This window comes from Vicugna pacos, chromosome 3 (genome assembly GCF_048564905.1).
Source record: "Vicugna pacos chromosome 3, VicPac4, whole genome shotgun sequence".
NCBI classification, from domain to species: domain Eukaryota; kingdom Metazoa; phylum Chordata; class Mammalia; order Artiodactyla; family Camelidae; genus Vicugna; species Vicugna pacos.
Window position 1 is genome coordinate 116267131 of NC_132989.1, and position 70196 is coordinate 116337326.

Below are 70196 nucleotides of genomic sequence, written 5' to 3' on the forward strand. Positions count from 1 at the left end.
TACCATAATAAAAGTAAAACAAACAAAAAAGAGAAGCTTTGAGAATATCTAGTAAAGAAAGTAACCTACAAGATCAGAATGTCAGTTTTAGCTTGCCATTTCCTCTAACCCTGTTGGCAAACACTCATCTTCATTTCTGATCTGTATGGAGTCAAAATCTCAAAATAAATAAAATAGATGATTAAGAAAAAAAAGCAAAGAATTGATCCCAACGGTTAAAGTAGAACACAGACCAATAACCAAGCAAGGAAATAAGAGTGCTCAACACAGTAATCTCAAATTAGACACTCCTGTTAAAACTACTCAAGAACGCTAATAATCACCTCTATTGTTCAATACTGCTCTTGAATTTCTTGCTAATTTAAGAAGCGAACAATTAACAAAAGCAACAGCTTCAAATACTGCAAAACAAGAACCTGAGATATTTGAGAAAGGTGGGACTGCGAGGCTAGAAGGCCTGAGAATAACAACAAAACCTGGAACTCATGACATAATCTCAGCAGCATGGCTGGTTGTGGAAACGTACAAACATAGAGAGCTTTGACTCATCCTGGTTATGAAATGTATTTGGGGAAACATTCTTACTCACAATAAAAAAAAATCAAGCATCTAAAAATAACCTTAGCAGAAATGCACAAGATTTATAAGAACGGTACACAGATCTTCCCAGAGACAGAAAAGAGTATTTGGCATGAAGAAATGTTAACATGTGGGATGAGGATTTCAGGGCTGAAAATAACGCTACCGTCTGAATGTCGAGCGTGAACAATTGTCCAGATAGAAGCCTAACAAAACGACCAAACTTTAAAAAGTAATTTTATTAAACTCCTTAATTACTGTAATTAATAATGACTGATGATGATTTGCTAAGTTACAGTTTTCAGCACGTGGAAGACAGCCAGACTAGACAGAGCAGGATCTCTTCCTATGTGGATCATCCATCCAGAGCCGGAGGGTGAAGCAGGAACAGTGCGTCAAGGCCTGAGTTAACGCAAACTTTTGCACCCACAGGTCACTCAAATAAAAAGAAGCACCAACAGAAGTAAAGTTCACAATGAGCTTCTGGCTCTCAGACAAGCATGTTCCCGGCCAGGTACGCCTTCCAGAGCACAGGGGCCCAAACCAGTCAAGACTTGGTCAAATTTCTGAGTTTTCTGGAGATCTGAAATATTTATCGTTTTATGATTTCAAGTAATTATTTAGTCAGAAAAAGTTTATTTGATCATAAAGTTTCCCTGTAAAAGCATCCCATTTTCTGGTGAAAATGAAGCCTAGCCACCTCAGGAAAAGTTTTCTGTGTAATTTTAAAACCCCAAGAGGCCCTAAAAAGCACGAACACCGAGAGTACAGCCTCCACGTGGAAACACGAGGGAGAGAAGCCCTGGTCGGAAGGTGACGCAGGAGACAGGGGAGGGGCTGATGGGGTGCCCAGGACGACCCTGCCACCCAGCATGGTCAGCGATCAGAGTGAACACAGACTCCACTCCCACTGCTCCCTCCGCTTCCACCTCTGCAAGGCGGCAGCAAGGGAGGCAGCCATGTCCCAGGACAGGGAGGGTCTGCACCACGTGTTCCCTAGAGGTTTACAGAGGGCCCAAGGGGTTTCTTTTAAACCATCTGGCGATGAGTAGTGCATTTAATTACTGCCATTGATGTCCATGGAGTTTCAAGTGGATTTGAATAAGAAATTGTTTCCAGTTATGGTTTTGCAATATTGGGAGGGACTTTAAAAAAAAAGATGCCTTAAAAAAATTCTAATTCTACCTAGGAGGAGGAAGAAAATCCATCTCATGGCCAGTGACCTGAGATGGGAGGGCTGCCCTGCGGCACCTTCATGCTCCCAGCCAAGGGCCTTTCCTGGGGGACACAGCAGCTTGCTCCTTAACATCGTCAGTGCCTTGTCCTGCTAGTGAAGTCACCTGTGAGCCAGGCTGGAGCAGGTGCCAGAGGCCTTTGCGCCGGCCTCCACTGGGCCTCTCCCTCCTCTATGCCCAGCTTCTCCCTGGCCAGCGAGAGGCATGGGTACAGTGTGGGTTGCCAGGCCCCTCTGACCTAGTGGGAGGAGAGGGATGTGAGGACAGGACATGCCTCTGTGGGGGGAGGGGCAATATCACCTTTGCCCTTAAACCAGTTGCTGCAGGGGTTGTATAAGGGGTAGAGAAATGTTTTGGTCCAGAGAGGCAAATTCAAAATCGGAGGAGGCCAGCCGCCATTACAGAGTTCCCGACTCCTGACCTGCGCGGCGTCACACTTCAACCCGCGTTTCAAATTAGCTGGCCTGTTATTAGGTAGCTTACAAATCTGCCAGCAGACGCAAAATCCCAGAGCAAATCTTGACAAGGATGAAGCAGCAGAAAAATCACGGAGACGTACATTCATTTACATAATCCCCGGAGGAGCATCGTCGAGGGGCTTCAAGTCGAAGAGAATTCCACTGCCAGGAACTCAGAACAAGAACGGAATCATGGCTTTTCTGAATTTTGGATAATCTTCAAATTTGTCAAGGTACCACCTGAAACAAGAAAAAAAAAACACATTAAAAGAGGTTAATTTTCTCACTGAAATATTTAAGAGATGCTAACAACAGGGACAGTATTTTTCACTGTAAAGGGATGCTGAGCTTTCTGAAAGTCGTACTAAAAATTCTGGCATCTTAGAACCTTAGTTTGACTTTTGTCTGTATTGTGAATAAACATATCTGGTTATAAAGTGTGATTCACGAAGATGTAACCCATGTAATTCACCACTACAGTGTCAAGGAAAATCTCAGGCACGTGGCTGAGAAGCCGCTCTGCCTACTGGGGAGTGGTCTGCAGGCCCAGAGCATGCAGGTCTGGGGGGGCGGGGGGCGCGAGCAGTATGTCCTGAGTACCTCCTGGTGACTCCCAGAGTTTTCTCCTGTCCCCAGAGAGAACCGCTGCTTCAGACCCGGGGCCTGTGGCAAGGACGCCCGGCGACTTGCCAGGAGACTCTCACACAAACCCGGGAAAACGCAACGAGGGTCGTTGACAACTTGGCCCTGCACTTACACAACAGCTATTCTCAGTTTTGATACAAATTATACCAGCCAAGGCACACTCATGCGTTGGGGTGGAGGGGACAGCTAGCTGAGGAGGGTGGTGACTAAGTGGATGGAATAAAAATTAAAATTTGCCAAGATGAGGAAATAGGCAGAAACAGGGAGCTTCCATCAGCACAAAAGAGCACTAAACAGACTAAAAACATGATGAAAAGTAATTAGCGATCTGTTAAGATGGCAGATATATACGAAAACAACAAACTGAAAACGAGTTGGCAAAAATCCTGATTTTTCAACAGGTGCAACGTCACCACAAATACAGAACCGCTGCGTATCGGACAGCCGTGTCGACTCTCACGTGCTGATCTGTATTCCCCAAGAGGCCCGTAATAGGAAAAACCCCTGGAAGGTGGTCGGCAGACCTGGGGGGTGAAGCATCACCTCCCCCGGCACAGTGACAGCAGACCTTCCAGGTCAGCGACGGGCCTGAGGCGAGAGGGATGGTGGAGGGTGCTGGTGCCAAGCGCGTAGGAGCACGATCCGTGCACCGACTCACGCGGGCCGGCGCTGCCATCCAGAGGGCACCCCCAGAGCCCTGCTGAAAACCTCGTGCCCGAGGTGAGGACCGTATTAGAAGTGAGGCCTCTGGGAGGTGATCAGGTCATGAGGAAGGAGGCAAGAATGGGGTTAGTGCCCGATTAGAGCGGCCCCGCAGCTCCCTGCCCTTTCCACCCTCTGAGGTTACAGGGAGGTGGCGCTGTCTGCAACCCAGAAACGGCCTGGTTGGCACCCTGATCTCGGATTTCCAGCCACCAGACTGCGAGGAATAAACAAACGTCTGTTGTGAATGAGCTACCCAGTCTGTGGTGCGCTTGTCACAGCAGCCAGCACCGACTAAGACAGCCTGCTCGGGATCTGGGGCTCGGACCAGGAGCAGCTCCTAAGACCTCCCGATGGGTCAGGGGAGCGGACGCTGCACAAGCAGAGGCAGGAGGCAAGCTCCTGTCCTGAAACTGCCCGAGAACGAGGGCCTGCCGGCCGCAGACAAGTAACAGTGTCAACAAGTGGGAGCTGACAGTCACCCGGCCTCCCCGGGGCGGCTGGAGGGGCAGTGCAGTGGTGCGGCACAAAGGTCCTGCCTGTCTGATTGCCGAGACCGCAGATCCACCCCAAGCAAATACACTCTCTGATTTATGCACATGTGCGTGTGCATACGTGTTCCTAAAAGGGCAGGCGGCATCTTTCTGTTTTCTTTCTCATTCATTTTTCTAACCCTAGTATCAAAGCTGTCACTTACGGGACACTGACCAGGGCTGGATACCAAGTTTTGGTCTTGATTTTACCACTGTTGAGCCTGGGTTAACGTCCTGCTGCCTTTCTGTTGGATGTAAAATAACTTCTATCCGAGGGATGCCCACTTCCCCATGTTCAGATTATGCTAAATCTGAGGTAATTCTTTGAATTACTCTTCAAAGCAGTCGCCGTGTTTCTGGCTCACAAACAGCTCTGTGTTCCCAGTCTCTCTCCGGGAAGTTTTTCTCTGCAGGGTTGGGCCCCTGACAGCTGAGTAAACACTTTGCAAAGAGTTCACAACGGCTATGTACTCAAGTCTGATGAAACAGGCTGTGACAATATGGCAACAGCTCATATTCTGCTGGGTCTTTTTTTTTCAAATCACTGCATCATCAACCATGGTGTCTTGAAGACACACTGAGTTCATTTTTTTAGGTGACATTAAGGTTAACAAATAGATAAGCACGGAATGATTTTTTATTTCAACAGGAGTCTCCCCTTAAACACCGTCCTTGAGGTTTGCCTCCAGCTTCCAGTATCTGGGGTGAACAAGCACACCTGAGCCCACTCGCCCACAGACGGCTGCCAAGTCGTGTGCAAAACCACAGGCATGGCTGCTGGAGAAAACGGTGTGAAAAACTTCGCCCTAGCCACTCCTTGCCCTCAAAACAGAGTATCTGTTAGCTACTTGGCACAACTGACCCGAAGCTTCTGACCTGCAGCTTTACCTACCAATATGCTAGTCACTGATGAATTTAAACACTTCATGTCTAGTTCTCATAGAACGAAATTCATTATAATGAAACACTGCTTTGAGAACCTTGTTAACAAGTCAAATACAGTTCAAGGACTAGCCTCACAGACTGTTTCCTGTTGGAGTCAATTTATCTGACAGTTTCATCAGTTGGGTTCACTAGATTCTGAAAAAAAAAAAAAGGATAGCTTTTATTTTGTTCTCAGCTTGTAAATCCAACATTTCTGAACATACTTCCAGTCAACTGAATTGATTAAAATTGATTTCAACCTGACATCAATTTAAATAGCAAATGAATGAAAGAGAGCCCTTTCAACCCACGAATCATTCTGCAAAGAACACCTCTGGGTTGTTTTTAACAAAGGCTTTCGTCTGGAAAACAGAATTATTTATTTTTTATTACTATATGTTTCACATTCAAATGGTGAGAGGGATTTTCCTGTTTCCATTCGAGAAAACATCTCTACAACTGGCTTGGCATGCTCCTCTTCAGTCTGCCTCTGCTCCAGTCTCTTAAACCATCAGGATTCTCTCACTTGTTTTTATTATTAGAAACCAACCAATATTCGCTTTTTAATATCTAAGATAACAAAGGTACAGGAATAGCATCTTCTCCTAGAGGCGACAGGAGCCTGAGAAGTTGACCTTGGGTCCCCTGTACTGGGCTGTGTGGGCAGGTGCTGGGGGGAGGGAGAGGGGGATGAGGGGAGGGGGAGGGGAAGAAGGGGTAGAGGGAGGGGGAGGGGAGGAGGCGGCGTGGGCAGGAGGGGGACGGAGGAGACAGCTGGCTGTTGTCATCACTGCCCTTACATGAATCTAGTTTGGTTTTATTCATTTTCTAGGACTTTGTTAGATATTTTTAGTCTACAGCGGTAATAACGTATTATTTCAGTCAAGCTTGTTTTGTGTATGAATCTTTCTGGTTCTGAGAAAAATGATTCACAGAAAAACAGCCTGAGGTTTGGGGAAGCAGAGGAGAAAACTGAGGACCTCAAGGTCCTCTCTGCCTCTGCCTGTGGCCCAACGATTGGTTTTGGACTCATCTAGCTAAAACTTGGTATAAATTGGGATAAGGCAATAACACGTCCAAACTCTAACCTGAAAATTGGTATACTGACGTCAGAGGACAGACGGAAAATGCTAGAAGTGTTTTAAAACGTACTGGTGATGCTGCTGAGCCCTGGTGACCAGGGTGCAGAACGTGAAGAGGGCGAACGCCCAGCCCTGGACGGACCAGGACGCCAGCGCGTAGCCGCACCACTCCACCACCTCCCCGAAGTAGTTGGCTGCAGAGACGTACTCAAACAAGCCGCCTAGGAGAAAACAGAGACAGCAGGGTGTTGGCCACAGAACGATGCCGAACAAAACCCTGACTTCAGAGACACCGGTGAATACTTACTCGGAGAACGTGAAAGTCAGCTATGGGAAAATACAAGCTTCACAGAATTTCCATCAATGAAACACACCCAACATTACCAGTTTCACTATTTCATATCACAACGATGTGCCTGTGTCAATACCTACCTGTTCATCTGACTACTAGCTGCCATGGCTTTAACACACTCTAATGCATCACTTCACTAGTTAATGGGCCCAGCTGACATAACCTAAGTGAGGACAGGGAACATGGAACAAGTCAATGAACTAGTTTGGTAAAATGGACCTACATGGGCCCCTAGGCAAAAACTGAAGACAATACTAATTTCCAAGGCTCACTCATTCACTCACTCATCAAGGCTTCAGATTCATCAAATCTACATTACGGGGCAGACCCTGCTCTAAGCACGTGGGGTGCACCGTGGACGAGACCCCTCCCTCACATCTGGGCCATTACACCCCAGGGAGGGTGCAGAGGACTCAAGGCCAGAGCAGGGCAGGCCGGGAGGGGAAGTCGGGCTGGGCAGGAGGGAGGTCGGGGCGCCGGCAGTGGTCAGGCCGGAGAGCAGAGCCACACACTCCGAGGGTAACCACGACTGAAGTCACGTGAGGTTGACAGGGTTCTGGTCATCTGTAGCTGTTATTCCTGCGTGGTCTCCAGGAGGTTAAGCAGAAGGATTCCAAGCAGAGGGTGCTCCTGCACCCTCCTACTTCCCCTCCAGTTTTAATTTTACCCACTGAATTTTTTTAAAAAAATTTTTAGACGCTCCATTGTTTTCCAGCTTACATCCACTTAGTTCTCTTTTTAGCACATTACTCCTTTACTCGTAAGTTCAATCCCTTTTAGCTTTTTTAACCATCGGAGTATTCACCTAATAACCTGTTTCTATGAACGCTAAGATCTGCGCTTGCTCTCATTCACGGTGCCATTTCCTCGTGGGTCCCCAACTTTGGACTGTGGCCCTTACTCTGTGGTGTGTGGCCCGTTGGGCTCTTGGAGGCCTGCGTTGAAGGCAGGTTCCCTGGGGACCTGGGCTGTCACTGGCCACAGGTGGGAGCGCACCACCCCCAGGACCACATGGAGCATAATTCATGTCTGGACGTGTTTCAGACCAGGCGAGCAGCACAGATTTGGGCTACAAACCAGTGTGAGGGTCAGAAAGTGGCTCCAGGCTCTCCCAAGGGCACGCTGCGCTCTAACGCTCACTTAAGATTTTGCCCTCTGATGATAACTCCCTTTCTTGACACCGTTCTGATGCATTTAAAAATTTCACCCAATATTTTTAACTGTTTTCAGAGGGAGGGTCAAAGTATCCTGCCACAGATGAAGCACTGGACACCCCTTGTAAACTGTAAATTCCTACTCATACTTTCTTTCCAAATACAGATATAACTAGTTTCCTTTTTGCTTAATAACCATTCAGTTAGTCAGAATTGCTTCTCTTATCATTTTAATAAAACAATAATCCTGGTCATTGCTACTAATGATACTGATTCTCACTGAAAATGTGCAACAAATAAATACTTCAGCTATGAGAGCTGGCAAAACTGAAACAGCAAGGCATTCAGTGCAGTTTGAGGATAAATTCCTCATTTTCCGTACATACCCCTTGGTATTTTATATCCAGTCTCCCCTGGTTTCCTGAGGTTCCTTAGGACATGATCTGAGTGGATGTTTATCAGAAGGCCAGCCAACCACAAGACGAAACCTAAAGAAAATACATTACTCAAGAGTGTTACGGCTAAATAAACCACCAGGTTCACAAACTGAACAGTAGGACTGGAATCCTTCCCATTACCGTCAGTGGTGTAACACATTAGCCGTAACTGGCAGGAAAAATCATCGTGACAAATAATGTCCTTTGCTCAGAAAGATGATTTATAACGCCGCTCCAGGCACGCTAGATAGCGCTTTGCTCTCCTAGTAATACTAACACATGATCTAATACATTCAAATGCTTCAACCAGGTGGCCACAGCCTTGTGTTTTCAGGATGACTAGCATGATTAGGAACGTGACTTGTGACTTTGGCCCAAGGCTCTCTTCTAGGACAAGGCATCACCGTCACCAGTGAGCCAGCCCATGGGACTTATCTGTCTTTCCCAAAGCCGTGTCTGAAGCCTGCCGCCTCTCTGCTGGGCAGACGAGGCGGTGAAGTCCCAGCACACAGCTGCCTTCAGGCCCCTTGGGGGGTGGTTCCGAGGAGCTAATCCCTGGTTCTCTTCTCTTCCTCCTCAGTCATCTCATCTGAACAGTTTAATGCCTATCCATGGTGCCCCCCACCACGATTTCCTGCTCACTCGTCCATCGGTATTCCTGGGTCTGTCCATTTCAGCTCCCAAGAAAATCTTCTACTGCCGGCTGCCCGGCTCTTACTAGACATCCCATAGCATCTGAAGGTCTTCTCTCCCATTCATAAAAGTCTTCAGAGGTTTTTCATCACCTTGAGGAGACTTCGTAGGATCATATCAATGAATTCCAACAAGAAAAGGCAAAATGTCAAAACAGTGTTAATTTGATTGTCCTGAGATATTCAAAAAATGTGAAAAGGCAGATGGTGCGTAATGGCGGCATTCGATTCCGTATCACAGAAACGTACACTTGGAGTAACATTATGGATTATTCGTCAGTTATGCTAGTGGCATCAAACAGTTTTCCACGGTCAGAACAGGGACGTGTAAATCCCGTTCAAGTTACAGTAAGGGTTTCAGGGTTCCTTACTTCTGACTTCCCTCGGCAGCTTTCTCTCTAAACAGTTTGTACCCAGTTTTGTTTTGTGATATGTTTTATGACCCACTTGCTGGACCCATCAATTGATAGCTGACTCTCTCCCTCCTTTGAGTCTCAGTACGCCACTCCCAGGTGACCTGGCCCCCAGTGCGAGGTTCCAGAAAAAATCACATTCTCAACATTTCATGCTTATTTCGTTTCTCTTCTAGGAGGCAAGCTTCCTTCATTGCACAGATTAGAAAGGACATTAATATTTGTGCTCATCTGAGCTAAACGCTTAATTCCACAGTTAGGGATCGTAACATCTCTGTACAAATTCTTTCAGATTCACTGCTTTTACTGCTCTGGAAGACTTCTTGTTAGGATTTGATGCCTATTTGCTTAGCTTTTTGTGGCAACTACTGTAAATATAATGAATTATTTATGTGATTTCAAGAATTATTCATGTAATTACAAAAGCTATAAACTTTATGAGATAAAGATAATACCCAACAAAGTAACCTCATTTGTTTTTTCAATTGGCATTTTCTTTTTTCTTCATTTTCGGTTCCTTCTGTTCAATGGGAGAGGGGCAGGAAGTCTGTATACAATTTATTGATGCCTTAAATTTTACACCAGCTTCACAGAGGCACCTACAAGAAACATGGTCTAGCTGAATGACAGTTAAACTCACAGACCAAAAGAACTCTTTGGTTTTGTTGACGTTCATCAAAAAGTATCTAAACACAGAAATGATTCCCATGAGAATCTCAAGTAAACACTTAAAATCTTTATCTTTTAGTTGAAAATCAACCCCCTTCCTTTGTCCCCCACTGCCTGCTTCTGTAGGTCCGCGTGATGAGCTGGTGCAAACCATCACTCTGCTATTACTCGATTTAGATCTTGGGCCAGCTGCTCAACATTCTGACTTTTCCTTCCTCGTGGGAACAGAATCTAATTTCTGCCCTTTTCTGGACCTTGGGAGGCAGAAGGTGTGTGTGCAGCTCCAGGCAGGTGGCCGAGCCTGTTCCCTCTCCTCCTCCTGATAGCGGGGGCAGAAGAAAATCAGATAGTCAAAGAGCTGGTAAATCAAGTTGATGTTTGGGGCAGCGTCCAAGCAAAACAATTTGGTCTCGTGTTTCACGGAGGCAGAGATTTGTGAAGCTGGAGAAGGATCCTGAAAATGTTTGCATACATCCTTTCTTTGATGGATAAGGAGGCAGACCCCTTGTTGTGACAATTCTCAGGTATGACGAGGACACTGCCCTGGGAACACAGCTTTAATTCACAGAAAATGTATGACTGAGAAATGTGAAAGGGCTTCGTCAACAACAAAGTACTTTTCAAAATGTTAGTTTTCTCTTATTTACTTCTACAAATTGATACACATGGGGAAAAAGCCAAATGAAATGGAAGGTCACTTTACACTTTATGGAGCTTAAGGTAAAGGAAGTGGGGCAGTTTGAAAATCTGATGGTCCAATTTCAGACTCTTAGTACGCTCCCACGGCAGCAAGCGCTCTCTGAATGTGCTAGAATTTCCAGAGGCTCTGAGGGTAAACATTATAGGAGATCTTTCCTTATAAATAAGATGCCCCAAATTATGTATTTAGCAACATTCTTGCAAAATTTTTTTAAATTTTGTTTTTTTACTGAAGTGTAGTTGATTTACCATGTTAATTTAGGAGGTATTTTGCAAATATTTTTGATGGCTAATGTTTTATGATCGTTTTTGCTCAGGTTAGAACTTTGTTCTAATGAGAACTTGAAAAATGTATATTAATTTACACTAATGGATAAAAATAAAAACACTTTGAGAACTTCACAAACCTAACAGTGTACTCAAGTCAGTCTAACCGTAACAGCCTGATTTCCTTGTGGGAAGATGACCTAACCCGACGTCCTATCATTTTCCAGAAGAAACTGCAGGAGGTTTAATGCCTATCTTAGATTACATGGCCGATTAGTGCCCAAGCCTCCTCTGCTTTAGTCCACTGCCCACCCTGCTGGGGCCTGCTGCTATTTTTAGGTGCACCTGAAGAACAGGTATTTGCACTTTCAGCCCTTGAGTGGGCGAGGGTGCCGGCACCTGTGTCAGCTCGGGCTGCTGATGCGGCCCCGGGACAGCCTGACTCCCTGCCGCCCAAGCCAGCGCTGCTGTCCCCTCCCGCCTCCCCGGCCAGGTCAGTCATGAACCTTTTGACCCTGTGTTCTCTCCAGAGATGTGTGTTTCCTAACTAGAAATGATTGGAACATGAAAATTGAAGTTATAATTAGAACGGCGGCAGGCATCACTAAGGACCTTCACCTGTTAGGAATCGGGGGTCGGTGACCCAGTCGTCCGAGTACACGGCATACTGGCTCAGGTAGCGGCTCTGCAGGTAGCCGTTGTAGGTGCAGAACACGAAGGCCAGGACAAACGAGTAGAGCGGCGTGGGCTTCCCTCCTCGGATCAGAAGCGAGAAAATCAAGGTCCTCAGGAAACAAGAAACATTTTTGTTTTTAATGCAACAACAGTAAAGAATCTAATTCCTGCAATTCTAAGCACCTTGTGTTTTTAATCTCGCTTTCTATATAAAAGTTTTTCTTAGTACTTCTTGCACAGATTAACCACATCTGTTAAAAGCAGGATTTCTAGTTAAAGAATCAACTGTGTTTCAGTAACGTACACCATAGTGCACAAACTCAGGATTCTAACTATACAGAATGTGAATTAGAGTAGGCTGAAGGCTTTAAAAAGCTCTCAAAGCTTCCACCATCCTAAAACCAGTAACAAGGTCTAGTCTGAGCAGTGCGATTTGGGGGGCACCATCACACTACCCATCGCCAATGCAGTGGCTCTCATTCACCGGGTGCCCATCACCAGCAAGGCCCCCCAGCTACCTGGGCAGGAGACACTGCTATACACACTTGACCCAGGACAAGATTAAGACAGAGTAGCTAAGAAATCTGCTCAAGGTCACAGGGCTGGTCAGTGGCTGAGTTTAAGTGTAAATCTGGGTAATTAGAAGATCATGTTTTCCTGTTATATGACACTAGTTTAGATGCACGTTACTAAAAGTTTAAAGAGAGAAAATATAAGGACAAGAAACTAGAAATGTGTGGAGAAAACGGTACAAAATTTTATTCTGTGTTTGAATTTTCTCTTTCAACATGTAATACATGTAAAGAGTGGGCATCACTACATATCCTACAGCCCTTAAGGGGATAAGAAACTAGTGTCAACTTCATGCCAATAAACTCAACAACCTGAATGAAACAGACAAAATCCTTAAAAGACCCAGGCGACCAAAACTGACCGAAGAACAAACTAACAACTTGAATCCTATCAATGAAAGAAGCTGAATTTAGACGTAGGGTATTTTAGGAGAGGCAAGACTAGAGCCAGGAGGGGGCTGACGGCAAAGAGGCACGAGGCATGTTTCAGGGGACACAACTGTTCTGTATCTCACTTGAGGCAGTGACTCCACACCTGCATCCAATCATCAAAACGGTCAAACCGTAGACTTCAAATGAGTGAACTTTATTTATGAGAATTACAGCTTAAAACAGGGAAAACATGTAAAAAGTTACTACTTGTTTCCATTTTGGCCAGCTACTCCAGGGCAAAAACATAATCGATCATTAGCAGTAATAGTAACAGCAGGATGGCGTTGGCTGTGCGTCCTCAAGGCACCCTCCCCGCAGCAGTCTCCCTCAGCATCTTGGGAGAACACGCACGTGACTCAAAAGCAGTCCCCAAGGTTCTCAGCTTGTTTGGCCCCGTTCCCCCAAAGGAGATACACAAGCTTAGGGCAAAGCATGAGTTGGATGTTAAGCATCCATTTGGCTGTGACGTCATCAGTGAGGTGGTAATTTGTGTGGAAGCCACAGTGTTGACCAGCACCTCGGAAAGAACAGGGACTCTCAGCCACTTCTCTCTGCATCGTGGAAACATGATTCATTCCTGAGCAGACAGTGGGTGCAGCGGGCTGGCCTCTGGGGTGCAGGCTAACTGCACACGCTCACACCGCGAGCGAGACCAGGCTTTAGTCTTGATCGGGGTACAAGGGCGAGTCTCGGACCAGCACAGGCTCCCTTAGAAATAGGCAGAGATTGGAAGCGCTGTGATCAGGCACTGCTGTCATGGCGACTTTCTGCCCCTCTCTGTTTCTCAGCTAGGGCAGAGGGCCTTGTGCTAGACTCGGAAGAAACAGTCAATGGCAGAAGACAAGACGGTTCTCACCCTGCCCCTGAGGGCACAGAGTGGAGACGCACAAACAGTGAGCAGCTTACGGGATTCTCTAGCCACGGGAAAGCAGAAAGGGGACAGTGTGGGGAGAAAGCTGAGAGAAAACTTTCAGGGAGTTATGGTCTCAAGGACTTTTCTGGGTGGCAAATTGCAGGACCGAACTGAGAAAGTGTTAGAATTCCAAGTTTGAAGAAATACAGGGAAAAAAGCTCAGGAAATAAGACTTGTCGAGGATGCAGGCGCTGGGCGTGGTTTAGAAAGATGCCTGTTAAAATGCAGAATGCTCGGTTCCTAAGAGACTGGGACTGACGACCTGAAGGGAACCCATGCTGACTTCAACGCAGGCTCACAGGAAGGGCCAGGGGAGGAAAAATCGGAAGCCTGAAATATGAAAAATAGCTGCTAAAAAGGTTGAAGGAAAGCTTCAAGGCTAGATGTCACAAATTCCTAAATTATAGATGCACGAGTGTGGAAGCAGCAACTCTGAGGAAACCTCCTGCAGCTGCTGCAGACACTTGATGGCTTTCTCCCAACCTGGTTTCAAGCTCAGGGCTGAATTATGAACTGGTAAACACTGGCTGGCATGTCGTAAAGGTGAAACCCAAACCTCCCTCTTGCCTGGCTTTCACGGATGCTCCTTATCTGTCACTAATGTTATGCCCGCGATATCAACATGCATCTGGATCAGGTGTCAGCAAACACCGTCCCGGGGCCAAATCCAGGCTACCACCTGTTTCGGTATAGCCTGTGAGCTAAGAAAGGTTTTTATATTTTTAAATGGAGAGGCGGGGGGAATCTAAAGAATATTTCAAGACACAGGAAAATTACATGAAATTCAAATTTCAGCGTCCATCAATAAAGTGGTACTGAAACATGGGCACGGTCCCCCGTTTACACGCTGTCTGACAGAGCCCGCAGGCTGGCAATTGCATCTCTTTGCACTGCTGCTCGGGGCACTGCCCATCACCGTGATGCAGTGGTCTGAGTGCCCCGCGTATCACTGGGCCACAGGTGCTCAGTGCGCACCCATCAGGTCAGAACAGGTAGAGGGCATGCTCCACGCTCTGAAGGTACGGCGGAGTGCGGGCTATTCTGCCACCGCATCAGATGACAAAGCATCCTTTGGGATGCGTGACACCAGCTGCACCAGAAGACCGTTAACTGAGGTCCGCGCTAGCAGACTGAGGCATCGTTGCGGCGTCCTCAGCTCATAGGAAACAAAAAATTAGAGAATCTGAAACAGAACCCCATTACTGAATTTCTTTGCAAAAGAAATGAAAGCAAGGCTACAACCACAGGAAGCTATGAAGCAGCTCATTTTGTCAGCCAAGCAAGGGAAACGATACACCTGCGGTGAGTTAATTAATTGTGGCAGCTAAAGAAACATGTCCAGGAAACATAAACTTGTTTAACACGGTTAGCCTTTCTTCGAAAACGCTTGCTGGAGGAGTCAGGGCACCAGGAATGATGCTGACAGTCAGTGAAAAAGCCAGGCAGAAGGTGGAGGAGGCGGGCAGCCCTGGCTTTTGGTGTCCCCGGGTTTGCTGCTGCTGCTCAGGTGTCTATCCTAGGAGTCAAATATTAAGGCTGAAGTGACTGAGGAATCAGGCTTTCTAAACAGTCTGCATGGAACAACCAAAGGTGAGGCTGTTTCCAGAGAAGCTGAGGGAACACTACTTCAGTACAATCTACAGTGGCATCTGCTAAGCTGTTATAACTTGTGGTGGTAAAAATGTGTGGAACAGACACAGACAAATTACAAATTTACAAAGCTTGTGAAAATGTAAGGTGTTTAAAGCTATTTCCTATACCAGCAGGTACTTTGCAAAAAAAAGAAAATTATATTGTGCATGTCTGAACCAACAGTGTGAACAGTGAATCTGACATTCCCTCTGTGGACTTGCCCACTATTTTGAGCTCAAGCCAAATTTTCTCACTGAGAAAAACTGTCCTCAACCACTGTTACTGAGTTTTAAAGGGCATTGGAAATCAGCTTTTGTTGCAGACTTGATAATGTTTCTTAGTGAATCCACCTAAAATTGTAAGACAAAAATCACTTACATGCAAAATTTATACTGTGATAGTCATTTCAACAACTGACACTGTTTGAATCACAAGTTATGTCAAATGCTATTGATATACTTTCTATGCTATTAAAATTAAAAGCAGCAAGATCTCCATTCTCATGTTAGTTTGCTGTAGACAAATTTCTAAGCTCAGGCTACAGTTCCACCAGTGTTTTTTTAAACTTTGGTTTCAATATTTCAAAAGCCACTTAATTGTGTAATTGAGGAGCTACCATCTAGTTTTCAATTGAGAGATATTAATCTACGACGTCATGACATTCTGAAAGGCAAATGCCAAAGGCAGAACGCAACAGAATTCCATAAAAGCCTTTCAAGGCAGGATTATGTGAAATTAAAACCATAAACTTGTGGACTGAGATCTGTATTTGGCAGTCCCTGCATGTGTGAAGAGATTTTTAAAGATAAAACTTCCTTACAGATCAACACTAAGAGGTAGACACAACAGCTTTTGATAAGAAGGTACCCTAAAAAAAAAAAAAAAAGAATTCCATTCTCATTGTTCCTGTATTATAAAAACTGTAATAAGGTACCATACTTTGAATTTTGTCAATACAATTTCTGTGATAAATTGCTTTCTCTTTTGTTGTAAATACTTACACAATGTAACTTATTCTGTACTTCGGCCCCAAAACTTAACATGGGCACCACCGGGCCCTTTCCAAAAAGTTTGCAGCCCTTGGTCTAGGTTAAAGTAGGAATTCTATTCTGGAAACATCACTTTGACTTTCTCAGAGGCCTGGGCACTTGGACTGTGGGCAGCCGCTGCCGTCTGGGGCTCCCAGTGGGTGGTGTGGGTGGTGGGGACTGTGTACCTGTGTCCTCAGTTACCAAATGGGAAGGACAGTCGCATTGACGCCTGCTCCAGCACGTGCCCCGGGAGAGTCTGGGGAAAATGTTCCCAGACGTCGTGGAGGGAAGAGCGGGCTCTCTTTGCTCTTAAGTGAATGTCAGGGAAAGGGCAAGGGCTGGAAACAGGGCCTTCGAAAGGCTGACATGGTCAATTCTGTTGTTCTCTGATCTCTGCCCTTGGAGGGGACAGCTGTGGCCCCAATGTCCACAGGCCTGGACATAAGGCCACTGAGGTCAGGAGGAGAACAAGCTGTCTCGGTCAAGGCCACCTCTTAAGGAGGGAGCTGAGATCTTCCTCTCCTTCCCCAGTGGCTGAGCACACCCATGGGGACCAGGCACCCTGGCTCTGAGGACCTCGGCCAGCCGGACGTCCAGAAGCAACATGGCTTCCAGAGGGCAGTGCTCTGTTCTTGCTTGGCATCTTTTGGATTATCTTTCTCCCTTTGGGTTATTCCCTTTAGCTTTATGTCTGTTCCTTGGAAATCCATGCAGCTGTGGTCAGAAATATTTTCCTTTGACTTGGGCCAATTAGGAACCAGCATGGGGTCAGGCAGGGGGGCTTCTGGGCATGGCTTTCATCTGAGCTCTCACCTAGACTCTGGGGGGTCAAGAGCAGCTCAACGATGGTGGTGGACCCTGGCAGTTTATCAGGGTGAAGGATCCAGGGCACACCTGCTGGATGGACACCTTGCCATCACGACCCAGGCTCGGGCCCAGGCTTGGTCATGACAGGCACACACATTCAGAAGCCCTTCTCACACACTGCCTTGCCCTCACCCAATATGCTGACATGTGTTTTAAGCCCTGACACCTAATACATTCAGAACAGACCCGACGAGTGAGGTCTGCTTGGTTTGACTTGCTTTCTTGGGCCGAAGACCTGCAGTTGCTTATTGGAAAGGCTCAGAGAGAATCAGGCACAATGAACAAACGAGCAAACTGCAGAGTATCTGTGGGGCACTTTCTTAATTTTAAGAAAAAAAAGAAAGTGTCCTATAAGCACCAGGAAGGAAATCGGATAACCAAGAAGAACAAAAGTCCCCAGAGCTAGCCCCATGTCCTCCTCTCTGCCTGCAGAGTGGCACCCAGAGCTCCAGGCTTCTCACCCTCCCGTGTCATTCCCATGTGGTTTCTCCGACCATTCGAGCCAGCAGGCTTAATGCCTACAGGAAACCCAAGTCACTGGCAAAGAGCCACCGTGCCCATCTGCCAGATGCGATCAGCTCAGGCAGGGAAGGCGGGAGGGGAAGTGCTCCTTTCAAAGGGCCGCAGGCAGGCAGCCACTGGTGGACTCCTCCTTCATCACTGAAAGTAACGTTTCAATTTCTGGAATCCCAGACACAAGCTCCATGGCCACGCAAGGCACATAGTAAACGAGAGTTATTTCTTAAAAGATTTTCCCAACAGCAATAACAACACTCCAGCTTCCTTGCAATGAGAAATACTGCAATCATCCAGTAAAAGCTCCGACTCCCCACATCAAAGCAACTGGGCATCCTCTCCCAGGACGGCCTGCGAGATCACACGCCCACGCTGGGGACACGAAATAGCTAACCTGGTGATTTGGCAGTCATTCAGGCAATGGCAGATGTACTATTTTTGAATGTTTAAAATTGAGAGTGGTTAATTTTAATAACTGACTTTATTACTTTTTTTCTCAGCTATTTGACATCATTGAAATCTACAGCACTTCTTAGGTTTGGATCAGTTCCTTTTGCTTGTCTTTCCTTCTGTAAAAGTCTCTTTCACTAAAAACCATATAAAAATTTTTAAAAAGAGACTTTTTCACTATGATGATTATATTGCAATAAAGCCACACACTTAAATAAGCATTCTGCCCTTGAAGACAAGTTCACCAGCACATGAATATTTCACTTACCATGCTTTACTTTGTGTAAAGTTTTCCTTTTCTTAAATTACTTGAATCCACGAGCCCAGGGCCAAGGTTCTGGAGTGTCCTTCAGCCTCTCCAGTTCTCTGCTGTGTCTTAATGTTACACACACCAAATGGCACATTTAAAAGAGAGGCTGGGGTGGGGAGGTATAGCTCAGTGGTAGAGCACGTGTTTGGAGTGCACGAGGTCCTGGGTTCAATCCAGTGCCTCCAATAAGGAGAGAAAAAATGAGATGAAATTTTTAAAAATAAATAAAAGAGAGGCTGGGCCAAGCTCTCCCCAAGGACCATTAAGAGACCCCTGTATGAGACACGATGGATCTGAAGTGGGGAGGCTCTCTGAGGCAGTGCCATCAGGGATGGCAGAATCATCATGCCACGAGGTCACAGCTTTGGCTGAGCGCAGACTCTGGGATGGGTGATGGAAAGTCTGCACTCTGGTGAGGTGGAGGTGCATTTGGCATCCTTCCTCCGTGGCCTCAAGATAAAGGAGGTCACTGGGGCCACCCAGTGGTAAAGACTCCGTCCTTAAGTGGGACTTGGGTTTGTAACTAATGTTAAATGGGGCAGCAGATGAAGAAATAATCAGTGACACACTCACTCACTGCTGAATGGGAAGGGAAAACCAGTGACATGGGGACCCTGAGTTCAGGTAATAGAGAACTCTGCTAGGCAGGGCAGAGAGCAGCAGAACATGAGGTGAGCCAGCCATGGAGGGAGCCATGCCTGGGGCCTCTGACAAACGCAGAGCAGCCCTGAGCTGGTGGTGGTGACAGCAGGAATCTGTGATTTCCAGCACGCACCTGCCTCAGGTGAGGAGGTAAGCAGTCAGATACCGCTCTATGCACACAGGTCCCAGGGCGCCGTGAGAAGATGCCGCCAGGGCTCGGGAAACCCTGAGATGGACAGGAGGAGCCCTTTGTGCAGAGGGATGCAGGGGACGCTGTAACTGCAGGGGCAGCTCATGGAACAACCATGCTGTTGGCCATGGATTAGAAGACATTCCTACAAATGTCCTTCACCATCCTTGGGGGTGCTGGTCAGGGCCCTGGTGTCTGTCCCACAGCTGTCCCTTCTTCCCCTCCTCAGCTGGCTTTCCCGCCCATCCCTGGCTCTTCTGCCCAAAAGATCCTGTTGATTCTCCAGAGCCTGCTTTGTACACTTTGATTCTTTAAGGGAATATCTTGTCTCTCTGTCTACAGCTCTGAAAACGAGTCTAGCGCCAGGTAGGTGAATCAGTCCTTAGGAAATGCATCCCAAATGAAGACATAAAAAGACAGGCAAACACCCTCTTCCCGCAGACCCTGGGAAGCCCCTCCACATGGCTTCAGTCCTTATCACTCCCTCAAGAGGCTAAAACTCCCCGAAGGCAGGGCCCTGTCCCCTCCTGTGTCCTCCCCAGCTTTGCCCAGCCGCATAGCTGCTACCCCTCAGCCTTGTCCGTGTCTCCCGAGTGCGTCCTCTGGTTGGTGTTTCTCCTGCCGCCAGCCTGCCTTGGGCTTGCACTCACACCTCACTTCTCACCCTGCCTTGAATGGTCCACGGAGCCCAGACAAGGAGGGCCTGCATAAACGATTCCTGGGTCAGCTGGCTGGATTCAAACAGGTGCTGAATGCTCTCTGCACTTCTGCTCTCTTCCAAGTGCTCACTGACTTACGTCAAATGACCGTTTAATAAATTAGTTGCTTGGGTAGAATGGAAGATGTTTATCGTTTCTATTTGGAAAACTGGAATGTCCCCAAACCACACGGGCCACGTGTACCGTAATATGTATGACTTGAAAAAGAAAAGAGCCCAGCAGTTTAAAAAAACTATACCTGACCCACAAATCCTTGGGAGCAGAAATTTTAAAGCCACTGGTCTAGAAACTGGGGGGCTTAGTCCGAGCACCCTCTTGTCCAGCAACCTTAAGTGAATTCTGTGGCTCAGTGGCCTCCTCTGTATGAAACGATCTATTCACGTTCTGTCTCAAGAAGTGACTCAGCCCTTTGGGAGGCAGCATCCGGTCTCCCCCTAGAGATCCGAGACGCAGCGACACATACATCTCAGGGTAAAAAGCTTCAACTCCCAGCTTTTAGACAAAACTCTGCAAAGTGCTCCCTTTACGTCTTCCCACTGCCTTGTCTTCAGAAGTTTTTTATTGGCACTCAAAGCCGGCAGCAGTGAGCATGAATGCCATGCAGAGCATGTACCTGGATGTGCCTGTTTGCATGGCAAATTGAAAGTGGTGTCATTTGTCATCACTGAGCCCTCAGCTGTGTCAGAACCACACAGGCATTTCATGGAATTGTCTTTATTTAACACACATGCTGATCCCGCAGGCTGGTGCCTTCGCTGTGTCTGTTCACTGATGGGGAGGCCTGTTGCAGGCAGCTCAGTGACTCATCCCACGGCACCTCACCAGGGATGGGCTTGGGTAATACCAAGCAGTCTGTCTCCAGAGCTTGCGCTCAGCCTTTACAGAAACAGGAAGGCACAGGTTCTGGCATGTTTCTGGAGAAATGTATACAGATGTAAGAATTCTCCTGACACTCAATCACATTACAAAACATCTAGCAGCCTGGCAACAACTTTGCTTATTGGACAAATCTGGGAGTGTCAGGAGCACCGGCTCAGTGAGCCTTCGTGGAACGTGGGCTCTGCCCATTGTAATAAAAGCAGACGAGGATACATGCTGCACCAGAGGCTCGAGAGCGGTTTAGAGACACTCACTGCCTTCTACTCCTCTATGAATTGGGTGTAGTAACGTGGGACCACAAATCAGAGAGGTCACGTAACCTGCCCAGAGACAGCGGCACAGCTCCCTCACAGGCAGATAACACTCCTTTTAACTGGGCAGCCTTTGGAAATCTGAATGAAAAGTTTTAAGTGTTGATTTTAAACTTTCGTTGGGCCATTTGGCTTAGCTGTGTGAGAGTCAAAGCCTGAGAGCTGGAGAGAGCCCCAGCTCACTACAAGGCCCGAGGTGTTCAGACACTGCCATTTAACACTCTTCACCAAAGCAAAACATCTGGAAGTAACCTTGAAAACGTTATGTGTATTTAAGGTGATTTCTTGGAAAGCCGCTTCCGCATTTGTGGAGCCCTTGCCAAAAGTGGAGGTGAAATTCTGAATGCGATCCATTCAAGCCCATAGAGTCAGTGCCTTGTAAAGGCGAAATCACAGGCAGTTGTAGGAAACCGGCTTCCAAGTTGCAGATGACCACTTGGCTGGGCGAAAACAGCTCCTTCATCCACAACAAAGAGACCAAAGTCTAAACCGTAGAAAAGTAAGAAGGGATCCTGCGAGAGGGAACACGGGCGCAAGGAGAGGGCGCCAGGCCCTGGTGCACAGGCAGAGGGCAGGGAACCAGGTCGGGCAGGGAGAGGCGCGGGGCAGCCGGTCCTTACCTTTGCGCGTAGTGGATGAGGAACATACCCAGGAGGATGCAGTTGGGCCAACGGTTAAGGCGCTCGGCCCGCGCGCCGGCGCACGCGAGGAGCGGCAGCGCCAGCGAGGGCAGCTCCTGCAGGACCCAGGCGGCCCGCGCCGGCACCGGAAAGGCGGAGTGCGGCGACGCGTAGCGCCCGTAGGGAGAGCCCACCACCCTGAGCAGCACGTAGCTCACGAAGCCCAGGGCGCACTCCAGGTAGGCGAGCGCGTCCAGCAGGAACTGTTCGGCCAGAGCCATGGCGGGGGACGGCAGGCGAGCTCCATGTCCTGCCAGCCGCGGCGGGCCACATATAGGGCACAGGCGGCGAGGGGGCGGGAGGCGCGGTTACACGAGGTCGGCGCCCGCTGCGAAAGCCGGGGTATGAAAACCGGGTGCGCGGAAGCGACACGTTGGACCAGTCCGGCTGCGCGCCGCGGCCCCGGGGGCGGGGCGAGGGAGGGCCTGCAGACGGCCCCGCCCTCCCACGCGACTGGAGTCCCGCCCGCTCCGGGGCCGCCCCGCCCCGCCCACCCACCGCCCCGCCCTTCGCCGCAAAGCGCACGCGCCACTTCGGGCTGCACGCGCCACTTCGAGCTGTCCGCACCGCTGCCTGAGCCCGCGCGGGAAACACGGGCGCTCGGCGTGCAGGCGCCTTTCGGCCTGCTCTCTGGAGCCAGTTTCCCACTCACGGCTGTCAGCGGTTCCGCTCGCTCGTTTCTCTCCGGGAGCACGGGTCGCGGGGCTTTCGGCTTGTTTCTTGAAGGTTACTGCGGATCCGAGTGAGGCGCAGGCGCAGACCCGCGGGGGCCTCAAGCTGCAGCCCGGAAGTGCTCGCGCGGCCGACGGTGGCGCGTCGGTGTGTGCGGGCGGCGTGCGCGGCCGCGTGGGCCATGGGGCGGCGGTCTCGGGGCCGGCGGCTCCAGCAGCAGCAGCGGCCCGGCGGTGCGGAGGACAGCGCCGAGGGCGGCGGGAAGCGCAATGACGCGGTAGGGGCCAGGGTGAGGGCGGGCCAGGGCCCCGCGTGGGCCTCCCCGACCCCGAGGCCTACGGCGCGGCTTCCGGGTCTGAGTAGACGTCCCTCTCCTTCCTCAGGGCTGGGAAGGCGGCTACCCCGAGATCATCAAGGAGAACAAGCTGTTCGAGCACTACTACCAGGAGCTCAAGATCGTGCCCGAAGGCGAGTGGGACCAGTTCATGGAAGCGCTCAGGGAGCCTCTCCCGGCCACCTTAAGAATTACTGGTTACAAAAGGTAGGGGGCCGTTCCTTGAGTGTTTCCTGGAAAGTTGGGATTAGGATGCCCACGGTTAAAAACGAGAATGTTTTCCCCAAGAAGTGTTACAGTGCTGGAGAACCTCTGTATGTCAGCGGTGTGGATTCTAGAGTCTGGAAGCACTGAGAGGGAGCACAGGGTCCAACGGAATAGGTCAGGGAAGTACTGCAAGTTTGGAGGCCAGAATAAGAAACTAAAATGTAATCTGAAAGGGTCGACACCTGGGGATTTGTGAGTTGAAGGTACTCAGCCTTTGGAGCACGTGAAAATTTGTCACATTACAAGCCTGCTTAAAAACTTCTGGTGTTCTCGCCTTAAAAACGTCTTTGTACTCATGTAACTGGGCAAGAGGGCTTGTTGTCTGCTTCCCAAGAGAAAGGCCAAATAGTAAGGCAACACTGTTTTGCAGAAACAGAAGAGGCTTTTCTTTTGCAGGGCAACCAAGCAAGGAGGCAGGAGGCAATGCCCAGATCTGTCTTCTCATCAGCTGTTGAGTGGGGTACTTATCAGGGAAGTAGGTAGTAAGAGGTGGAGTGGGCTCTGAAATGATGGGTGGGAAGTAAAGGTAAGTTTCAGGAGTTCTTTGTTCAGGCGTGGCTGTCCTTCAGGTTTCTTCATGGGTTACATGTGCAAATTCGGGAAGGAGAGTTCTGTCTGGTACATGCAGTGTATTTTCAGCCTGTGACATCTATGAAGTTTTACTTTGGGTTATTTTAGTCCCTTAAATGCAAAGGGGCCATTAACATACTGTTTCCACAGCTGTGGTTCCCCTGGGCTTCTGCAGAGCAAGCTTGAAGGTCTTGGTTAGTCACTTTGTTTCTGCCTTCTGGGTCTTCAGTGTGTAAGTTACAGTGTATGCTTTCAGTTATATCTTCTAAAAATGACCTGCAAGTAAAAATGACGCTTGGAATGGTCAAGAGGGAAGAAATGTGGTAGGACAGTATTTAGCTTATCACCTTTTAGTGATCGAAAAAGGAAGGTTGTTTAAGCTGTGAGCAAATAGAGTAAAAGAGCAGTGATTGAAGAATGTTTTCTCTGCACACAGAGATGGTTTTAGTTTTAAAATGCTTAAAAATTTAAATTTACAAAAAAAATATTAAATTAGCTTTTCAGGTTGATTTAAATCTTGCTTCTTTTTAAATAGCCATGCAAAAGAGATTCTCCATTGCTTAAAGAACAAGTATTTCAAGGAATTGGAGGACCTGGAAGTGGATGGTCAGAAAGTTGAAGTTCCACAGCCCCTGAGTTGGTGAGTATAACAAGGCTTCATCCTTCTGGATATTTCTGTGGGATTTTAATTTTGGCACTTGAATATATTTCTTGGTAATGTGTTTAACATTGACATGAAAGGACCTAAATATACTTTTCAGACATTCTCTTGTTCTTTTTTCCCAGTGATTTTTATTGCTGTTACTTCACTCTGGGGTACAAGTTTTCATATGTGATTTGCAACAGTCTGTGTAAAGTCTTGGGTTCAGTTAATTTTTCCAAGTCAACCCAGCCTCTTTCCTTCCTTGATGTTACCATTTCCACCATTTCCATTGAAACCCCTTGTCTTCACGTCGGAACTGTTGGAGATTTAATGTTTTGTTGCAGGGCCTGGCAGTAAGGTCAGGTAAGGGTCCCAGGATGGGAAACGGAGTGCAGCCAGCATTCAGTTTACAGATCACTTGGTTTATTGCACGCCCCCACCCGATACAGCAGAGGTTAGTCCCAGAAATAAGAAAAGGAAAGGAAGTGACGAGCCATTCTGAAGAGGCATCTGGGAAGGAGACGTCTTGGCATAAGTGCTGATCCCCTGTCCTGTACTGGGTCTGGAGGCAGGTGTGAGAGGGAGGCAGGTGTGAGTGGGAAGCCTTCTGCTCCAACAGTGCCTCCAGCAGCATCTGTCTGTCTATCTGGAGCAGCTCCTTGGCCTCCCAGGATCAGGTCTTGTGACTGAGCCTTCAAGCCTCGCCTCAGTGTCTTAGAGTCCATCAGTGAGTATAACTGGTGACACCCGGGGGTCTCTTTTCTATCAGTCGCCCCTTCTGTTCCAAACAGTCATCACGGCGGTGCACTAACTTCGGCCACTCCATTTCGAACTATTTAACGTAGCCTAAAGTCATTTGAGATGAGTAGGAATCGCTTGATTAAAAATCAGTTCGCAGCCCTTAACCTGACAAAGGGTCACCAGGGCTGCTTCAGCCAATTCAGTCTACTGTCCCCAGGGCCCGGGCATACTCCTGTCCTTCCGGCTAACCCCCCTTTTTATTTTTTACTGTCCAGTAAGTGTCCTGTGGGTTGCTTGTTTTTCATGGTCCAGTTCAGGTCTCAGTTGTGTGAAGACAGCCTCTTCTGTCTTGTAAAAGGCTTGGCATAGTCAAGCACAAACCAAAGATGTGTCAAGCCCTGGGTTAATTTATAAATAGAGAAGTCATTAAAGTAAATTGTTTTAGTTCCACATCTCGGTATATCAACTTCGAGGTATTGAGAGTCCTCACAAAACAACAACAAAGTATTTTAAGTGATTGCTGTAAAAGGTGGATTTAACCAGCATTTCCTGGCAGCTTTGGAGGTTTTGACTATTCAAGTGTTGGATGCTGTGTGTCCTCTTTGGATACCCATTAGTGATCATAGACCAAGGTCAGGTTCTCATTAATCATGGGTTATAGCTTTGCTTGCTTTTCATTCTTTTGTTGGCTATTTGAATTGCAGTGTCCATATCACAGATGTGTATAGCATACACGTTTTGAATGAATGCTCAAAGGCCAGATGCTAAAATCAGATCAAGACCAAATGTCCGCATTGTAGAATGCATTTCTGGAGAAGGAATAAGTCTGCAGTATTAAGCCAAAAAATTTCATGATGGTTTTTTTTTGGTCAAACATTTTAGCTAGGTTTTAAAAGCTTGATCATTAGAGCACAGGAAAATGACTGAGGTGCTAGGGGGCTCCTGGTGGCCACGCACTGCGTGTCCGCTGTACTGAGACCAGTGGGGAAGGAAGAGGCCTTTCCAGCTGCTGTGCTTGCAGCCTTGCCGGGTGAGGTAGCCCTCACACGGTGAGCTGCTTCCCCCCAGAGTGACCGGCTTATAGGCTGAGCACCTTTCCCAGGCCATGTTTTGGAGATTTGATTGGTGGTGCTGGCACTTGAAGTAGAGATTGTCTGATATTTTCAGAAGTAGGTTTGAGGCTGTCTTGGTGCACATTTCCATTTCGAATACTCTTGCCTCTGTTTGCTGCCTCACACTGTCACCTGAGAACATTTATTCCTTAGACCTTGGGTCCGGAAGGATGGCTTTTCCAGTGAGGGGAGTCTCTGACCGTCCTCTGCATCTGAGCAGGGGGAGGGGCTGGAAACATGCCTCCTGTGGGAAGGAGGTGCCTCTCTGGGAGCGTCCCTGTGAAGTTTTCTTTTGTGGGTTTCCAACAAATTTGGAAATTGGTCTCACTGTTTTTATTCTGCAAATTACAGTTCAGCTTTTGTTTATTCATCTCATTTTACAGCTGTTTTTCCCTCTTGAGTGAACTTTGGGTGTGGGTACAGAACAGGTCAACTCCCGGACCTCTTGGAAAGGCCCTGCGGGTGTCCGTGGTTGAAGACTGCTGGTGAATCTCTGCACGTTACTGTTGCTTTAATTTTCTGAACACACAACTGAAGTGTGGGAGCAACAGATTGTATGATTTGGGTCCCTAATACTCACCTGTTCCCATTATCTGTGACAATCACGTGATGGTTTTATTCTGTAAACATTTATTCAGTCAGATTCACTAGTCAAGTGTAGGCTACTCATAAAGCAGTGAGCAAGTAAAGCAGAGACTGAAGACCTCTAGTGGTTTTCTGTATTGCTCTAAATACAGAACTAGGTCACATAATACTCTTTTAAACTTCTGATACCTAGCAGAATATAATACAGGAGAAATATTTTTTGGGAACCACGTTTTCTAGAAGGAGTGTTACGTATAGGACTCATAGCTTGGGAAGATTTCATTTTTTTTCTTACTTTCCTTAGACTAGGATCTGTAAGAAAACTACCCTAAAGCATGTTTTAAAGGCCTTGTTTTGACAATCAGTTGTTGAGAACATAACCTTACTGCCATTCTGTTTATGTTCTTTTTAATTTTCAGATTGAAGATGGTTTGTCATAGATGCTGTATATACTTAGAAAGACTTTTTTCCCCATAATTTTTGAGGTGTAAAGGTGACAGTGGTGCTTTTAATTTATCCTTGAAAGACATGACAAGTTTCCAAACAGGATTTTAAAGCTCAAGAGCTAAATTTGAATTACGTAACTATAAATAGTTTTTTTAAAGATTATTTGATGTTTAAACCTGCAGAGATTTTATTAAACATTTGTTAGCTCAAAAGTTACTCGTAAAGCTGCATAAGAAATACACTTTTTTATTTTACCTGTCAGTCTGTTTTTGTATTTAACTGTTGAAAGTTCTCAGCTATTTTTTCAAAAGATTCACAGCTTTCACAATCATAACAACTTAGAATAGAATTTTAATCTTACAATGGGAAGTTTACATTCTAGCTACTAGAAATTCAACCTGTGAGGCATCTATGGAACTGTTGGCTCAAGTTATATCTTAGACTGCCGTCTGTATTTGAAAATGAAAACCGAGGGAGGTGCAGTAAGTAATCATAGGTGACACTCAAATTAAGGTGTTGTGCTGGTTTGGGAAGGCAGTGACCCCATGTGTGCTGTCTTTGGTCACAGACAGTCCAAGGTTGCCAGGTATCAGATAAAAGCAGGTGTTTGTCAGCAAAGTTTGCATCTGGACGCCAGGCTCCTCGCAGCCCTACAGCTGGAGCCATTCACCTTTAGTGAGGCCAAAGTGAGCATTTAAAGTGACACTCTTTAATTGCCTGATAAGTGTGATTGCATTTTGATTTTGTAATTTTGAAACAGGTTAAATATTGAGGAGGGAACCAGTTAAAAGCTCGGGGACAGTTGGAGGGTGGCCGTTAGCAGATTCAGCCAGTTTAACCATCAGTATTTGGTAGAAAGCACTCTTCAGATGTATCTCGTAACATCATGACAGTCGAGCATGTCTTCACATCTTAAACCTGAGTTTGTTTTTGTCAGTCACTCAAACTTTCAGAGCAGTCAGATGTGTATTTTTCAAACGTTCCGGTTTCATTTTTATGGATGTCCCCTTAGCACGTGGAAACATGGTGACCTTGCATTGTTAAATTGAGCTCGCCATGAAACCTCAGGTTTAACAATAGGGGCAGTGAGATTTGTCACCGAGTGCCATGGGATGCTCGGTGTGGGCCCATGTGTCCTGTCAGTGTGCTGCATGTGCAGGTGGAGCCCAGAGGACAGGTGCAAGCACACATTTCCTAATCAGTGACGTCATCATTTATAAAGTTCAGATAAAGTCACAGAAATGACAGGAGATGCTTTGTGTATAAACAGCAACCTTGGAGCTCAAATTAGTACATTGATGATTTCCAGGGTTTTTTGGTGTGTAAAATGTTTCAGTGCGTGGCTGGACTGGTTTGCTTTGGAAATAGTGAAAAATGTAGTAACAAAGATTGCAGGCAGGTGTTTGTCAGACATTCTGATACCTGCTCTATGGCACTGCTTTGATTCTGTGTGATCTGCACCTTAATTCGTCATCTGATGTTTCCTGTTGACCTCTATGCTGGTAACTTACCACAGTGGAGAGCAGAGGTGTCTCCACTTTTTCATCTGATCTTGAACGTTTATTACTATAATTTCTCAGTCATATCATGTGTTTATGTCTCTTATAACCCCCCAGGCTCCCCCTCCCCAGCCCACAGCAGATACGTGATACAGTCGGAACCCTGCTCCTGTGCCCCAGTGACATCACGCAGTGCTGCTGGCTGCTCGAGAGGGCTGAGGGGGCAGCGGGCAGGACACACTTGAGTGTCTCACTTGGTTTATGACTTGTATAAGCAAAAAGTTGTGAAGAGACCACTTTATATGTAGAATCCATAAATGTGTTACTTTGTTTTTGTTCAGGTATCCTGAAGAACTTGCCTGGCACACAAATTTAAGTCGAAAAATCTTGAGAAAGTCTCCGCAATTAGAAAAGTTCCACCAGTTTCTGGTTAGCGAAACTGAGTCTGTGAGTAGATTTCATTAGATTTGTTGGTTTCCTTGAAGCTTAATTTTATTTTATTTTTTTATTGAAGTATAGTTGATTTATAATGTGTTAATTTCTGGTGTACAGCATAGTGATTCATTTTACATATATATATCCCTTTCCATATTCATTTTCATCACAGGCCATTACAAAGTATTAGTTATAGTTTCTTGCGCTATATAGTATGACCCTGTTGTTTATCTATTTTATGTATATGTTAGTGTGTCTCTTCAAACCCCGACCTCCCAGTTTATCCCTGCCCACCCTGGTTTCCTTGAAGCTTTAAATGCACACTAGTGTCATGGTTTCATTTGGATCACACTTGCCACTGGGAGCGATTAGGTAGATAAAGCATGCAGAGAAACACCTGTGAGTGTGTGTGCGCCCCTCACTTCTGATCATTTGCATAGCTGTGTTTTGTTTGGCTCATCTAATCATGAGATGTCGGGAGGGCGCCATCACAGTTGTCTGTGTGGCTTTTTGTTTCTAGCCAGTCTGGGTTTGGGTGACTGCCGCCCTGAGGTGGGCGCAGTGCTCTGCGGGGTGGGGTCTCATTCAGGAGCCGCTGCTCTTTCCCCCTCACGCCCTTCTTAGGTGCGCCTGCCGGCTGGCTGCCATTCCTGCAGAAAAAGTAATACATTTTTAGGGCTGTGTTGTTTTATTAAAGTGAGACTTAAACTCATTTTTAACATTTCTGTTTTTTCCTGCTCTTGTCTAATTCCACCTTTGCCAAACAAACAACACCCAATTGTGACAACTTTGGTTCTCACAAAGCCATTATCTGTCTTCACCCCAACTCCTTTGCCATACAAAGTCCTTGATTGCAGTTCAGACACTGAACTTCTCACCTTTGGCATGAAATCTTCCCCAACAGAATAGCTGTCCCCTCACGCAGTACATGATCGAATGAATGCCTGTCAGGTTTGGATGTTGTGAGCTTTGCAGTTTCTTTTTTTGGGGATTCTTAATAGTCTCATATTTAACATCAGAAGCTCCCCCTTCCTGTTTTCTGATCTCCTTTTCCTAGCCAAGGAAACCTCTGTGTGTCACCAGGCAGTCTATTTCTTTCCCACTCTGAGCTGCCGTCTTCACCCAACAGCACTGGTGTGCTCCCCACCTTCCTTCCCTTGACGCCGTAACCAGCTTAGAGACCCTCCCCTCACTCAGGTCTAACGTCTGCTCAGTCCAGCCGTTTCCGCTTGGCGTGGCTTTCCAGGCTCCTCTGCCTGGTTTTCCGCCTCCCCTCCCCTCCCCAAGGTAAGGAATAAACGGACCTCAGCACCTCCACGCAGCGGCTCTGTACTTGGGCCCACACAGGAGGGGTTCTCTGGCTCAGCTCTCCAACTAGTTGGAGGGTCGGGTAGGGATATGTGAGCTGTCGGAGAACAGTTTAGGTTTGGTCTTCAAAAGAGCAGACGGCTTGCAGGGGGCAGGGGCATGCACAGTTGAGCAGCTTGTGCAGAGCCGGGTTGGGGCAGCTCTGAAAGGTAGAGGACACGGGAGCTTAGCATTGGGGCGTATGTTACAGGGAACCTGTCCAGATTTTTGACTGGAGTCAGCAGAAAGAGATACTTTCTGGGTTATCAAGACCTGGATGCAGAGCGCGTTTATGAATGCAGTGACTGACTGCCAGGGTGTCTAGCCAAGGGCCCAACAGCCCCATCCCCCGTTAATGCGTTAATTGAAAACTTGGGTGAAAACAGAAGGCAGGCTTATCAGAATCACAAGTATAACCCAGAGCTTGGAATCAGTGCCTGGCGAGTCCATCACAGTTTAATCCTCACAAAGGCGCTTTGCTGGCCAGAAACCCATGAGGTGAAAATTAACGGGTGTGACTGGAAGGAAGCCTGTGTTTAGGTTCCGATAGCCAATTGCGAAGTATCAGGTGAGCGACGCGGCTTGGATGGCTGTTCAAGTGCAGGAGACCCGGGTTGTAATAGAGCTGAAGCCTGGTGGTTCAGGTGGTTTTCACAGCTTTTTTTTTTTTATTAATGTTCGGTCCTAAGGCTGTTTAAATAGAGTTGTGGTTGAGACAAGTGCTGGATTTCACCAAGGAAATTTGTCTGAATCTGAGCAGTTGTACGTTTTAACAGACCTGCTGACCCTGCAGTGAAGGTGGGGAGGGTGGTCGGTTCAGTGCTGCTTGGCCTCCGCGAGGAAGGAGAGGAGCAGTGGTTGATGTCTTCATCCTTCTGAGAGGCACTTCCCGGGAACAGGAGGCAGGCATGAGCTGTTCCCGGGAACAGGAGACTACAAACAGAAGTTAGGGCTTCAGCCAGGAGGGAAAGCGCCCTGACCGTGACCTGTGCTGGGCCCCTGGGGCTGCTCCCTGCGGCTGAAGGCGTTTCAGTAGCATCGCCTGCCCTTGAGACGCTCATCCAGCTGCTGTACTTTCTCTTACAGAACTTGCTTGTCACACTCGAACTTCTAACATTCTGATGCTAAGTTTCGGTATCCATCATCATCCTTACTTAGCCTTTAGGCAGCAGCCATTTATCCACAAGGGTACAGATCTGTCATATTTACTGTTTGTGTGACAGTACTGACCGTTCTGTTCTGTGTGTGACTCTGTGGTTTTTTCCTGTTGCATTGGAAATAATGCCCAGTATTGAAATTTTCGCCTTTTTGAATGTCATAGCTGGTTTTTAAAACATTTTCTTTTCTAAGGGAAATATCAGCCGTCAGGAAGCCGTTAGCATGATTCCACCGCTGCTGCTGAACGCTCACCCTCACCATAAGGTACCGTGGATTAAGTAGAAAATCGCAGTGGGTAAGCTGCTGCCGGAGTCTGTGTTTTGTTGAGACCTTTTTTCCTTAATATCGTCTTTTTTGCCCCTTTTTGCTTTGGGTATAGTGGAGAGTGATATATATTTTATTTCAGATTCCTTTTGCAATTTTTGCAACTCAGATAGCTGTTCAGGTTTATTCGTTTGTTTACCTACTACCCAGATTGTCCTCCGTGTTCCTGATTGACTAAGTCAGGTTGAAAATCACATGTACAGAGAGCAGTGCTCTGGGTTCTTTCCACAAATGAGTTTGCTTTATTACGCACACATCCCTGTGAGAGGAGATGCTGCCACCCTCCCCATTTTTCCGGATGGGGAGAAGGTGGCAGAGGAAAGTGGAGAGAACTGGCCTCGGGTGCCGAGCTCGTCGTCCGAGGCTGAGCTGAGACGTGAGCCCAGCTGGCTCTGCGCCTTGGTGTTATGTGACCGTGCTGCTCGCGTTTGCTGCCTGTGCTCATCCTGGGTTTCCTCGTTCGCTTAATTGGCCATTAAGGGCCGTTGTCTTCCTGTCCCCTGTGGAGTCCCCTGTCTGTCCTTCTGTGGTTTGGGGGCATTATATATCATGAGAGCCCTGTAAGGTAAGTATAACGTGCTCTAAATTCATTGTATGAAGAAATGTATGTAAGTCTTCAAATAGAAATGAAAAAATAGTGTTAAGTTATAAATTTAAAAGAAAAACATCAACCATTTTCTCGCTTTTCAACAGATCTTAGACATGTGCGCAGCGCCTGGATCAAAGACCGCGCAGTTAATCGAAATGCTGCACGCTGACATGCGCGTCCCTTTCCCGGGTACGCGCGGCGCTGGTGGTTTGCGGGTGGGCCTGCTGGGGCTTTTTGGTGGGTTGTAGACAAGGAAATGGGCATAACATGGCCTGACGCCTCCTGTGTCAAGCAGGTGGGTTTTCTGTCTCTGAAGGTAGAGCTGGATGCTGTGCGCCCCGTCACTGTACTCGGGCCGCGCGTCACTGTGGGGAGGGGACCTTCGTCGTAGCGACGTGGGGCCTCAGGCCTGAGCTTGCAGGACAGCATGTGAGGTTGCGAAGTGCTCAGGGAACGGCAGCTGACACAGTGCCGCTGACGCTCCTCTAGGGATCCTTGTGAGGAGCGTAGCTGTTCGTGGCGGCGTTAGTCTTCTAATGCTTCAGCCTACCCTTGTCCCCTCCTGCTGCCTTTCTTTTTGGCCAGCTGCTCTAGTTCTGCTTTAATGCTTATTGGCTGTGTTTTTTCAAAAGTCCTCTTTACTGTGGTAAATCTTTCCTAAGAAGTTTTCTGTATTCTTCCCTACTTTTAAGTGCTTTCTCCAGAATTGGTAGAAGAGAGCTTCGTCCTATTATTAATATTTTATGTTTCATATTGTTTGAAGAGTCCTATTGATCAAAACATTATTAGGCATGTTTGTCATCTGCCTTTTTGCTGGTGGTGACGGAGGCGGTGCTCAGCAAACCTGCCAGCAGTGCCCTTAGACTGGGTGCTGACCCGCCCCCGACCCCCAGCAGGCTGACGCGGAGCCTCGGCCCCGCCCCGTGGGTCTGATGCACGGAGTCTAGGGCAGAGCCCAGCGCACGTGCACCGTTGTGATCACTTGTCAGTGATGCGGTTGTCTTCCACATCTTTCTCTCTTCACCCTCCTTTTTACTTATTACTAGTAATAGAAAAGTCATTTTTGGCACAATAATTGGTACAAAGCGAATAATTGTTGAACAGATGAATTCTGAAGTTTTGAAATTTTAAGTGGCTGTAAGATTCACGCCGAGCCACCTGGCTCCTTCTGGACTGCTTCCGTAGTTCTAGTAAATCTTAAGCTCGCTCTTAGGTTTGGTGGGTTGCCCTTCTCACCCGCCGACCTAGGTTAGGTACTTCAGGGAGTTGTTCCGCTCACACTGCCTTTCACCTGACACCACGGTGTTGTGCTCCCAGAGGGGTTCGTCATCGCCAACGACGTGGACAACAAGCGCTGCTACCTGCTGGTGCATCAGGCCAAGCGGCTGAGCAGTCCCTGCATCATGGTGGTCAACCACGACGCGTCCTGCATCCCCAGGCTCCAGATGGATGTGAACGGGAGGAAGGAGATTCTCTTCTACGACCGCATCCTGTGTGACGTCCCTTGCAGGTACGGCTACGAGGCCAGAAACCCCCAAATCCACTCGAGAGCCAATCAGGTATAGTCTAAAATGAAGCTACACGTGAACAGAACACTCAGGTAATTGCACGTATGAATCTTGGGGCAACTGACTTGAAGAGAGAGACATTGTGAGCCTAAATCAGAAGACAGACACTCGGCTTCAGTGATAAACTGGACAGCTGACAACACAGAACAAAGAGATCGGAAAGAGGTGGTTTTGATAGTCTTAGAAGAGAGAGAAAGAAAACACTTGAGGGGAGGTAGCATCGTACGCTCTGGTCAGGGGCGTCTCGGTGTTGGTGCTGCCAGTGACCTCGTCCCGGGGAGTGTAATCGTGGGACTTGCGGTGAGGATGGACGGCGCTTGGCCGTGACTCATCCGTGATCACGGTGGGTTCTGATGGTCAGTCTCATGCTATTTGGCACAGTGCGGTTCAGGAGGTCAGACCTTGGGAAAACTCATGTGTATTTGTACACATACCTTTTGTTAAATTTTTCATACTAATTTTAGATGTTTATAGCTTAACTATGAAAGAATTTCATGGCATAGCTGAATAACTGAATTTTTCCAAAAGAAAAGAAGAATGTTAAAGACGTCTGTGAAGTTCCTGGAGGCAGCGACGTAGGTGGGGATGTCGCAGTGTTTGATACTTTCTGAACACACGACTTTGTCGAGACGGTAGCGCAGGAGCTGCCACCGGACTTGGTTACATGAACCAGGGTTTAAATCTGACCCATCGCTATTAAATCCCATCTTATTTAAACAAGGGGCAGATTTACGGCTGGTGGCAGAGCTCAGTTTGAAAGTCGTAGCTGGCAGCACTGAGTGTGACCAAGTGTCAAGTGCCTGAGAGAATTCCCCATTACAGAAAAATCAGATGTAAGTCATGAGCTACATTCTTTTCTTTTGAGATTGCAGTTTTTTCATTTTCCTTTGGATCAGATAATTTCCCACTACTATATTCTGTTGATCAGAAATATATTGTGAGAATGACATGACCTCTTGAGCTCTGAGTTGTGAGGTGAAGAAATTCCTCAAATTATGGTAGAGTTCCAGCCACCACCACACAAGCAGGACAAGCAGGGGTGCCGTTTGAAAGCCATCATGTCTCACAGGGCAGTTCATCCTGCAGGCCCTTCAGCTTCAGGACATGTGGCTAGAAACCAAGGAAAATTGACTTTTACAGAGAAAGCCAGAGACACAGGAATTATTCCAAAAAATCTCAGTAGATAAAATCAGACATGGACAGAACAATTAATTGATCAACTCTGTGTTATAATGTATATGGACATAATCACCCCTTTAAATAAAAACGGAAATTTAAGAATGTTTAACTGTGATATATACAAATATCTTGGTAAAGAAATTAAATTGGCTTAATTGAATTTGCTGTGGAAATCCCTTGTAAGTTTATCATCATTCATGTAATTCTGATTAAAACGCTGCTGTTGGTTAGCTGAGTTTCTAAGTAGCAGGATCAAATGCTTTGTATGTATTCGTGGTTCTTGTCCTGGGTCTGTAGGTTTGTTTTGCTAGTATTTCAAGTAGAAGCAAGTTACTCTCTCAAGTGTTGAGTGAGGTTTCCTTCTCAAATCTTTATTTCCTTACTGAATTGAAATCAAAGTATAATTAGAAAGTTTAACATATATTAGAGTGGCTCCAAAACAGAAATAGAAAGTTTATTGTCATTTGTGAGAAGTTAGGTTGTTTTCTTTACTAATAGCACCTGTTTTGTGGGTTAGCTGGAATATGACATATTTGTTGAGCGCTCATTGTCTACCTGTGCAGAGTTTTAAGTTCTTAAATTTATCTTTCTTTTCAGTGGAGATGGCACTATGAGGAAAAACATTGATGTTTGGAAAAAGTGGACCACCTTAAATAGCTTGCAGCTGCACGGGTGAGTGCAGCCGCGTGCCTGGTAGCATTGTCGGGCTGAGAGGTGGCGAAGGTTGAAGGTGGTTACCTGAGCACCCAGATCTCCAGCTGCCCGACCGTGAGCCACAGAGTCAGTGGCCACCTTCATGAGGGTTTGCTTATTTGTCAGTTGTTTCTAAAACCTTTCAAGAGTAGTAAACTGAAGACTGTACATTTTAGGTACACATTTATTGAAAACGCCTTTTATAAAAATTTCCTGTAACATTTCAAATATGCTTTCCATGAAATGACCATTTTGTACTAATATTTCTCCACTTCGTGTTTAATTCTTTTGTGTTAAATTATTTTGCTCAACATTTTGATCTCCTAGAAATATTTTTTGGTTGTCTTTACAGAAAATTTGTTTAAAGGGAAAAGAAAATCTTATACCTCAAAGATAATGCCTGTGATGCCTCTAGTGTGCTGCGGTGTTTTGTGGGCACGGGGATTTTTAAAGTACCTGCTTTGAATGTACTGTCTGTAGAGCTGTGTTCTTTTTTCTCATTTACCATTAAAATTATACAAATGCAGGACAGGGTGATGTAACGTGTACTAATGAATATTCACCATAAATAACTCTGGGAGGAAATTTTGTTTCTCTGTTAAAAACTTAACTACTGTTTTCAAGAAACAGGCATTTAGGATAGAATTACTACAGGATACAAACTATTCATAGAAAAAAAATCAAATATTTTATAAGTATGGAGGCCGTTTAAATAGTGAAATTGACCCAATATATTGAATTCCTTGTTAATGAGCTTTACGCTTTGCTTGTTGACGTGTTGGGAAAGGTTAACAGAGTAGTAACAATTTTTACATAAATAGATGCTTTTTTAAAATTAAGGTGTAACATCTTGTATAGGTTTATTCTAACTCTGTTTAGAACCCTAAAGTTTTGCTTTGTTTTTTTTTTTTTAACATGGGACTTGTTTTGTCTGAAGTATTTTATATCTTAAGTCTGTCATAGAATTTGTGATAAACACATGCTGTGATAGGTGCCCGTGACGTACGTGCCATGTGGATGTGCTCGGTCTCGGTAACCTCGTGTCCGACCTTAGCTTGCAGCTGCGGATCGCGACCCGGGGCGCGGAGCAGCTGGTGGAGGGCGGTAGGATGGTGTACTCCACGTGTTCCCTGAACCCCATCGAAGATGAGGCGGTCATAGCATCCTTGCTGGAAAAGAGTGAAGGTCGGTGTGTGATGGCTGTTTTAATAAGAGCGTGTGCTTCTCAGAGGCTTTATTCAGGAGTAGTTAGGGTACATTTTAGGGACACATTTGTTGAAAATGCCTTTTAAATTGCTCTAATGTATTTTCCTATAGACCTCTTCCATATTTGCATATATGATTAGCCTATAAACCCTAAAATGAGGTGTCCCTGATTTAAAACATGTATATAATGTATTTGTTGTATTTCATGAATTACAAGGTTTGCCCTTTTTACTTCTCTAAGCTTGAAGGATTGTAGAAGATCCTTATTGCACTGTTTTTTTCCCTAAATTTGATGGTAAAACGCACATAACTTTAAATTTACCATCTTAACTATTTTTAAATACACAGTTCAGTGGTGTTAAGTACATTCATACTGTTGTGTAGGCAATTTCCAGAGCTCTTCATCTTGCAGGACTGCAATTCTGGACCTGTTAAACAATTCCCCAGTATCCCCTCCGCACCGCTGTGTTCTGTCTCTGAGTTTGACCACTCTAGGGGTCTCGCATGAGTGGAAGCATGCAGTGTGTGTCTTTTTGTAACTGACTGGCTCATTTCATTTAGGATAACATCCTCGAGGTTTATCCCTATTATGTCATGTATCAGACGTCCTTCCTTTCTATATCATGTATATCATGTATCATATTTCATGTATCATATATCCTATATCATGTATCAGAGCGTTCTTCCTTTCTATATCATGTATCATATATCATATATCATGTATCGTATATCATATATCATGTATCAGAACGTCCTTCCTTTCTAAAGAAGGCTGGAAGTACTCCACTGTCGGTACAGAACGTGGTTTCTTTATCCGTTCATCTGTTGAGGGACAGTCGGGTTGCTCCCGCATTTTAGCTGTTGTGAATAACTCTGCTGTGAACGTGCACAGATGACTCCTTGAGTCCCTGCCCTCAGGGACTTTCAGTGGTATACACAAGTGGAATTGTCGCATCCTTTGGCGTATCTGTGTTGTCTTTTTGAGGGCCCGCCTTACTGTTTTCCACGGCAGCTGCACCATTTTACATTCCCACCAACAGTGCACAGGAGTTCCAGTTTCTCCACACTCAGCGCTGGTTTTCTGTTTGTTTGGTAGTAGCCATCCTAGTGGGTGTGAGTTCTTATCACACTGTCTGTACTGAGGGACCAGATTGTATGAAATGTTCTGAAACAGCTGTTTTCATGTTTTGATGTTCAGTTATTATTTCTCCTTTTGTTTTCACTGAAATTAACCTTTTCTATCAAATTCTTCTTAAAGCAAATAATGGGAAATTTCAAACTAACTACGTTTCCAGCATAGAATGCTACAAAGTTTTCTACTTAAGTGTGAAGCAAGTTGAAACGTAACAGTTGAAACACATGTGCGTTTCCCGGGGCGGCACCCACGACCATCTAGGCTTCCAGGGGGTTTCTCCTCGCGGCTGACGGAGCTGTGCTGTGTCGTCAGCCCTCTGACTGTTGGCACTGGTGGGATCCTTTAGACCTGAGTTTAATGTGTTGTTGGTTTTGCTGTACTTACAGAGACGTGATTTCTGAATCACGTGTTTTGCATGGTCATAATCTCCACGTCTTTGCTGGCGCTTTATTCCTGAAGGCATGTGAGGGAGACTGTGGATGGTGTCATTTCACAGTGAACGTAACCCCGAGTGTCCTGCTCTGTGATTATTTTCTTACCGGGCAGGTGGCTTTCCCGTCTTGAGTGTTGCTCTCACCGCTGTCTCTGCACGTGGTTGTTCAGACCGCACTGTAGATGCCTCAGCTCTCCTCTGTCAGAGGCATCCTGCGTGGACACGGCTTCATCGGAGAGGAGGCCTTTGCTGGGCCTTGTCCTCTGGGTTGTGGGGATTTTGACTGGAGGGAACATAAAGGCACGAAGACACAAACCATCTCACGGGTGTGTGTCTGGAAACCAGGAGGGGCTGAGCTCTGGGGGCCCTCGCCTTGTGTCGTGGACGGGCTGTCCTTGCTGTGGAGCCTCTCTGGGGTGCTTGGGGGGCTGTGCAGCCCCTCACTTAACCAGCTTTACTCTACCGTGCTGTCGTTCATGGGCCATGACACTCACTTGTTCTAAGTGTGCAGTTGAGTGAGCGCTGGTGACTTGGCTGCGTCGCCGTGTGTCCCTCTCAACGGCCCTGTCTTAGAGCATTTCCATCCCCTCGGGAAGCTCCCGTGCACATGTGCAGTCACTCCCTGTCCGCCTCGCCCCGGGAACCACGGGTCTGCCTTCTGTCCGACGGGCCTGCCCTCCCTGGACGCTTCCTGTAAACAGAATCCTGCCGTTTGTGGTCTTCTGTAGCCGGGCTCTTGCGCAGGGCGTGATGTGAGGTTCTTTTTGATGCCAGGTGCTTTGGAGCTCGCGGATGTGTCCTCTGAACTTCCGGGACTGAAGTGGATGCCTGGACTCTCACAGTGGAAGGTAACCTTTCTGTGAGGACCCTGGCTCAGAAGAGCGGGTCAGCTTAAGTAGGCTTGTTAGAATTGTGGAAGTTTTAAAGCGTCCACATTTGGGTGACTTGAGTGAATAGTACATTGGGCTATATGGCTTAGAATCAACTTCAAAATTCTGTTGAATGACAGATTAGCAAGATTGTATAAATATTTTTGTCTGGCAGTGGAAAAGTTTTCCTGTCTTCATTCTGCAGGTAGAAGTCAGCTTTGTTTATTCTCATCCCATAAGTATAGCTTTGCTTTTTTTCCTTTTAATTGGCTGGGATTCAAGCTTTGTTTCCAACATGAAACCAGTCACTTTTCTGTTTGAAACCAGGAAAAATCCGAGGCTTGTTTTAAAAAAGAAAAAACCCACGCGGACAATGAAAGCGCTGCGCTACTGGAAGGACTGTCTCACTTTTGCCCTTGCAAACAGCACTCTGGGCTTCGGAGAGAAATGAGAACGGCCCCTCACCACGCGGGAGAGCGTCTCCACCGCCGCGCTGGCGCTCCCTCTCGTCGGGCAGTGCTGGAATTCAGCATCCACCCTCTCGTTCTGCAGGTGATGACGAAAGATGGGCAGTGGTTTGCAGAGTGGGATGATGTCCCTCGCAGCAGGCATACCCAGATTCGGCCTACCATGTTCCCCCCCAGGGACCCCGAACAGTTACAGGCGATGCACCTGGAGCGCTGGTGAGTTGGGGGGCAGGCGGTGGGGCCCCTGGCATTCCTGCATGGCCTGGCTGCACCCGTGGCCAGCCCAATAGGTGAGCTTTCCAGCAGGGGCGATTTCTCCAGCCTGGTAACTGCTGGCATCAAACATTTGTAAACAGTGAAAGTGCTTTGAACCTAATGGTGACGCGTAGAATAGAGCACCACATCCACTTTTCACAGATTGCACCTCGGCCATGCTGTGAGCGAGGGCTGCATGACTCTTTACAGCGAAAGATTGTGTTTTGATCAGGCAAAAAGGGTAAATAGTGATCCTTGGTTTCTGTTTTGTTTTTAGTCTTAGGATATTACCCCATCATCAAAACACTGGAGGGTTCTTCGTGGCAGTGTTAGTGAAAAAGTGTTCGATGCCTTGGAATAAACGTCCCCCAAAGGTGAATGTCTTCCAGAACAACCAAGCGCACCATTCGGTCTTTTCATGCATTTGTGGCAAAAGCTGGCAGGGGTCAGGTCGAGAATGTGTGTGTGGGATGAGGGGTTCGTTTAAATTTTGAGTTTTCCAAAAACCAACCATGTCTTATGAGGGAGAAACAAGTGGAAAAAGCAGTTTGGGAAGTGTATTCTTTCTACATCTCAAGTCCAGTTCTTGAATAAAAATGTAAAGACTGCTCTGCTGCTCAGAATCAGAGCGGCGCCCCCGCCTCCGCCGGCTGGCGCCTGTGCTCTGCTTCCTTCCCTGTGGCCGTGGGGGGGGGTGACAGGCTGTCCAGGCCTGGCCGAAGGGGACACAGACCTGGCCTGCCCTGGCATGACAAGCCTCAGTGGCTCCTGGATCACAGGGAGGGAGGCCACAAAGCAGACTGATCGAGCCTGAGTCTTGACACAGTTGCCGCCAACGTGCTGCCCTCTGCTGTAACCGCCGGGGGCCTGGCACGCTCTGCTGTCGGCACCCACGGCCGTGCCGCCCGGCCCGCAGTCGGTCTGCAGGTCTGTCCTGCTTTCTGGTTTGTGCCTGAAAGTGAGGACAAATAATGCTTAACCTTTGGAGAAACAAGCAAAACTAGACTCAGTGCCTGTGAATTCTGCTTATAATGGCAAACAGATTTAAAATACTTGCTTTAAAAAAGTCCTGGTGTCTCTTTTACACATAAAATGCTGCCGTCACTCGGGTGGAGTTTGTGAGCTGCCATCAGGGTGGGGCAGGTCGCAGTCTGAGTGTAAACGAGCTTGTCTCCGTCACAGCCGCAGGGCGAGTCTGCAGACCCCAGGGCCCCCCTGCAGCCAAGCCCCTCAGACCCCACAGTGGGGAGCACCTCCGACCCCTCGGAGCTGGAGGGTAAAACTGGAACTAGCGACACAGAAATGACTGAAAGAACTGAGAATTTGGAGACTAATGGAAATAAGAAAGATGGCGTGTGTGGGTAAGAAACGGTTGTGTCCCGATCCTGGCATCCTCGTGTCCGCCTAGCACCTGTAGATTACCTTGGACCCCAGAGCGCCCCTGTGCTGCCTTGGCCGGGGTGGGCCTGGGTGAGAGCGTCCTTGCCGCGTAGGATGCGGTTTGGTGCCCGTGAACCTGCATCGTGGATGCTGCTGGCTGTCGTCTGGAGGGCAGAGACTTGACACCCACCCCGTACAGAGCCTGCATGCCTGGAACCCGGGGCCGCACAGAGCCGGGCGGGAGGAGGGACGTGCTGCTGGAATTTAACGTTATTACCCAGATTGCAGGTTGATTTATCTCATCCCCACTCCCTCCTCAGTCCTCCTCCATCTAAGAAAATGAAGTTATTTGGATTCAAAGAAGATCCGTTTGTATTTATTCCTGAAGACGACCCATTGTTTCCACCCATCCAGTAAGGATTAATTCAACCTTTTAAATTCTTCATTTAGATACGTTTACTGTAGAGTTCCCCGTGCATGCATGGTCACATTTAACCATAGTCTTTAATTTAGCTCCTTCTGAAGTGCGTGTTAGAGCTGGGTGGAACTTCAGAGAGTGTTTGCTGAGCCCTTCCGTTTCAGGTGCCCAGTAACCAGAGAAGGAAGACCACCCAGAGGGAAAGGTGGGGAGGACGGGGCGCTCTGGGCCATGAGCCCCAGCGTGACCCATTCAGTTGAACTTCAGGATCGGGGGCCAGGCTCCCCACCTCGCTTCCGACTCAGGGGGTCTGGGTGGGATTTCCAGGTAGAACAGGGGAGAGGTGCTCAGGATGGCATGTCAGGTTCATGTCTTGTTAAATTCAGTGTCTGTTCCCCAGAGCGGTCGCTTCCGTTGTCCTGTGGATAACTGGTACTTGCCTGCATTTGTAAAAATCTCTCCTAAAACGTCTCTGGAGGAGGTGGGTGTCCTCAGCTGTGTCATCAGAGCAGCAGTTGAGGGGGAAGCCACACCTGTTAACGCAGACCCCTGACCTAGCTGTGCTCTGATGGAACTCCTGGAGGTTTTGGGTGGAGTGGGTGAAGTCAGAAGTCCATGTCCAGCGAGCGGAGCTCCAGTGCCCTTTAAGCCGCACTGAGTTTGAGAAATTAGTTCTTTTTGGGGCGAGTGGAATGCTAGAGACAGTGATCTCATTTTGAACTGGTCTCTCATAAACAGCTGTCTTCTTTACAGGAAATTTTATGCTTTAGATCCTTCATTCCCAAAGATGAATTTGTTAACACGAACCACAGAAGGGAAGAAAAGGCAGCTCTACATGGTGTCCAAGGAGCTCAGAAATGTGCTGCTGAACAATAGTGAACGGATGAAGGTACCACGGCGATGGGAGGTCAGGGGCATGCGCGCTGCTGTCGCCTGCTTGGGTTCGGTTGGGAGGAGCCGGTCCTGGTGCAGCTCTCCGCGTCGGTGGTGGGCAGAGGGGACCCGGCTGCCCGGCTGTGTCCTCTGCCCCACTGTGCTCGCTCCAGCTGTGTCGGGGGGCTGGGGGTCTGCCTCCTGCTCCTGTGGCCACTTGGTTTTATTTGTCCTTTCCATTTTCTGTAGATTCTCCTTTCCATTTTCTGTAGATTTCTTTCCACTTTTCAGGCCCCGATTTTCATTTGCTTTACTGTTTTTCCAGCTCGTTTACCCCCTTGCCTTTCTGTTCCATCCAGCACATCTCCGTGTGGTTTGGAGGTCAGAAGTATCACCGTGACATTACTGAGACATTAGGTGCCTCTTTGTCCTCTCTTGGCTGCCACTGGGGGTCCCAGGGCAACAGCATCCTTGCTCCTTCTGGCCCATGGCGTGTGTGTTACATGGTCTTTCTCTGCTCTCCTGGCTTTAATGTCTGTTGCGCTAACTGCTAGTCAGTGTAAGCCACATAAACCAGGGCCAGGAGACCCCCTAGTTTAGTCAGATGGCTCTTCGGGTATTTTCTACTTTTTCCTTTTTTCTTTTTTTCAGCAGCTGCTTGTCGCTCTGTCTCCTCACAGTAGAAGGGAGTGTTTTAATCGATGGTTTTCACTTGTGTGTGTGTTTCATCTGAGATTTTCCCATCCAGGTTATTAACACCGGGATTAAAGTCTGGTGTCGCAATAACAGTGGGGAGGAGTTTGACTGTGCTTTCCGGTTGGCGCAGGAGGTAATGGCGAGCTGGCGGGACAGCGCAGCCACGGGGGCGTACATGAGTGTTTCTGAGCTGGCCCAGCAGGTCCGGGCTGCCTGGAGCTGGGCCGGCTTCTTCCAGCTGGGGCACTCTGCCACCGAGCTCGCCCGCTGGGTTCCTGCTGGGGTTGGGAGGGGTGTGTTTGCTCACAGATACCATGTGTATCACCGGTGCCCCGCCTGCTGTGGGGCGGGGAGGGCAGGGCTCGCTTCCTGCTGGATGAAGGGTGGTTGCTATCGTGCATAATGGTGACCTCTCTCTCTATCCCTACAGGGAATATATACATTGTATCCATTTATTAATTCAAGGATCATCACTGTATCGATAGAAGATGTTAAAATTCTGTTAACCCAGGAGAATCCATTTTTTAGAAAACTCAGCAGTGAGACATACAGCCAAGCCAAGGACATGGGTAAGCAGCGCGGTAGACCTGTAACCTGTCCTCGCACACACCGTGCACACGGGGCATTCCTGCTTGGCGGATGTCTCAGTTTTATGTTTCAGTACAGTGAGGCTTGCTTTTTACCAGCTGTCAATTTTCAGAGGGATTTGTGGAGGTAGAACTGATACCTCCGTATCCTGAAGGTCAGGGGCATCCCTGGGGTTGCTCTGCTCCCCCCAGTGAGACCCCGTGGCCGTTGGTGCGGGTGTGGGTCCCAGTCGCACAGGCGTCCTTGCTGTTCTGTACCATTAGCTGCCACCTCGAGTCACTCTGGTCACGTTTCCGCCTAAGAACAGAATAACCCCACTGAGGCTTCCAGTTCTGCTTGTCTTCTCAGTGTTTTTTTTTTATAACTTGTTCAGTGTTTTTGGCTCAATTTGGTGAAAACCGCACACATCAGTTCCTGAAGTTGTGTGATCTTGAGTCCTGCGCCTGCAACTGGCGCCCGGAGCGGACCGCGTGGGCCGGCGTGGGCTGCCTCCCTTGGCGGGGCCGCGGCCGCCGCGCCGGCCTGTCTGGGAGAAGGAGCTGCCTGTACTTGCTCTCTTCTTTCGTTAACCCCACATTTATTTAGGTGATGGCAACGTAGTTTTTGACAGTTTTCCTGTGTTGTTTCATGCTGTTTCTGGGAGTTGGAACAATTATTTATTTCATCTTGAATTTTGAGAATTAACCAGCAGTTAATGCCCACCTGCCTGTGTCTGAGAGACTTGCTGAGTAGCTTCACCCAGCTCCCTGATGGTCTGACTCGAGCCTACGCACGTCTCCACTGCTCCTCTTGGGGCTGGGCCTGCCGATGGCGTCGTGGTTTTAGAAAGAAAGGCCTCTTTTCTCTGTCGAGACCCCCCAGACCAAGAGCAGGGATTATTGTTCTCTGGGCTCATAAACGTGTGCAGCAGAGCCCCCCCCCCACCTCCCCGAGGGCTTGGCTGATGCACCCCTGCTTCTCTTGCAGCCAAAGGCAGCGTCGTCCTGAAGTACGAGCCGGACCCCACGTGAGTGAGCTGCTCCTGCTCGCGGAGCCTCCGCGTTCTCGTTGGGGTGTGGGGGGCGGCCTCAGGCTCAGATGGGGCCGTGGGGATCTCAGACCAGGAGAAGTCTTGTTTACTGTCGTGGAGAAACCTCGTTATGGAACGTCCCGCTCAGGCCAAACACAGGATACAATGCACAATCCTACTCCCTGGGCCGCAGAAAGCGAATTCTAACTTCTGCCTCAAACAGAGCGAGTGTAAGGATAGACCAGCGAAGAGAGGTTGAGTTCCTCGAGCCCTGCTGGTGGTGGCAGCCACCAGGTGACCGCTGTTCTGGGCTGCCCCTCCCTGGGGAGCAGGTCCTGCACGGTCAGCTTGCCAGGAATGGGACAGCGAGCGCAGGTGGTGCGCAGAGCGCCCCAGGCAGGCAGAGGCAGAGGCAGGATTTGCACCCAACCCGGGTTTTACGTTTAACAGCCGCCTCTTTGTCAAATAAAACAGTTCCCAAGGAGGAAATGAAACAAGCATCGGGGCTGGAGGGGGATTTGGCAGCTTCTCTGGAAGATACTTGAGCTGAACTTGAGGGGCGAGGAGGAAGCTGAGAAGCAGTCTGAGTGGGGCTGTGCGCAGGAGGGCAGGTCCGTCCAGGCAGCCTGCCCGTCTGCGGGGCGCGTGGCCTCGGCCTCGCGGTCTCCGGCTGCCTCCCGCTGCCATGCAGAGAGCAGCTCGTGTGGGGGTGGGGCTGAGAGCGAGACAGCAGGTGAGTTTTAAAATGACAGTACTTGCGGGGCTCACATAGAAAACTGCAGACTATTTTTTAAGATGTGGATTCTATTTTCCACATTCACGAATTTCTGCTAGTTGAAGTATAAGAGAAAAGGCAGCTTTAGGAATTAATAGAGAGGTCTTCAAATTTGAGAAGATGAAAGTATTTGGAAATTCAGACATTGAAAGGGTTTGAAAGCTGCCAATTTGAGTGTTATTCCACAGTCAGCTTTTAGAAGGAGAAACTGGCCAGCCTGAGGGTGTGGATAATATTCAGGACATGAGGAAGGAAAGAGGTTCCTTTGAGAAAACCCGCCATAGGGTCAAGGGCTAAAATGCCTTCCCCGTGGAGGTTGGGGCTGTTTTTTGGAGTGGGTATGTATTACAGCTCTTAAGGGCCAGTTTCGAGGACTGTGAATGCTACGCAGAGCCGTTCTCCTTGCAGGAAACCAGACACGCTCCAGTGCCCCATCGTATTATGTGGATGGCGGGGAAAGGCCTCAATTCGAACTTTTGTGCCCAAGAATGAGCGGCTTCACTATCTCAGGATGATGGGGCTGGAGGTGTCGGCAGAAAAGAAGAAAGATGGGGCTGCTCAGATGGACGAGAGCACAGCCAGCCCTGTGCCTCCGGATGGCGAGGCCGCTGCTGAACCAGGAGCAGAGCAGCCCGCCAGCCCTGGCGCTGGCACAGGCAGTGACCCAGCGGGGGCCGGCCCGCCCCGGTGAGGCGGCCGGGGCCTCCCCTTGGGGTCTGAGACCAAACCCAGGGCCGCTTCTGATCTGGAAGGCACATGTCTGGGAAGCCCGGGAGCCGGCGGGTGACGGGGCCATGAGCGATCCCGGGGCTCCTTCCGCGTAGGCCTTCCGGAGAGGGGCTTTACCAGCTTGTTAGAAGTTGCTCGTTTGAGTTGGTTTCTCTGGCAAAGTTGGGTCCAGTGTGCCCGTTGCTGGTAATAGACTTTCATCTTTAAAGTCTTACTCCACCAGGAAATAGAACTGCCCTTACAGAAGGTTTCAGGCCCCTGTTGTTCTGCCGACATTGGTCTAAAGGCTCACTATTTCTTCTGAGTATTATTTATAGAGAGAATGTATAACTCCTCACGAATTGATAGAAAACTGTACCATTAGCTTTAATACTTACGTCAGTTGCACGTTAGTGCAACAGTAATCCTCAGTGGGGTGGCTATCTGAGGCCTCAGGTGACTTCCGTGCCTTTGTAATAAAGGGTGAAATAAACTTTTGCAGAGTAAGAGCTGTATCGTGAATTGTGATACTAATTATGAGGGTTTTATGGGCTTTTATTGGAGTGCTCTGCTATTTTAATTTTTACATGGGGTTTGGGATCCTTGGAAAGTTGAAATAAAATTAGTGAGAGCATGTTACGTGGACGACTCCTGTTTTATTCTTCGTAAGTCAGGAGCAGACTTATTTTTGGTTTAATGGAAATATCCGGGTTCAAGCATTAGCTGGTGAAAGGAACATTAACGTGAAAGCTACTTTTTTTCCTTTCCCCTCTTGTAAGCTGAAGCATCCTCCGTTTACAGTGTGTCAGTTTCTACTCAAGTATTAAGTGAGTAGGTAGCAGTGAGAGCACTTGAATGACTGTCTTGTGTGTTCACCTCTCATCCTCTAGAGGGCGGTGTTGATGTTGCGGCTACTGTGAGGCAGATGTGGGTGGGTGCAAGGTTCCCTGAGCAGTCTGAGAGCCCTCTCCAGTGCTGAACCGGCTCCCTCGTGCACTGTTGTTGGAGAACCTGCAGGTGGTGCCCCTCAGGCAGGACCTGCGGGGCTGCTTCAGTTGATCACTTACTAAGTCCCTGCTGTGTGCCAGGCAGGGCTCTGGGTGCTGGTGACATGGCTTCCAAGACAGTTTCCAAATTTCAGAAGAGCAGAGTGTGGGATGGTGAGCCTGTCCCTGTCACTTGGCATTTAGAGTTAACAGTCTGATTAATAGCCCTGCTCATTTCACCACCCATCTCTTTATATTGTTTTGAAGTCAGTTGCATCCAGTTACATTTCAAAAGATAAGGACCCTTTTTCTTTTCAAAAAATAACCTCAGTGACTTCACACCAAAATAGTAACAATTGCTTAGTGTCAAATAGCTTACGTGAAAATTCTGTACACTGAAAACTATAAGACGTGGGTGAAAGAAATTGAAGACAAGTAAATGGAAAGATATGTTGTGCTCATGGATTGTAGGAATTAATGTTGTTAAAATGTCCATACTGCTCAAAGTGATCTTACAGAGACAATGCAATCCCTTTAAAACTTCCAACTGCATTTTTCACAGAAATAGGAAAAAAACGCTAAAATTTGTATGGAAACATAAAAGACCAAGAATAGCCAAAGCAATCTTGAGAAAAAGAATAAAGCTAGAAGCACTGTATTTCCTGACTTCAAATTATATTAAAAAGCTGTGGCAATTGAGACTGTGTGCTACTGGTGTAAAGCAAGACGGGTTAGTAGCGCTGAATAGAGAGCCCAGGAACAAACCCGTGCATACTTGGTCAGTTTTTGGCCAAGGAACCGAGAGTACAGTGGGAAGAGGATGTTCTCGTCAATCAGTAGTGTTGGGAAAACAGGATTGCCACATGCAAAAGAATGAAACTGGACTCCTGTCTTACCCTGTGTACGGAAATCAACTCAAAGCGGTTGAAAGCATTGAAGGTAAGACTGAAACCATGAAACTCCTGGAAGAAAACAGGGTAAGCTCCTTGGCATGGGTGTTGGCAGTGATTTTTTGGACATGACGACAAAAGCAAAGGCACCATAAGCAAAAATAAACAGGGGAGACTACATTCAAACAAAAGCTGCCCAGCAAGGGAAACCAACGCAATGAAAAGGCAGCCTATAGGTTGGGAGAAAGTGCAAACCACTATCTGATAAGAGCTTAATATGGAAAACATGCGAGAAACTCATACAACTGAATTCACAAAAAAGAAAAAAAAAACAAAAACAGGGCGAAGGACCTAAATAGACACTTTTCCAAAGGAGGCAGATGGTCCACAGATACAAGAAAACACGATCGTCAGGGAGGTGCAAATCAAAACCACAATAAGGCATCACTTCGCAACCTGGTAGGGTGCCTTCTCAAAACGACGGGCGCTGGTGAGGGTGTGGGGACCAGAACCCTTGTACATCGTTGGTGGGAGTATAAACTGGTCCAGCCACTATGGAAAATAGTCTGGAGGTTCTTCAAGAAGTTAAAAGTAGAATTACCAGATCATCCAGCAATCCTGCCTCTGAGTATTTATCCGAAGGGGGTGAAACTTACCTCCGAGGCATATCTGCATGCCCATATTCATCGTAACATTGTTCACAGTAGCTCAGGTATGGAAATGGGTAAATCTAAGTGTTCATCAACAGGTGGATCGATGAAGAAAATGTGGTGCGTATATATGCAGTGGGCTATTACTCAGCCATACAAAGGGAACCCTATCGTTGTGAGCCTGGATGGACCTCGAGGAAATTATGCTAACAGAAATAAGCCAGGCAGAGAGACAGATACTGCATGGTGCCATTTATATGTGGAATCTAAAAAAGAAAAATTGAACTCAGAAAGAGTAGGAAAGTGGTTGCTAGGAGACGAGAAATAAAGACCAAACCCCCACAAATAGCTTAGTTAATATTTCCATTTGCTTATTAGTCTCAGTTTGTTTTTTAAGTTGATTTGGACAAACAGACCACACATTGCATTTGCTTCATTTGTCTCCTAAGTCTCTTGATTTTGAAATACTTTCTGACTCAGTATAAAGAACTCTTACCCTTCACCGAAATTCCTGTGTGTGACTGATTTTTTTTCTGAACCACGTGAGTTAGTTGCAGACGTGTTTCATTATCCCATAACTTCAGCGTATCTTTGCTGTAAACCCGCCTCTTCTGAAATCACAGCCCAAGTATTGGCATTGATACAAGGCTCCCTCCACCCCCTGACCGCATTCTGCCAGGTGGCCCAGCAGTGCCCTTCACAGGTCAGCTGTTTCGTTGTCCTGCCGTTTGTGTTCACTCCCAGCTGAAGCAGTTCTCAGTCTGTCCTTTGTGATCTGTGACGTATTCGGGGGAGGACAGGTCAATTACTTTATGGAACATTCTTCAGTTTGGGTTTATCTGATGTGTCCTCGTGGTTTACACATCTCGACAAGGGTGCTACAGTGGTGAGCTCTGTTTCACTGGAGTACATCGAGAGGCTCGTGGTGTGGATTTGTCACCTTCCTAGTGAAGTGAAGCTCTACTTAAGTGTAACTGCCTCCACATCCCTTCACTTAAAGCTTAATAGGTATTTGGCAGGGAGACACTTCCAGACTGTGTATATGTCTCTTATCGAACGTGAGCTACCAGCTTTAGCATCTCTTGGCAATTTTTGCCTGGACCAGTTTTTACCATGAGAGTTGCAAGATGTTAATTTCCAATTTTCCTGCTCCTCTGCATTACTAGTTTGCGTTCTACGTTAAGCGCTTTCCCCTCTGTTCCATTTCTTTATTCAGTTATTTATGTCGTATGGACTCAAGGGTTCCTGTTTTATTTAGTAAGGTGTCTGTTACCGTCACTTGTTTTCTGGTCCGCATTGTCCTAGACTTGGCTGGTGGGAGCTGTTTCTGGTTGGTTCCAACATCCTTCCGCATGTCCCCACCATCCTACTTCATGCACGATGCTCCAGCCCTCAGGTCACCCCCGGAGCCCTGGTCCTTTTCGTGGAGCCTGGTAGTTAGAAGCCAAGATCTGGTATTTGGTGTGCTCACTGCTACCAGGAAATAAAGGTGTGTGTGTGCACAGGCTACATTTATACACCTGTATGTGTTACCTGTAAATTAACACATGTCACACCACCGCCTCTGATTTCAGCCCAACACGGTTCTGTTGTAGCCCCCCCTTCCATGTTTATCCTCCTTTCCCTCCCACGTAAGCACCAGGGCACTGGTTTTCCTCACTTCCGGTTTGTCCAGTGCACGACTCTCCCCCTTTGGCTGGGGCTGAAGGCCTCAGACTGTGGCCCCCTGACCCCTACGGGCTGTGCCCGCCCCCCGAAGACCCGCTGGCGGTGACGGCACAAACTTCAGCACCAACCAAAGAAAAGGGGAGCTCTTCGTTCTCTTAAAGTTTTTCCTCCATAGCTTCTTTAAGATGAGGATCTCTGGCCCATGCTGGTTGGAGAGTCTATTTCGTATGGCTGTGGTGGAGGCTAAACCCCATCTGGTCTGACGTGGCCAGAGTGGAGGCTATTGGTTAAAGTAACCTTAGCTCATCTAACAATGTAATACTGTGAAACAAATTAGAACCCTTGGTGTTTTCTTTGCAGTGAAGACGGCTAACATTTGTTAAGCTGAGATTCTTTGCGAACATTTTGTGTAGTTATAATCTGTTAGACGTGGGTAGATTGTCAAGACCAATATTGAACGGTGGAGCCAAGATTCAAACCCAAGTCTGTCCAGACTGCATCATCGATTCCATGGGCTCATTTGGTCAACAAAACAGCCTTGAGTATTTAGCCAGTTCCCCCCCCACCCCCCAATTTGACATCTAAGCAAAGCAAGGCCTATATAATAATAGTCGTCTGACGGGACACTGGCTGGCCTTTGCAAATGATGTTTACGTGATTTATTTATAGTAACTCATATCAGTCAGGTGTGATGGGAGAAACCACACGGTAATTTGAACGAAACACTTGGCAGCCAGTGTGTCAAGGTGGAGGCTGGTGTTTTTAGGTTGCTAGGACAAGACGCTCACTGATGAGCCCTTGTTTCTTTTTGCTGTTGGATAAAACCTTTTGCTCAGGGCAGACGGAGATCAGGAGGGTGAAGTGCATGCGGCTTACGTTGTGGGTCGTGCTCACACGGTCCGCCGCTGCAAAGGTCTGCAATCTCAGGAGTGACTACCGCGGTCAGACACGGAGCCGTGGAACCGCATAGCGTCGCCTGGTTCATACCCTGGATCATCGCCTGCTCTCAGTTCTTTCTGTGGGTTTGGGGAGGGGTGTTTCAGTTCGCCTCCCCTAGGCTGTCTGGGGTGGACAGCTCAGGAACTGGTCATAGTGGGAAGTACAGAATTGCACATCTGACCCCAGTGTTTGATTGCCAACACCAGTTTCCAACACCAGCACCTGCCACCCTCAGAGCCAAACTTTAGATTGTTTTAAAGCAGGGAACAAAAAGCTAATAAACACTGGAAAACAGCGGCCTTGCACTAAATTATCCGAGTGCTTGGGAAATTATGCAAATTCATGTTCCAATTAAATTTTTTGTAAGATTGTTATTGGTGTCAGAAGAAAGACTATACATTTTTAAATTAAATATCTGGGGTTTGTTTTTCCAGGTGGATTTTGGTTGCAAAAAATAGCATTTCCCAGTAACAATATTTCTAAATGTTTAAGCCAGTTTTAAACAATGACAAGTACAAACAATATGAAGGGTCCAGAGCACGCACTGATGGAATCCAGCCAGCACCGACATTCAGATATGCCTTGATAATTGATCATCCTTCATGATTAGCACTGGACCATTTGCATGGCCCAGTCTTTGGAGAGGCAGAGATGTAAAGTACAGATAAATATAGAACAGCACAATGATTTCAGCAAATCAGGTCTGGTGGGCGAGGGAAGGTCAGGGTGAGCTGCAGACTTGTCCTGCTTGTGAGGGAGGTGACAGCCGGTTTTGACGGGTGGATTCAGCAGCAATGTGTGTTTTAGTCGGGTTCCCTGGGAAACAGCCCCCGGGCTGGGGATTTGCAGGCAGGAAGTTTGGATCAGCACCTGAGGCTCCCGGAAGGAAGCAGGTCTGGGTTGTGTGGCAGGCGGGAGAGGAGGGCTTCCCGCCTGAGGACCGCACCTCCCCTGCACCACTGAGACGTGCTTGTCAAGTGGTAGAGAAACAAGAATAGAAAGTGACTCCCTACCCAGTGGAGGGAAAAGGTAACAAAATGTTGTCAGTCTAAGGGAGGGAGGAAAGGAAATAAGGATAGAAAGAACAAGAAAACACAGAAACAGAAAACAGGAAACAGCTCAAAAAATTGAAACGAGACCGACACAGGCAAATGGTAATGAGCGAGGGAGGTTCGGGTGTTTTACTTTAATGTTATTTTGAAAAGTCCAGCGTTCACGATGGTCAGTATTTGAGAGGCTCAGACCAGCAAGATGCCTCCCTACTCCTGGCCCAGCCCCCTCTGTCCCCCGTGAGGGCGACCAGCAATGGTAGTTTTCTGTCCGTCTTCCCAGAGATATTCCATGCAGGTGCTTTCCCCCTTCCACACAAATATGACTTCAGTACAGAATGTGCGGCTCCTAGCACTTTTTTTGTATTTAATAATACAGCTTGGAAGTTATTTCATGTCAGTACATCTGGAGCTTTGCACTTCCTTAAGGAGCAGAGGGCCCCCATTTAACCAAACCTTGTGAATAGACACGGGGTGTCTCTGTTCTTGGTTACCAACCCAAAAAGCCCACAAGAATTACCTTGTAACTTTCATTTCAAATACCGTACCTGGCAAGTGGGTTAGAAGAAAGTCCTAGCAGTAGTACTGATCGGTCAGGGAGCATGTGTATTTTAAATTATGACAGATACCAGGTGTGTTGACATTAATATCAAATAAAATAGAGTTCATTGCAAGACCCATTAAATGGGAAAAAACAAATACTTTATATTTTTTTATTTATAAAAAAAACTACCATGTACATATAATAACTTTTAACCTTTAAGCACTTTACAACAAAATATTGAAAAAGCAAAAAATATTACCAGTAGAAGAAATCGACAAAGCCACAGTTATATTAAGATAATTTAGTAAATGCACCTATCAGAAACTGACAAGTGGGGTGGAATATAAGGATCTGAGTATCAGGTAATAAGCTTGAGCAAACACAGTCATGAAACAGGACACAAACTCCTTGGGGGTGACCAATAATTCAAAAGCTTTTGAAAATATCAGTAAAATAGAGAAATCTTTGATAACTGCTCAAGAGAGATGGTGAGAGGAGCCACTACTGAAGAGACCCATAAGTGTGCCAGAACACGCCCATCCCCTCCCGCGCAGGCGCTTTGACGACGTGGGTGAAATGAAAACACGCAGGAAATCGTGTCACCAGCGCCGTTCCAGGAATGGGAGAGGAACCACAGCAGGAGTAACAACTGGAGACAAGGGACAGGCGGCTGGAGACGCACCCACCTCCTCGCCCCAAACAGGCACAGGCCCTGGGAGATTTTCAGCTGAGCTTTGTCACAGTTTCAGGAAACAACTGATTCCTATGTTAAATTCACTTTATAGAAAAAGCCAGAACGTTTCCCTGATCATTCTCTTCTGGTGAACCCGGGAGGCCACAGATGGACAAGGACACACACACAAAAGGAACCCCTGCTGCTGACATCACTACCGCGGATGTGAAAGGAGCTAAGTTAAATGTCAGTGAAGCAAGACCAGCAGGGAATTAAAGTAAGGGACACGCCGCGATGTATTCTCGGGGTATACAGTATTACATTCTCTACATGTATTACGTATTTTTATTAGGATTATATAATTATACAAATTTTTATTATACGATTTATATATTTTATATATATCGTATATATAATTGTGTATTTTATATATAGTAGATATAACTTACTACATATTTACATAATATGAATGTATACATTTAATATAGTTACATAAGGAACATTAAGAGGTTAAAGGAGCAAAATTGAAATAGTAAAACTTATAAAATTCAAGACTCAGTCTTTCCTTAAAAAATAACAATCAGCTAAGACTAGAAGGAAAGTTATTTAACTTGATGAAGGGTATTTATCAGAAATCCTGTATTGAACATCATACTTAATGATAAAAATATTAGAAGCAGGAACCAGGTAACAGACATTGCTCACTGTCTCGATCAGCCCACATGGACAGTCCTGGTCAGTGCAGTGAGACCACGAGAAGAGAGGAGAGGCAGTGGTGGGAGGGAAGGGGGAACACCGCCACGATCTGCAGGTCAGGTAATTATGCATGAAAATCCAGGTGGATAAACTGGAAAGGTATTAAAAAACTCATTTAAATAGTTTAGTGATTAGATAAAGATAAAAGACATCATAAAGATTTTAAAACAGTGACACATTGGGAAAAAATAATTTATATAATAGAAAACACATCATATCCATGCTTTGTAAACAGCTTCAAATCAATATGAAATGGACAGTTTGAGATTAAAGTAGACAGAGGACAGACAGGTAATTCACAGGAAAAGATGTGCAGGTGACCAGCAGAAAGCCCCGCTCATACTTAAGACACAAGAAACAGCAGCGCCAACAAACCTCAGTTACTCACTCATCGGAGGGCCAGAGCTGAAGGAATGCTAATGTCCAGGGAAGGCGATGGTAGGGAAATGCGGGCGTTCAGGTTGGTGCTGCCCCTGGGAGGGGGGCTTCCCCTGTGCTTCTGGTTTGACTCCGGGGAGAGATCGTGTTGCTGGCGTGATCCTGGGTCAAGTGAGGCCGGAGTTACGTCAGGGGTCCCCGGTGCTCTGGGACTTGGGCCCCAGGAGCTGCAGAAAGCCAGGAGTTGGGTGGAGAGAGCCCTCCCCGTCCTCTGGGCGCTGAACGGTGGCCAGGTGTGTTTGTGGAGGGCGGTTAGTCTCCGCCTACCTGGCTGTGACCCGCCAGAGTGACGGTCAGTCAGGGTCTTCACTAGCATGAGATACACAAGGAGTCAAAACAAAAGCCTCAACGATGTTGTCCCGCGTCGCCCAGAGTCTTGGGCTGAGCACCTCCCAGCGCTCTCACCAGCGGGAGCCCTGGGGCTCCTCGGAGGTGCTCACGTGCTGTTGCAAACCCTCGAGGTGGCATTTGTGCCTTTTCTTCCACATGCTCCTCATCAGTTGGCTTTGCTTTCCGTCCTACCCCAACCCCAGACAGCGGACTCTAGGTGCACAGGGAAGCTTGCCCTCCCCGGGCCCGGTGCTCAGAGGGCGTTGTTGAAGGACCGCTGGAGAGCAGACCTCAGCAGCGGGCGCCCTGAGTGACGTGATGCCTGCCTCTCGAGGGGACACTGACTTCTCTGGCCCTGCCTCAGGGTGCCGTTTGGAAGGAAGTGGGACTGGCGCTCTGGTCATCTGGTGGGGGGGGGCCTCTGCCCAGCTAGTCACAGGACTCAGGGAAGGGGCTAGCAGCCCCCACCTCCCCTGCCCCTGGGACACCAGCCTATTGCTAAACTCAAGGAGTCGGACCTGACCCAGGCGTGCCACTCCCACTGGGTTCCCCGTTCGCCAGCTAAGCCAACATCTGCTGAGTGCTCACGACCTCGTTCCAGCGTGGAAACGCGCCACCCGGTGGGCATCACTGCCTGGCACGTTTCAGGACGAGGCAACGGGAGGAAGTTCTCAGAGGGCTTTGCTCCGGAACAGAGCTGGGGTTTCTCTCCTGCCTCACAAGGCGGCGGTGTCTTGTGGGGATGTAGTTTAAACAGTGTATCTATTCAGCATTATAAATATGAATTTTACATTTGGAACACGACACTAAGATCATTAAAAAGTCATTAATTGCAGAAAATTAAGCTCATCGGAATCTTGGCCGGTGGCACTAGGGCAGAAGACCGCCAGCCGCACCGTCACAGGCAGAGTGCCACAATCTCCCGGAAGTGGTGAGGGCAGAGGTGCCAGATTCCATCCGAAGTGTTTTAAAAGCCCCCCTGGAGCTGCAGGACCAGAAACTTGGGCTGGTTTTGCGAGCACATTGGCCAGGTAGGCCTCAGATGTCCTTGGGCCCTTGGCCACGTCTCCCTCTTTGCCGTCAAGAAGGGACAGGATGGGGCGCACTCAGGGAGGGCAAATGGGGTTCCGGCGTGCTGCCTGGGGTTTCCCTTCCCACCCTCGACCGACATGCAAAGGCCCGCTTTGGCCCTCTGGGCAGCACACATGTGCCGTTGTAACTGGTGCATCTGCAGAACCCCGAATCCCTGGGCCAAAACAGTGCACCGTCCCCAAGGACAGCAGAGGGCTGCCCACACCGCATGGCGAGCGGGCCGCGATGTGCCCGACGCTGTACCGCGTGGCTTAGCTTCCCCAGGCTCGCACAGCACCAGGCTCTTAGCCTAGGGGACAGCAGAGGGCAGCTCTGAGTCGAGGCTGGATGGGCAGGATCGGAGGAGGGACCCGGGGGCCCGGCCGCCTGGGGCTGCCCCTGGGGAGAGAAGGGTGTGCTAGGAGCAGGTTAATTCTGACTACATGGAGAGGGGCGGGTGGGTGCATTTCGTGGCTTCTTCAGTGATGACCAGCGTGAGCCTCCAGTGCCGGAGAAGGTGGGTCCGCAGGGCCGGTGGGGACCAGCCCAGTGCTGCTCTAGGGCACACAGTTCTGCGGGCTTCCCACAGGTTCTTGTATGGGGCCAACTCCTGCAGAGTAGGGACCAGCTGCAGGCTACATGGCATCCTGGTATCCTTGAGTGCTAAAGGTCAGACCAACAGGAGATTAATGATGGCCTCTGAACAAACCCCGCCTTCCAGCCTCCCATCCCATTTCAACTGTGCCTGCGGGAGCAGAGCCAGGGAGAGTCACTGAAGTCTGAGCCTCCCTGAGCTGCTCACAGAGCCCAGCTCTCTGGGGGGGTGGCTCTGCCCTCCCTCCCTTCACTGGAGTTGGGGGTGCTGTGTCCACTCCGGGCCCCCAGGAGTTACAGTGGAACAGAATGCCACCAGATCTATTTGCGGTTGTGTACTAGACAGAGAGCATCACTCTGCCCTTTGATTGAGAGGCATTAGGGAGTGAATTGTCCCTGGGGGATGGGCAATAATGAACGACTCCACTTTCCGGCTGAGGAGGAGAAGCAGCCCAGCAAACCAGCCCCTTCCAGCCCCCAGGTGACCGCTGGGCAGGCTCCTCTGAGCAGCAGCGGTCAATCCTCAGCGTCCCAGGTCCTGAGTCAACCCTTTAGCGGCTGCCCCCGCTGCATCCCCGCCCTCTGGTCAGGCACCCAGACATCTTCCCCAGGCTCTCCCCACAGGCCACGTGTGGGCGGGTGGGCACGGTGCACCCCCCCACCCCCACCGGGCCCTGCAGCCGCACTGTCTGTCACCCTCCCGGGGAAAGCCACCGCCAGGATGAGCACTGTCAAGAACACGTGTTCGTGGTCCCCAGAAAAAGGACTGGCAGGAAAAGTGCTCCACCTCTTTGCTCCCTGGAATTCTATCTGTATTTCAAAATTCCTGCCGAAGCCCACAGTCTAAGGCATTGCATTATTTAAAACTCAAATGAATTTCAACCAGAACCTGAATGTGCACGTTATAAGCGGAGGCCAGTCCTCAGATCTTCCCCTGGTTCCCAGGAGACCAGGCCTGGAGGTCCGGTGGGAGGAGTGCTGGGCAGAATCCGAGGGGCACTAGGGTGGGCTCCCTCAGGCCTGTGCTCACACAGCCACGTGGCCAGCTGCCAGTGGGACTGCAGGTGGTGACAGTCACCCCAAGGGTCTCAGTCCCCTCACTGCTAAAACAAGGGGGCCAGACCTGTTGACCTTTGCTCTCTGTCCAGCTTAGAAGATCAGTGATTTGATGGGTGGATATTAGCAATGTGACTGCACTAGACCTACATTTAATACAGTCTGAGTGTGCGCACGTGAGTGTGCATGTGCGTGTGTGTGTGTGCGTGTGTAGGGCACTCAAAGTCAAAACTGATTTTTACTATCTCGGGGTGTGGAAGGTTTTTGAAAATATGACCCCAAACCCAGAAACATGAAAGAGAAGATTCATGAATCCAGCTTCATCAGAATCTCCTGGATAGAAAAAAGCCTGTAAAATAGTCAAGACAAAGGATGAACTGAAAGGCACGCCACATCAAAGGGCTCATTTCTTTACTAAAGAAGAGTGCCTCCAACCAAAAAGGAAAAGATCAATAAGCAGAGAAATAAGCAAGATCTATAGATACTAATGGCCAGTAAACATGTAAAATGTGCCCAAACCTGTAAGAGGAGCAAACTTCAGCAACGAGACACAGCTTGTCTTTCTCTGTAACACTACTGGCAAGGCATCTGGCACTCCTCTGATGGGCGTGCACGTTGGTTAAACCTCTCTGCATGGCAATTGGACAATCCCTGTCAAGTCTGAAACTCCCATTCCCTTTGACTTGGGAATTACCCTCCCAGGAACTTACCCAACAAACAGCTTGGTGAATGGGTATGTGTGCGGGTTAATCACCGGGGCATGGTCAGAGCAAGGGACTGGAAACCAGCTGCTGACAGGAGAATCAATGAACTAGGTCGTCACGGGGCCACAATAGAGTAGGACGATGCAGCTGCTCAGGGGTACGGCAGCTCTCTACTTGCTGCTGTGTGTCTCTAATTCACACTGGTAAGTGCAAGGAGAGCAAAATGCGGAACGGCCCGCAGAGCCTGCCAGCATCTGCACTCCTTGTGCAATACTTGTGGATGTCTCTGGAAGGATGCCCGTGGAACTTGTCACTGCGCTTGTCTCCAGAGAGGAGATGGGGTGTCTGAAGGGACAGGGATTGGAAGAGGATGCCTTGTGTCGCCAGGTCCAGGTATGGCTGTGCAGGTGTTTTGAAGACACGATTAACTCAAGGTGATTACCCTCCACCATGTGGGTGGGCATCGTCCAATCAGTTGAAGATCTTGAGAAGAAAGCTGAGGTTTCCTTGAGGAAGAAAAGGTTCTGGCCTCAAGACCACAGCCTCAGCTCCTGCCCACGTTTCCAGCCTTCCCTTCCTGCTGGCCTGCCCACTGGACTTCAGACCCGACAGCCCCATGATGGCCAAGCCATTCCTTAGACTTTCTGTCCCTGTCCCCCTCCCTCTCCCCATGTTCTACTGGTTCTCTTCCCTGTGTTCCTGCTGGAGCCCCAGATGACAGAATCCTCCAGAACTAGGAGTGCCTGTAATTCAAGGTACATCCTGTTTATTTCCTAGACGTAGCCCACTCCATTGCCTTGGGAATCGCTTAGGAAGAGGGGGCTGTGCGAAGAGAGGTGTGTTTTTTCCTTGTCACGTTACAAACAATTTGTTCGCAAGAGGAAGTGACTGGAGAGAGAAAAACAGATCTAGAAACTTAGAAGTTGCCAAGGAGTTGAACGAGATGAAGGGACTTGGGCGATGTTTTGAGAAGACACTTCTTTCTAAGGGCTGATGGTGGAGAAATAGGAAAGGCCAGTGCCTCTGGGAGGACACTGCTGGGCTCTTGATTTTGACTAATCGTCTTGAGGGACAGCACAACTTTGCTTCCAGGGAGTTTGAAGGAGCCTCTCCCCACCGCTGGGACAGAGGGCTCCCAGTCCACCTCTCTCACTGCGCGGCGAGAGGGCAGACCTCACGGAGTCCAGCTGGGGCCTGAGCCCGGTGCCCTGAGTGGGGCCTCCACCCTCTCCACGGTCCATGTCACTCTGAGTAAGTGCTTCACTTTCCCCTCTTGACGGGGTCTCACCGGATACATGGATACACACCCGTGGGCTGCATGCTGGTCCCATCAAATGAGGTCACCTGGGACCTGAGGTCACCTTTCATGGTTACTGCCGCTCAGGGTACCTCTGTTTTTTTTTTTTTTGAAACATGGCTTAATTTTCTGCATATAAAAAACTTGGTAAATACAAGCATGCCATCATAGGGTCCAAGCATGATTTCAAAAATTTCGAATTGTGATTCTGAGATAAGTATGTAGTGACCACGGGTCACTGGTTCACGGATGGCTTATTTAACTCAGCAGCAGGGGAGCAGGATTTTAATTTTTATTTATTTGTTTTTTAGGGGAGGGAGGTAATTAGGTTTATTTATTTACTTTTGGAGGAGGTACTGGGGATTGAACCCAGGACCTCATGCTTGCTAAACTGCTTGCTAAACTCATGCTCTGCCACTTGCGCTACACCCTCCCCCCAGCTGGTTTAATGAGCATTTGCGAACAGACTGATACAGTCAGTTGGGAAGGAGGTGCTGGGGTAAGCTTGATACAAGATGCAGAATTGGGCTACGCAGCGATGGTGTAGCTTTGGGGCCTCAGCTATTTCTTCTTCACTTACCTTTACATTTTTAATTGATATGTTATTCTTTTGTCTCTTGATTCATCAATTTAATTTAATTTTGTGAACATTTATTACTGAAAATTTCAAACGGACAGAAGCGGGGAGAACGGTGCAATGAACCACCCTTCCTGTGCAATCATCACTCACCTGGGACCAGTCACACTCGGGCTAATCTTGTTGTGCCTACCGGCCCCTCCCCCTGACACACACACGCGCGCACACACACACCTGCCCCAGATGATTCTAAAGCAAACCCAAGACAGTCTATTATTTCATTCATAAATTTCTAGGAGAAAAAGATACGCTTTGTCTTACCACACTGTGGTACAACTTTCTCACCTAGAAAGTGCAGAGTTGCAGGGTTGAATCCTGTCGTGCTCCAGTTAAAAAAACAGAACCTAGCCAGGATCTGAGCAGCCTTCGGGACCGTCATGTGGCGGCTGTGCGTTCCCGGGAGACCGCCAGCTCCGTGAGGGCTGCGCCGACCTTGTGCACGACCGGCGGTTTCTCTGACCCCCACACCGAGGATGCCCTGTGAGTCCTCCCCCTCTGACTCCGGATGTCCTGAGGACAAGCCATCCTCAGCCCCATCACCCGAAACCAAGTCCTTTCCAAGCTGTATCCCCACTCCCTGCCGGGCTCCTCTTCTTGCTCTAATAAACCGAACACGCTTTCAATGAAAGCAGCTGGAATTCTAATTGTTATCTTATTAGGACTTAACTTGTCCCCCACATGATTATCCCAGCTGGCAGTTCTGGCCATTAGGGTCACGTGAGCGGTGCTGCGAACACCCTGGAAGATGGGATACAGCTGGTCTGGGTGGGTAGGGCCCAGGCACTGGTTTCTTAAGGGTCCCCATGGTTCTCACAGGCACCTTTAGGGGAGACCACTGTCCCGCCGACCCGACAAGCACTGACAGTGTCAACAGCTTAGACAGGACGGTCAGCAGAGAGAACTATTTCACAAGCCCAAAAGTGTTAGCGTGACCCAGTTTTTCACTTTTAAGTTCAGGCAACAGCTGGGGCCAGACTATTAAACCAGCAAGCACAGCTCATTGAAAACCATGAGAGGTTCCCTTTCCCAGTGAGATGGGGTGGCTCACACTGGCCTTTCCAGCTGCCTGTGTCCTGCAGATGATGCTTCAGAGGTCTTCAAGGCAGGCTGGCCCTGCGGAAGGGTGAAGACCACCTTTTCATTCCTTCTACATCTCACGATAAAACCTGCTTTCCCAGGAGGCTCTACAGGCCAAGTGGAGGAGCTCCGTGGGGGCTCCTGGCTATTGTGGCTTAAATCGGACTTAGTGGGGCTTCTCACATGCACGGGCAGGGCTGGTAGCAGAACACTAATGACCCCAAGATTCCCATCCCCTGGTGGGCATGCCCTTTATACCCCCTACCCCCACCCCAGATTTCCAGCAGAAACTGTGACTGTGATGGGACAGCATGCCTGTGAGTAGGTTACTGATCAGTTGACCTGAAGTTAATCAACAGGCAGAGAATCCCGGCGAGCCTGGCCTAATCAGTTGAGTCCTTCAAGGGACTGAGCCCTTCCTGGAGTGAGAGGTTGGAACTCTGAGGGCCCTGCAAAGGGGGCCACGTGGCAAGGGCATGAGGGTAACCTCCAGTAGCAGAGGGTCATCCCCAGCTGACAGCTAGAAGGACAATGGGGACATAGTTCTCCTGTGATCTCTAGGAAGTACATTCTGTCAACAACAGAGGGATGTGTGGATGTGGGTCTTTTCTCAGCTAAGCCTCCAGGTGAGGACAGTCGGCTGAGAGCTTGATGGCAACTCGGAAATCCAGGATCAAGCTGACATGTGTTGAGCTCGATGGAAACTGTGAGGTCAGAAATGTTGGGGTTTTGTTGGTTGGTTTGTTTAGGTTTATTTGTTACAAAATATACACATATGAAATTGACTATTTTAATCATTTTAAAATATACAATTCAGTGGCATTAAGTAGTGCTGTGCAACTGTCACCACATTTTCAGACATTTTTCACCATCTCAAACTGAAACTGTCCCCATTAAACCGTAACTCCCCACTCCTCCCTCCTTGAGCCCAGTGACTTCTGTTCTACTTTCTGTCTCTAGGAATTTGTCTGCTCTAAGTGTGTCACATAGTGGAAACTCCACAGTATTTGGCTTTTTTAAAAAACTGTATTTTATTTATTTATTTATTTTAATGGAGGTACTGGGGACTGAACCCAGGACCTCATGCACGCTAAGCATGCACCCCACCATTGGGCTGTACTCACCTCCCTGTTTTTTTGTGTCTGGTTTATTTTATTTAGCATAATGTCTCAGGTTCATCCATGCTGTGGCATGTGTCAGAATTTCACTCATTTTTATGGCTGAAAAATATTCCAGTGCACGGTTAGACCACATTTTGTTTATCCATTTACCTGCTGATGCGCATTTGGGTTGTTTCCACCTTTTGACTATTGTGAATAACGTTGCTGTGAGCATGAGTATACAAGAATCCATTTAAGTCCCTAAGTTGCTAAGGTTTTTGGTAATTTGTTATGCAGCCAAAAAAAAAAAAAAAGAATACAGAAGGGAAACCAGATTCTAAAAGGAGCTCTTCATTTGATGTGCTGCATTTGTAGATCATAAACCCTGAAATGATCTCATTATCTTCACAATCGGCAAGGGTGAGGAAGACTGAGCTGAAACGGCCCACACTGGGTTCTGAAACACACCAGACAGCAAATGGTCCCCAGCACCGACTCCCCTTCCTCCAGACCGAAGTGAAATGTCCCTGAGACCCGGGGCCTGTGCTGGGGACAGCCTGCCACAGAGTCTGCCCTCCATCCTCGGTCGGTCAGGGCTCAGTCTGAGCTGGGACCTGCAGGCTCGTTCGTGGTAATAGCTCAGTGATGGCAAAGGTGAGGGGTGGCCACTGTCCCTCCAGCCTCAGTTTCCAGAATCAGGAAGGGCTCCGGGTTCCGGTCCTTCCAGCCTAACCCATCCAGCTGACCTACCAGGGAGCCCATCCTTCCAGCTGCCACCTCCCCTCCACCCGTCAGCCTCCGTCCTCCTGGCTCCCCTGGGTGCTGAGGTGGGTCCATGCCGTTGTACCCTCCCCTCCCGCAGAGCGCCCTCGCTGCCCTGTCCGCGGGGGAGCTCTGAGGTTTAATCACACATCAACAAGCAGTGACCGTAGACGTCTTAAAGCGAATATCTGCTGACTGTTTATGATACAACAGGCACTTTGCTAGAAATAGTTGAGGTTGTCCAGTTATGTCTCTGTCTATAAATGACAAACTAAGCTTTGGGGAGGTTGAGCAACTTGTTCAAAGGGATGGCCGTGGATCCAAAGATCGTGTGGTCACGACTGACATCTGAGACCCTCCATGGCAAGCTTTGGACTTGGGCAAACGGGACATGCGGGGAGACTGAAGCAGGAGCAGTTTCTCAGAGAGGGAGAGAGACAGGAGCCCGGATGAGGGGCTGTGCCGGAAGCTGTGGGTCCCAGTTCTACGCCAGCTTGACTGCGTTCAGTTCTTGGGTGTGTGTACAGGACATACAGGAACTGGCGCTAATATGAGTAGATTTTCCTGGTAACAAAATTGTCTTAAATAAAATAAGCTAATATGTACCTGTCTCATTATATTTTGCATGTTTTTTCCCTTTTGCCTAAGAGCTTCCTCTGCGTTTCAAACAGCTAGGGGTAAAGCCCATAAAAGCAAACTAAAACTATTCTTACTCTCAACACAAAGCAATTAATGAGGTAATCTGTTGCTAATCCATCCATCTTTTTTCTATATCTAAGTATTTTATGAGATGTCATGATCAGCACCTGTGTTTTTATCTGCATGAACTCTAGATCACTGACGTCTTTGAAGAACTTTTGGTGGCTGCATAGGTTTCACTGAATAAATGAACCATAGTTTATTCAATCGTGAACCGTCGCGTGCCTGTGTTGTTTGTGCTGAGATCAGCACCACCGTACCACTCAGAAATACACCAGCAGTCGGCACCCACTGGTTGATAATTGATGAGACTGTTTTCTGGAAAGGAAAATCCAGATTCTCACATGTTAGTGCTTCTAATCCTGGCTACAGGCTAGACTCGCTCTAGAAGGCTTTTTAATAAGTACAATGGCTGGGCGCAACCCCAGAGCTTCTAATCTAATTGGCCCGGGTGCACCTGCCAGAGGCATGGCTCGTATAGCTCTCCAGGTGATCCTAATTTGCAGTCAAGGCTGCAAAACACCGAAAAAGGCTGTCTTTATAAAACAGGTGCTTGTTCATGTCTTTTTATTTTTAATTGAAGTGTAGTCAGTTTACAATGTTGTGTCAATATCTGGTGTACAGCACAATGCTTCAGTCATACATAAATATGCATATATTTGTTTTCATGTTCTTTTTCACCATGAGCTACTATAAAATATCATATATGGTTCCCTGTGCTCTACACTATAAATTTGCAAATCTGAAAATCTTGAACTCCCAATTTATCCCTTCCCACCGCCTTCCTCCGGGTAACCATAAGTTTGTTTCCTATGTCTGTGAGTCTGTTTCTGTTTTATATATAAGTTCATTTGTCTTTTTTTTTTTTCAGATTCCACGTATGAGCGATCTCATATGGCATTTTTCTTTCTCTTTCTGGCTCACTTCACTTAGAGTGACATTCTCCAGGTCCATCCATGTTGCTGCAAATGGCATTATTTTATTCTTTTTTATGGCTGAGTAGTATTTCATTGCATAAATACACCACAGCTTCTTTATCCAGTCATCTGTCAATGGACATTTAGGTTGTTTCCATGTCTTGCCTATTGTAAATAGTGCTGCTATGAACACTGGGGTGCAGGTGTCTTTTTGAATTAAGGATCCCTCTGGATATATGCCCAGGAGTAGGACTGCTGGATCATATGGTAAGTCTATTTTTAGTTTTTTGATGAGTCTCCATACTGTTTTCCACAATGGCTGCACCAAACTGCATTCCCGCCAGCAGTGCAGGAGGGTTCCCTTTTCTCCACAGTCTCTCCAGCATTTGTCATTTGTGGACTTTTGAATGATGGCCATTCTGACTGGTGTGAGGTGATACCTCATTCCCAAACACATTCTATAAAGCCACTGTCACCCTGATACCAAAACCAGACAGGCACTACCAAAAAAGAAAATTGCTCATGTCTTAATAACGTGTTACAATGCCTCCTCACTACTTTTTGAGCTCCTTCCTCTCTTGCTTACTGAGCTGGCTGGGGTAACTTGAGAATGTCAATCAAGGGAGGTAGAAAATTAATTCGTTTGAAATAACTGGCCTTTGCTCATTGTATAAGCTAGGCATGACCTTGAAACCAGGGACAAAGACAAGAAAACCAAACTGCTGGCCCATCTCACCTATGAAGCTGGACTGCTGACGAAACATTAGCAAACTGAATCCCAGAGCGTACAAAAATGAAGATAACCAATACCTAGGAGTTACCTACCAATACAAGGAAAATTTAATGTTTGAAAATCTGAAAATATCATTGTTTTGAGAGGAGAATCATCTCAGTAGAAGTCAAGAAAGCATCTTATAAAATTAACCATGATGAAAAATAAAAACTTTCTTATTAAACTAGGAGTAAGAGTAAATGTTCTTCACCTGATAAAGGGTACCTTAAAATATACATAATGAATCATTCTAGTGATGAAACATGGGAATATCCACTTTAAAATCAGCAATAAGACAAGAATGCCCCATATTTCTATGCTTCTTTTTTACATTGTATAGAAAAAGGAATCACATAGAACAGAAAAAGGGAAATTTGTCATTATATGCAGATATGCAAATATTTGTGTCTACACATCATATTGTTTGTAGATATTATAGTCTATAGAAATAACACTAATGTCTATAAATTATTATTAATAGATATTTAGCAAGTTGGCTGGGCATAACATTGATTTACAAAACTGAACAGCAAAACAAAATTTGTATTAGAAAAAAAATCTGTAAGTTACTTTAGAACAAATCTGAGAAGTTGTGTTTGAAACCCAAACACAGAAAATCTAGAGCAAATACATGGGTGGATATCCTGTGTTTATGAGTAGAAAATCATAATAGCATGAACATGCAAATTCTCTCTGAATGGATCTCTAGATTTAAGGCAGCTCCAATCAGAATTGCAACTTGACGCTTGAATTCTAATGTGTATGGTGAAGATTGAAGGACTGAGAATAGCCATGAATATTCTAAAGAAGAATAAGGTGGGAGGGCGGATTCGTCCAGCAGATATCAAGCATTATCATGAAGCTCTAGCAAGTAAGATGGTGTGGTGTTGGGCTGAGGATAACAAACAGCCAGTGGAGCAGGATGGAGGACCCAGAAACAGAACCACAGAAGCATAACTCACACACGACACAGGACAGAGGTGGGATGGGACATCACTGGTTGAATGGGAGACTGTTCAGTAAACGGAGCTGAAAAAGCTGTTTTTCCTTTGTCATTGTGGGAAGTAGAACAAGACCCCTACCTCACACCATACACAAAAGTCAACTCTACTTTGACAGAAAATAGAAATATCATAACAAAACTTTAAAAGTTTTAGGAGAAAATACAGGTGATTATTTTTCTGATCTTGGGGTAGGAGAAAGCTTTCTTAAACAATACACCAAAAACCCTACACTATAAAACACGGATGCATTTGGCAAGCTAGAAAAAAGATGGTATTAACAGCGCATGTAACTAATACAGATGGTATAAAACAAACTTGTAGAAAATATTGAGAAAAAGACAACTGAGTTATAAAAATTCGGTAAAGACATGGACAGGCCTTTTAGAGAAGAGGAAACACAGGGGCTAATAAACTAAGAGGAGATGACAAACCCCACTGGAAGCCAGGAACATGCTGGACACAGTGAAATACCCATGTACACCCACGTCTCCCTGGCAAGATTATGAAGTCTGATAGTGCCAAGTATTGAAGAGGAAGTGAAGCAATAGTATGCTTCACACGTTGCTGGTGAGGGTGGAAATTGTTACAACCACTGTTGAAATCAATTTTGTAAATCTGAGCATTAGCACACCCTACAGTCTCGCGGTTCCAACTCTCTCTGGGATCCCGCGCAGAGAGAGGCTCGCGAACGCACGGGACAAGTCACGGACCCAGAATGAGCAGAACAGCGCTGTTTCCAACAGCAAAACATTGGAAACATCCCAACTGCCTGTGTCGATCGGAGCCCATTCACACTTGGACTGCCACACAAAGGTGAAAAGGAATGCTGCTGCCTTAAAAATAGGATGCGTTGTAGGCATCTCATGATGTTGCATGAGGAAGCAAGTTCCAAAAGACTTCATGTAGCATGAGAGCCTTTCTACATAGTTTTAAAAATGCCCAGCTGAACAAATTATTGTTTGGCCTACGTGTGAATGTCATAAGAGTTATTTTTAAAGAGCAAAGTACCAAATTTAAGGCAGTAGTTGCCTCTGAGGAGAGAGGCCGAGTGGTCAGAGGGGAAGTGCACATATGGAGGTACTGGTTGTCGGAGGTGTTCCTGGGCTCGGGCTGGCGGGGCGTTCAGGGTGTGCATCATGTAAGACGGACAGACAGACAGACAGATGGCCATACATGGACCAGTGATGACATTGTAAACTGAATCTAGGATTGCGCCCAGAGCCCAATTCTCTGCATCTGAGGTCCGGCTAAAGAAAGAAAGAAAGAAAGAAAGAGAGAAAGAGAGAAAGAAAGAAGAAAGAAAAAAAAGAGAAAAGAAACTTGCCCTGTGGTGGTTGAGCTGCTACATGTCCAGAAGCTCAGGGACAAATGGACAGTTTATACATCTTGTGGATTGGCCTCAATTTCCAAATCCATCTTCCAAGATTGTCAGACACTCTCCATTAAGAGATGTAAGATTGAAAGGCGTTGAAATAAAAGGCCGTACAAGTCTTTCGGACAGTCCTGATTGTCCCCACCCCAAGCAAATGCATCTTCTGCTCTGCATGACTCCGGAGCCCAGGTGGAGAGTCTGCACGGGGCGCACGCAGTTTCAACAACTTCTTTCAAACTGTTTTGGTTTCATCTGGCCACCAGAAGCAGCGCTGCGCTCCCCGGGTTGCTTGCAGGTGAGGCCACAGTCTGTGCTCAGTAAACACGCACTGTCTGAAGCAGTCCCTGCTGACATGCAAAGCATTTCCTTCCCAGACATGACAGTGACCCTGCCTGTCCCCTGCCCTTGGCCGACACACGCTGACCCTCTTTAAGGGGTTTGTGGTGACGGACTGTTCGTGTCACGCGAACGCTGACCCGCCGGGCCTTTCCCGCAGTGATGCTAACAACCCTGCTCATTTCTGTTCCTGCGTTTACCTTGTGTTTCCATCTAACTTATGGTCTATACTGAAGGTGTCTGATTATCAATTATTAAAGCAACCGGTTCAGGCTCAGATAGTGAGTCCTTGAGCAAACAGTTTAAGTCACTCAAAGAAAGAGGCTGGCAGAAAACAGCACGTTAATGAACAGAGTTGCCTCTCTGAGGCTTTTATTAGGAGTCGCCTTTAGGGCATATGTTGCAAACAGACATTTTAAAATTTAAGGACCCTTAAATGATCTCGCTTCTCTCTGCTCAGGCCCACAATACAGGTGATGCCTACTGGTGTCTCTCAAAAGAGATTCAAAGTGAAGAACAAAGAGCACTGTGGTTTGGCTGAGAAGAGCTGCCACTGCCTTGTGTTGAAGTAAGCGGCTCAGAAGGCTGCTTGTAAGATGGGCAGGGGAGAAGCTATTGTTTTGGTTTCAGCAACCCTTATTAGTTGACCATTCCCTTCAGTTTTTATTGCTGGGCCTCCAATCAGCCTGAAACGTAATGGCTTAAAGCAAGCACGATAATCTTATACTTTTTCGTCCATGTTACTGCCCCCCCGCCCCTCCTCTAAGGGGCTGGCTGTTCTTTCACTTGAAGGCACTCGGCGGGTGACCGGGCAGCCACCCTCCCTCCCGGCAGGTGGGCGTTGCAGGCTGTCGGCCAGAGTGCGTCCGCGTGGCCTCTCCGTGTGGCCTGGGCTTCCTCCCAGTGTGACGGCTGGGAGAACCCAGCGCCCTCAAGATACAGGATGCAGAAGCTTCCTCCTGAAGGCCTGGGCTTGGAAACTGGCACTAGGGTCACACCAGCTCCGTCGACAGGATGTGAACTCAGAGGCACGGAGAACGGATGCCACCCTCGAAGGAGGCGCTGCACCTGGGCCGAGATGCCCGAGGGCTCCCGGTCTGCGGTGGAGGGGGAGCCCGGCTCCCTCAGCTGAGTGACCTGAATGTTGGGCTGGGGCTTGAGGAGCGGGGGAAGGGGCAACGCAGCAAACGGGTCTGCCTTGATCTCTTCCCAGAGTCAAGGGCTCCACGCGTTCAGTACT

General features: G+C 47.7%; 2 protein-coding genes across 4 annotated transcripts; one reads left to right on the top strand and one right to left on the bottom strand.

The window, feature by feature from the left end:
- Window positions 1–798: 798 nt before the first annotated feature.
- Window positions 799–22072, bottom strand: SRD5A1 (steroid 5 alpha-reductase 1). 3 transcript variants are annotated; one of them, XM_072958879.1, is made up of 5 exons: window positions 21601–22072; window positions 11460–11626; window positions 8051–8152; window positions 6165–6379; window positions 799–2512 (listed from the first exon to the last, which is right to left on the bottom strand). In XM_072958879.1, the coding sequence occupies exons 1-4, from the start codon at window positions 21879–21881 to the stop codon at window positions 6207–6209; spliced, it is 723 nt and encodes a 240-aa protein (XP_072814980.1). In that variant the 5' UTR covers window positions 21882–22072; the 3' UTR covers window positions 799–2512; window positions 6165–6206. The 3 variants fall into 3 exon arrangements, with proteins under 3 accessions (XP_072814980.1, XP_072814979.1, XP_031532755.1); XM_072958878.1 differs by having other exon boundaries at window positions 6229–6379; window positions 21601–22063; XM_031676895.2 differs by lacking the exon at window positions 21601–22072 and adding an exon at window positions 12709–12864 and having other exon boundaries at window positions 6229–6379; window positions 11460–11642.
- Window positions 22073–22194: 122 nt separating this feature from the next.
- NSUN2 (NOP2/Sun RNA methyltransferase 2) lies at window positions 22195–47274 on the top strand. Its single transcript, XM_072958881.1, has 19 exons — window positions 22195–22609; window positions 22716–22873; window positions 24039–24143; window positions 28872–28977; window positions 31663–31734; window positions 32488–32572; window positions 33701–33893; window positions 35728–35802; window positions 36878–37008; window positions 39372–39445; window positions 40019–40149; window positions 40466–40562; window positions 41371–41549; window positions 41889–41981; window positions 42740–42875; window positions 43608–43688; window positions 43986–44124; window positions 45110–45149; window positions 46336–47274. Exons 1-19 carry the CDS (start codon window positions 22514–22516, stop codon window positions 46616–46618), a joined length of 2274 nt encoding a protein of 757 aa, XP_072814982.1. The 5' UTR covers window positions 22195–22513; the 3' UTR covers window positions 46619–47274.
- Window positions 47275–70196: the final 22922 nt, after the last annotated feature.

Excerpts from the sequence above, each read along its gene's own strand:
- NSUN2 (XM_072958881.1), top strand. The coding sequence starts at position 22,514 with ATGGGGCGGCGGTCTCGGGGCCGGCGGCTCCAGCAGCAGCAGCGGCCC. Across the intron at positions 24,144-28,871 it reads GTTCCACAGCCCCTGAGTTG|GTATCCTGAAGAACTTGCCT; the intron begins GTGAGTATAACA and ends GTTTTTGTTCAG. Across the intron at positions 39,446-40,018 it reads CTGGACTCTCACAGTGGAAG|GTGATGACGAAAGATGGGCA; the intron begins GTAACCTTTCTG and ends CTCGTTCTGCAG.
- SRD5A1 (XM_072958878.1), bottom strand. The coding sequence starts at position 21,881 with ATGGCTCTGGCCGAACAGTTCCTGCTGGACGCGCTCGCCTACCTGGAG. Across the intron at positions 6,380-8,050 it reads TGGATATAAAATACCAAGGG|GCGGCTTGTTTGAGTACGTC; the intron begins GTATGTACGGAA and ends GTTTTCTCCTAG. Across the intron at positions 2,513-6,228 it reads AGGGCTCAGCAGCATCACCA|GTGGTACCTTGACAAATTTG; the intron begins GTACGTTTTAAA and ends TTCTTGTTTCAG.